Below are 72089 nucleotides of genomic sequence, written 5' to 3'. Positions count from 1 at the left end.
CCACGCCATTTTTTTTTTACATTTGGGGTGGAGTTCCCCTTAATATCCACACCAGACCTGAAGGGTCTGGTATGGATATTTGGGGGGAACCCCACGTCATTTTTTTTTAATTGACGGCGGGGTTCCCCTTAATATCCATATCAGACCTGAAGGGCCTGTTAATGGAATTTGGGGGGACCCCCAGCTTTTTTATTTTTATTTTTTATGAATGAATCATCTCTGAATTGCCAGAGCCGACAATTCATTAGAGCCGCAAAGCCGGTTTTAAATGCCTTTTTTCCTTTCAGAAATGACACTTTGTGCAGTTCTATGTACGGGAAACATGCGCTTTTTCACATGCTGACTTTACACCCCCCCTAGCTACCAAATTTAAAGTAATATTACACTTTTTTTGTTTCACTTTTAGCATTATTAAATTCACTGCTCCTGAATAAACGGACGTTTTTAAAACTTTTTTTTGCATTGATACATGTTTCCTGGGACAGGACCCAGGTCCCCAAACACTTTTTAGGACAATAAATTGCATATTAGCCTTTAAAATTAACACTTTAGATTTCTCCTATAGACTTTAACAGGGTGTTCCGCGGCTTTTCGAATTTGCCGCGAACACCCCTAATTGTTCGTTGTTCGCCGAACAGGCAATGTTCGAGTCGAACATGAGTTTGACTCGAACTCGATGCTCATCCCTAATGTTGAGTGCTGAGCCTAAATGATGGCCGAAGCCTGACAAAGAAGATATTGTACAGAAAGGTATTGTGACCTCTATCAGATGTAATAAATACTGCACTTATACACTTGCAATCATTACTTGGCATGCAGGCACACAACATAAAACGATCATGGAAGCCAGGCCCAATTTAAAAGTCCAGGGGGCATTTGTGTAACTACAAGTGAGACATTAATTTCTTAAAACGGTGGTGTCCAACCTGCGGCCCAAGATGGCTGTGAATGTATCCCAACACAAAATCGTAATATTACCTAAAAATTAAATTTTTTATCAGTGATCGTTAATTTGTGACCTGCCTGACTTTTTCTGCTTATCGGCTATCCTAAGACCCAATTCACACTATACAATTTTTGTTGTCCGATTTCCTTCAGATTTACCAAAACCATGTAGTGCTAGGGCCTGCCTGGTTGCATACAAATTGAAACTCATATTATATGGTTTTGATAAATCTTAAGGAAAATAATCTACAGAAAATTGTATAGTGTGTATCCAGCTTTAATGTTAGTGTATTTCATGTGTGGCCCAAGACAATTCTTCTTCTTCCAATGTGCCCCCCGCCCCATGTGAATGAGCAGGGGTAAGTTGTACCCCTACTCATTCACCAAAAAAGTGTCAAAAAGTAAATGAAATTGCACACACAGTTTTTGAGCTCTTCATAAAAAACAAAACAAAAATAAACATCCCAGTGTAGATCCATTATCAATCTTGATGATCTCCATCTACGGACTTGGAAAAAAAAAGGTCTGCACCAGACAAAGGCTCCTGCCTTCTATGTGCATGTCTGAACTCATTTACATGGAGAGGACCGGATTTGGGGGTCCCCTTGTTAAAGAGGGCTTCCAGATTTTGTTAAATCACCTCCACACCCCCACAACCACCCGGCCAGGGTTGTAGGGAAGAGGCCCTTGTCCTCATCAACATCAAAACCCCCTTCCCATGTTCAGGGCATGTGACCTGGTGTGGTTCGGGGAAGGGAACCCCACTGATAGCTGATGAGTCACCCGTTGTTAAAGGAGAAGTCCAGCCTGAGATCGTTTGGCTGGGCTTCTTCTATGGGTCACAGGAGTGCTACCCATTTTGCACTCCTGTGACCCGTTTTCAGAAGAGAGCGGTCTGAAGTCCACGCCCTGCTGACGTCACCAAGATCTGTCCAGGCACCACATCATCCTGATTGTGGAAGTCTGAATACACCAGTTGCCTGGACTGATGGCTGTCTCAGCCTCTCAGCGAGCCTCCACAGCTCAGCACTCCAGTGAGCATGGAGGAGCCGAGGGGATTGACATGCAGCAGCTCTCTGCTTTGGGAGGTGAGAGAACCCCCCGGGCGGAGTGATGTGACCATGTGTTAACAATATGTATTGCAATATAAGCTAACTCAATATCCCTGTTTTTCATTGCATAGTTTTTGCTGGGAAGCGTGTATGGCAGAGTGCAGGGGTCTATTCAGATTTTGAAGTGTTAACACATGGTCACATCTCTTTAGCACCTGGTAGTTCAAATACATGTACAAGCTATTGGGATCTGAGCACAGGTATATCTTTTCTTTAGTGCTTTGAAAGGCACAGGATTCGCTGTGTTTCCTGCATTGCATATATGTAAATGGAGACTCAGGGTCTAACCGAGGAGCAGATAGTTGCATAAGACCCAATGTGTGTCACTGAATGTGGATAACACCATGAATTATGTCTGAATAGTGAAGTATCTCCACTGAGGACCACACCAGCCCAACATATCCTGGTAGTACAGATGCCCCACTGCCCCCAGCCCAGTCCACCATGATAGACAGTTCTATAGGGGTCTATAGGACCCCAATGCACAGGCACCATCAGCAGAAAAGATGATTCTGTCTGCAGTTTTCAAAAATTGCAGAATACCACAGCTGTCAGATTTAGTATGCAATCAAGGCAGGGCAAGGTTGGATACTTTTGATCTGGGGGCTAGGCAGGCTGGATAAATGTACTTTATATGAAAAGTACACCAATCCTTTAAATTGAATACATACGGATTTAACGGCTTGTAGCTTGCTTTCAACAGTGCATGTTTTATTCAGTGGAAATTTTTTAAAACCTAAATGACAAAATTTCGTTCATTCATTTTCATTCATTGTGCTACAAATGTCTTTTGGAAGAGCAGTTCCTGTTTATTATTGCAACCAATCAAACTTTCTTTGCTCCATATGGCTATAGATACAGGAAAGGGAAAATAGGATGTGTGATTTAGATAACAAGAACGGTACAGTTGTGCTCGTAAGTTTACATACCCTGGCAGAATTTATGATTTCGTGACCATTTTTCAGAGACTGTGAATAATAACACTTTTACTCATGGTTAGTGTTTGGCTGAAGCCCTTTATTATCAATAATCTGTGTTTTTTCTTTTTAAATCATAATCACAACAGAAACTACCCAAATGACCCTGATCAAAAGTTTACATACCCTGGTGATTTTGGCCTGATAACATGCACGCAAGTTGACACAAAGGGGTTTGAATTAAATTGAATTGAATTAAAGGTAACCATCTTCACCTGTGATCTGTTTTCTTGTAATTAGTGTGTGTTTATAAAAGGGTCAATGAGTTTCTGGACTCCTGACAGACCCTTGCATCTTTCATCCAGTGCTGTACTGACATTTCTAGATTTTGAGTCATGGGGAAAGCAAAAGAATTCTCAAAGACCCCTTTTGCACTGTGGCATTTTTCAGGCATTTTTCAGGCACTTTGCGTTAAAAAAAAAGCCTGTCAAGCGCCTGAAAGAAGCCTCATCTGCAATCCCAATGTGAAATCCCGAGTGTTTTCAGAGCCCTATCACACTGCCAGTGCCCGAAAAATGCTGGTAAAGCGTCGCTAAGACCCCTTTCACACTGGGGCATTTTTCAGGCGCAATGGCATTAAAAAAAGCTCCCTCAATGGGAAGGGGACTTTAGGAGCGGTGTATTCAATGATCCTAAAGCGCTGCAAAGAAGCTGCTTGTGGGACTTTTTTTGACGCCCTGCCAGCGCAGCGCTTCAGTATGAAAGCATTAGGGCTTTCACATTGGGATTGCAGATGCAGCTTCTTTCAGGCGCTTTACATGAGCTTTTTTTAACGCTAAAGTGCCTGAAAAACGCCCCAGTATGAAAGGGGTCTTAGGATCTGCAGAAAAAGGTAGTTGAACTGTATAAAACAGGAAAGGGATATAAAAAGATATCCAAGGAATTGAGAATGCCAATCAGCAGTGTTCAATCTCTAATCAAGAAATGGAAAATGAGGGGTTCTGTTAAAACAAAACCACGGTCAGGTAGACCAAATCAAATTTCAGCCACAACTGCCAGGGAAATTGTTTGGGATGCAAAGAAAAACACACAAATAACTTCAGGTGAAATACAGGAATCTCTGAAAACATGTGGTGTGACTGTTATAAGATGCACAATAAGGAGGCACTTGAAGAAAGATGGGCTGAAGGCGAGGCGCCAGAAGAAACGAATTACTGCGCAAATAGCACAAAGAATCCCACTTACAATACGCCCAACAGCACAGAGACAGAAACCTTCTGGCACAAAGTAATTTGGAGTGATGAGACCAAAATATGTTATCCAAAAATACTGGAGGAACATTTGCATTCATCAGCCAGGAAGCTGCGCATGGAACGTACTTGGACATTCCAACATGATAATGATCCAAAACACAAGGCCAAGTCGATCTCTCATTGGCTACAGCAGAAGAAAGTAAAGGTTCTGGAGTGGCCATCTCAGTCTCCTGACCTCAATATGATTGAGCCACCTTGGGGAGATCTCAAACGTGCAGTTCATGCAAGACAGCCCAAGAATTTACAGGAACGGAAACCTTTTTGCCAAGAGGAATGGGCAGCTTTACCATCTGAGAAGATAAAGAGCCTCGTCCACAAATACCACAAAAGACTTCAAGCTGGCATTGATGTTAAAGGGGGCAATACACAATATTAAGAACTGGGGTATGTAAACTTTTGGTCAGGGTCATTTGGGTAGTTTCTGTTGTCATCATGATTTAAAAAGAGTGAACACAGTTGATTAATAATAAATGGCTTCAGTCAAACACTAACCATGAGTGAAAGAAATGTTTTTGTGTTATTATTCACATTCTCTGAAAAATGGCCAAGAAATCATAAATTCTGCTAGGGTATGTAAATTTATGAGCACAATTGTATATTCCAATATGTGGTGCTGTCTGGCTCTTATTAACAGCAACCAGGACCTTTGACTATCTCACACAGAGGCATATGGTATTATCATAAGGCAATAGAACATTTTCCTATCTTAGAAACAACAGCAATTTACAAATGGTTCTTACTTTATTTGTGAGCAGTTGTGAAATTAAAAAACATAGACTATCGTAAAATATTATCTTTTCTGATAAATCCTATGGTCAAATTCCGTGAAGTGCAGCATGAGACTAGTCATAGATTAGCACTTCATTTTAGATAATCCTTAATGACGGTATACACCCATTTACAGTTAATCATTCACAATACCTGGGGGTAAAACTTGGGTCACTAAAGGTTCCAATCGGAAACAGAAAATATACATCACTGTTATTACTACATAGTCAAAGGTTCAAAAGCACAACACATAAAGAACACTGTGTATCTATATTTCTGTACCAGAACTATCCAAAGTACAGTAAACATACAACGTTGTTATTTTCACGAAGAGATATAAGAGATAGAAATGATGTTCAGGATAACGGATACCTATAGTGATGTATAATAATTATCAAATATTTAAAAAAAAATATGTAATCACTTCTGTGCTAGTCTGTAATATGCCTTCATAATCAGTTTTCGGTTTTCAACTCTGTGATAGATTTGAAAAAAAATTACTCAGCCATGAAATACTGTACCCAGATGAATTTTATATCATTTTTGAGACCGACAGAGCCTTCTTTTGGTGGTATTTAACCACTTGAGAGCCGCACTATAGACGAAAGAAACATCCACAGTGCGGCTCTCAACTGCCGGGTGGACGTCCCTGGACATCCTTTTATGTGCATTCCCTGCGCGTGCCGCTGGGGGCGCGCATCGGGGAAGCACTGTGCCTGGCGCATTGCTGAGATGCCAATGCGCGTGCCTGGCGGCCGGGATGTCCGCCAGGTACCCGTGATTGGCGGTGACAGCAGGGACGTGGAGCTCTATGTGTAAACACAGAGCTCCACGTCCTGTCAGGGAGAGAGGAGACCGATGCTGTGTCCCTTGTACATAGAGACACAGCATCGGTCACCTCCCCCAGTCAGCCCCCCTCCACACACAGTTAGAACACACCCAGGGAATACATTCAACCCCTTCCTCGCCCCCTAGTGTTAACCCCTTCCCTGCCAGTCACATTTATACAGTAATTAGTGCATTTTTATAGCACTGATCGCTGTATAAATGTGAATAGTCCTAAAATTGTGTCAAAAGTGTCCGATATGTCTGCCGCAATATCACAGGCCTGACAAAAAAAAAAATCGCAGATCGCCGCCATTACTAGTAAAAAATACATCATACATCTTTCCCCTATTTGGTAGGCGCTATAACTTTTGCGCAAACCAATCAATATACGCTTTTTGCAAAAAAAATTTAACAAAAATATGTAGAAGAATATGTATCGGCCTAAACCGAGGAAAATGTTGTTTTTTTTTTTAAAAAAAATTGGGATATACAAAAAGTAAAAAATATTTTTTTTTCAAAATTTTCTGTCTTTTTTTGTTTATAGCGCAAAAAAATAAAATCACAGAGATGAACAAATACCACCAAAAGTAAGCTCTATTTGTGGGAAAAAAATTATACAAATATAATTTGGGTACAGTGTTGTATGACCGTGCAATTGTCATTCAAAATGCATCAGCGCTGAAAGCTGAAAATTGGTCTGGGCAGGAAGGGGGTTTAAGTGCCCAGTAATGAAGTGGTTAATAACCAGTGGTTTTTTTTATGTATAACAAATAAAAACTTGATTGAGTTCAAATATTTTGGCATTTTAGTGCAGGAGGATTTTTGTGTATAAAAAACACAAAATCTGAATACGCTTTGGAGGTGGAGCTGCTAGCACAAAGGGTGACCAACGTGATATAATAATAATAGCCAAGAAAGTGCAGCACTAAAATTATCAAATCAAAATATGTGGATCAATTAATACAACACCTTGCAAAATTCATAAAGTATACCTATTAAATCAAAAGTCCATATTGTGACAAGACTGTATGGAAGTATCAAAAATTCTTCTAAAAGCAACACTTAATATGAAAAGTAAAGTGACTTCAGTGCTCTTCCATATAAAGTGACTCCAGTGTGCATTCCTTCACCAATATGCACTCACCAGAATGCCATTGATAAATAGCATTATATGTTATTCCAATCTGAAGTGATTCCCAGCGATCATACAGCCAGTCCTCATGGGGCCAGATTCAGATAGAGATACGACGGTGTATCTCCTGATACGCTGTCGTATCTCTGAGTTCCGTCGGTCGGATCTATGCGCCTGATTCATAGAATCAGGTTCCGCATAGATCTCCCTAAGATCCGACAGATGTAAGTGACTTACACCGTCGGATCTTAGGCTGCAATCTCACGCTGGCCGCTAGGTGGCGCTTCCGTTTGTATACGCGAGGAATATGCAAATGAGGAGTTACGCCGATTCAGAAACGAACGACCGCCCGGCGTTTTTTTTTTTACGTCGTTTGCGTTTTTCTTTTTACGGTGTATAGTTACCCCTGCTATATGCGGCGTATCCTATGTTAAGTATGGCCGTCGTTCCCGGGTCGAATTTTTTATTTTTTACGCCGTTTGCGTAAGTCATTCGCGAATACGGATGGATGTAATTTACGTTCACGTCGAAACCAATGACGTCCTAGCGACGTAATTTAGAGCAATGCAAGCTGGGAAATTTAGCGGACGGCGCATGCGCAGTTCGTTCGGCGCGGGGACGCGCCTGATTTAAATGTTACACACCCCCTAGCCGCGGAATTTGAATTCCGCCGGGGGATTTACTATACGCCACCGCAAGTTTGGGGCAAGTGCTTTCTGAATTTCCTCAAAAACTTGCGCCGGCGTAACGTAAATCAGATAGGTTACGCGGATCTAAAGATCCGCTGACCTATCTGAATATGGCCCGCGGTGATCAAAGCCTGGCTAACAATTTGTCATATAATGCTATTTATTATTGGCATTCTGGTGAGTGCATACTGGTGAAGGAAGTGCACTGGAGTCACTTTATATGGAAGAGCACTGAAGTCACTTTTTGGAAGATTTTTTGATACTTCCAGACAGTTTTGTTTTTATATGGACTTTTTTATATGAACACTTTATGAATGTATCCAAGGTGTTTTATTAATTGATCCAGGTTTACTTGCACGTATTTTTATATAATTTAGAAATTTAAGGAGGTGAGGTAACACTCTCAACACAGAAGCTGGGTCAATATTTGTATGCCACAGTGCTCTGGCATTTGGAGCCCCAGGGGACCCTAACTGGAAAATAGACAAGCCTGCAGTGCCCTGAAAGTACCTAATATGGTCCACCAGCAAAGCCTCGTGCCGCGTACACACGATCAGAATTTCCGATGGGATAAAATCCAATGTAATTTTCCGTCGGAATTCTGATGAAGCTGACTTCCATCGGTCTTGCAAACACACTATCAGACTAAATTCCGACCGTCCAAAACGTGGTGACGTAAAACACTACGACGAGTCGAGTAAAATGAAGTTCAATGCTTCCGAGCATGCGTCGACTTCTGAACATGCGTGGGTTTTTTCTCCATCAGAGTTGCACACAGACGATAGGACGTCTGACTTTTTTCACCGGAAATTCTGATCGTGTGTACGAGGCATTAGGGGAGTGTGACGCACGTCTTGAATACCACCTTAGGACCACCACCCATCTCTCTCTTGGACTTGTATCATCATCTGTCATTTACCTTTTTCTCATGTGCTATTTATCATATGAAAGCTGGTCATAATAAGTAATGACGGTAGCGCTGCTTTAGTAATCAGGGGTACTCATTGAAGTACCTTTGGACATTTTACTATTGTATTTACTGATAATATGTCTGCAGACATACCAGAAAAGCTTTGTTTCATTTATGGCAATACTGGGGTTTATCATATAATCGATTGCAGGCAGGCTGGAAACATTTCTGCAACTGTATCTTTCATCATTTACAAAAGAGAAGCACATTAAAAGAAAGAATAATCTACATTTTTCCTGCAAAAACCTTGTAATACACTAGAGACCTGCAGAAGTTTTTTTTACAACAAATGTGAAAATTCACTTTAATTTGCCTTTTACATTTTTTTTTTTTTTTCAGCAGAGACCTAAATTGGGATTTGTTGCACAATACATATGCTTCTAGTTTTAAGCTCCATTTTTCACTGACCTTGTAAAATCTGATGCAGTGTGTGCTGGAACAACATGAACAATTATGAAATAATAGAAAAAGTGCTGAGACAAAACAGCTTAACAAGTTGATCACATTGTGCATCTAGGATCAGGTGACTAATAGTCATGAAGTGACCAAGCATTTTTTATTACCTTTATATAAGACTGCAATTGTTTATTTGCCAACCATTGAATAAAGCTTGTGGGCTTGTCCTTTAACCACTTGCCTACTGGGCACTTTTACCCCCTTCCTGCCCAGGCCAACTTTCAGCTTTCACTTTGAATGACAATTGTGCGGTCATGCAGCACTGTGGCCATATGAAATTTTTTATACATTTCATACAAATAGAGCTTTCTTTTGGTGGTATTTAATTACCACTGGGTTTTATATTTGTTGCTAAACAAACAAAAAAGTAAAAAAAAAAAAAAAGTTTTCATAGTTTGTTATAAAGTATGGCAAACAGTAATGTTTCTCCTTCATTGATTATCGCTGATAAGGCTGCACTGATGGGCACTGATAGGCTGCACTGATGGGCACTGTTAGGCTGCCCTGATAGGCACTGATGAGGTGGGACTGATGGGAACTGATGAGGTGGCACTGGTGGACACTGATCAGGAGGCACTGATGAGCCTACACTGATAGGCAGCACTGAAAGGTGGCACTGATAGGCACTTGTAGGTGGCACTGATAGGCAGCACTGATGGGTGACACTGATGATGAAGCACTGATGGGCACTTATAGGTGGCACTGGTGGGCACTGATTAGCTGTACGGATGGGCACTGGTACAGTGCCTTGAAAAAGTATTCATACCCCTTGAAAGTTTCCACATTTTGTCATGTTACAACCAAAAGACATACTCAAAAAAGACTTGCAGCTGTAATTGCAGCGAAAGGTGGTTCTACAAAGTATTGACTTCGAATACAAATGCACCCCACACTTTTCACATATTTATTTGTAAAAAAAATTAAAAGCCATTCATCATTTTCCATCCACTTCACAATGATGTGCCACTTTGTGTTGGTCTATCACATAAAATCCCAATAATATACATTTACATTTTTGGTTGTAACATGACAAAATGTGGAAAATATCAAGGGGTAGGAATACTTTTTCAAGGCATTGTAGGTGGCACCGGTGGGCAAATGTTGGAACCGATGTTTCTTTAACAAAAGCCTGTTATCTTTATTATTTGCTCCTCACGCTGAAAGCGTCATTGGCTGACACCTGGTAAAGGGCCGCTGTGATTGGCCCTTTACTCCGATCTGTGATTAGCTGAGTCCACAGCAATCACAGCGCGGCCGCAGTGGGTGCGTTGGCAGTGGGCTCACGGGAGGACATCCATGGATGCCCTTCCGGCATTGTAAGCCTGCGCTGTTGCTGTCTTTCAGCTATAGCACAGGCTGTAACAAGTTAAAAGAGATTTTTAGGCCTATCTGGTCAAAGTGCTAAAATATATCTGTACATATAGTTCACAATGGGGAGTTTGATCTGACAGCCTCTCTCTCTACGAGCCACCCAGGCCCCCCAGAGCAGAGGTGAGGTCACCATTGCGACCCCTGTGATCCCTGGAGCTATGCCACTGCATTCAAGTCTATGTTACCCAAATTAGAGGCTGCTTTGATAGCAAGTGTCTGATACGCCCCACCTCCCTCTGCATTCCTCTTGCCAATGCTTGCCCCAGGCAATGCTGGGAGTCTGAGACAGGAGCCTGCAATTAAGGCAGCCATTTATTTGCTAGCTGCCGTGCCATGTGGCCATGCACCGAGGGGGGATAGCTGACACGGGGCACCTAGGAAGATAGGACATGTACTTTTATCCAATCATGAGCTAGAATTTATTTTAAAAAAGAAGTAAAAAAACTTCTTTAACACATGTTGGGATAACAAATACTGCAACTCACCTATATAAATGTGACATCAGTATGCTTTTCATAACCAGACTGCCAATTTTGAAAAAAAAAATTACTTTCTGCTATAAAACACATCAAATAAAAAAGTGTAAAACATCTGGGGCCAGATTCAGAAAGACTGGGGTATTTTTAGGCGGGCGTATCGCATCTCATATACGCTACGCCGCCGTAACTTAGAGAGGCGAGTACTGTATTCAGAAAGAACTTGCGCTCTAAGTTACGGCGGCGTAGCGTAAATGGGCCCGCGTAAGCCCGCCTAATTTAAATTATCAAGGCAGTGGGCGTGTTGTATTACAATGAGCCGTGACCCCATGTAAATGAGTGACCGATCGAACGGCGCATGCGCGCGCATGCTCAGAGTCACGTCGAAAATACTCCCTAAGATACGTCGGCTCAATGTTTTGTCGACATGAACGTAACATACGCCCAGCCCCATTCACGTACGACTTAGGCCGGGTACTAACGAGCAAACATGTACGATGAAACCGGTCCGTCGGACCGTTTTCACCGTACATGCCTGCCAGAGGGCTTCTGTACGATGGCTGTACTAACCATCGTACAGAAGTCCGCGCGTAAACAATACGCGGGGAGTGTCCGCGTCGTCGCCGCGACGATGACGCGGCGACGTGGGCGGGCCTGCCATTTAAAGGCTTCCACGCATGCGTCGAAGTCATTCGACGCATGTGAGGGACGGCGGGCGCTCGGACATGTACGGTAGGTCTGTACTGACGACCGTACATGTCCGAGCGGGCAGGATTCCAGCGGACGGTTTTAAAACACGTCCAGGAATATTTGTCTAATTTCTTCATCACTTTAGGCCAATATGTATTCTGCTACACATTTTTGGTAAGAAAAAAATCCAAATAAGCGTATATTGATTGGTTTGTGCAAAAGTTATCGGGTCTACAAACTATGGGATAGATTTATGACATTTTTTTTCTGAAATTTTGAAAGTGATAATGATGGAAATAAAAACTAACTTTTTTTGACATATTATAAGAATGTCTAATCTGTAATTTGATGCCTTTTGGAGATTTTTCCATCTTTCCTTGGCTTCGTTATGCACATTAATACAAATTTTTACCTGGGGTGCCCAAACTTTCGATCCCCACTGTACTTCCATTACAAATCCAAAGACATGTAGCCAGATTCAGGTATAGTTACGACGGCGTATCAGTAGATACGCCGTCGTAACTCCGAAACCGCGCCATCGTACATTTAAGCGTATGCTCAAACTGAGATACGCTTACATGTTGCTAAGATACGACCGGCGTAAGTCTCTTACGCCGTCCTATCTTAGCTGCATATTTACGCTGGCCACTAGGGGCGTGTACGCTGATTTACGCCTAGAATATGTAAATCAGCAAGATACGCCTATTCACGAACGTACACTCGACCGTCGCAGTAAAGTCGATTCAGAATAGGGCCGGGCGTAGGTTACGTTCACGTCGAAAGCATTGACTATTTGCGACGTGATTTGGAGCATGCGCACTGGGATACGTCCACGGACGGCGCATGCGCCGTTCGTTCGAAGCGTCATTTACGTGAGGTCACGATTAATTTCCATAAAACACGCCCACCGCTTCCACATTTGAATTAGGTGGGCTTACGCCGGCCAATTTACGCTACGCCGCCGCAACTTACGGAGAAAGTGCTTTGTGAATACTGCACTTGCCTCTCTAACTTGCGGCGGCGTAACGTAAATAACATACATTACGCCCGCACAAAGTTAAGCCGCCGTACGTGAATCTACCTAATGGGGTCCATTCCTCATTTTAGAATAGAGGGCAGAGCCTGGGCATCTAGAACCACTGGTTTATGGACGTTTACTTCATTTTAGGGTAGTTGTCATGCAAATCATTCATTTAGCACTTCAAACACTAACTGGAGCAGTAGTAGGTTTTCGAACAGTGAGAATTTTTGAGGGGGGCGCAAACAAACTGAAAAAAAAGGAATTTTATAACAGCTTACCTGTAAAATCATTTTCTTGGAGTACACCACGGGACACAGAGCCAGTCATTACATAATGGTTTAAGGGTCACCAGCAGTGATTGGACACTGGCACAACCAATTGAAGAAACTTCCCCTCCATATAACCCCTCCCATCAGGGAAGTACCTCAGTTTTGTAGCAAAGCAGTAAGGTTCCCATAAGAAGGGGGTTACCTCTGTGTCCCGTGGTGTACTCCAAGAAAAGGATTTTACAGGTAAGCTGTTATAAAAATCCTTTTTCCTTTATCGTACACTACAGGACACAGAGCCAGTCATTACATAATGGGATGTCCCAGAGCAATGCTCAATGAAGGGTGGGAGACACAGATCAAGCAAGCCGCTTACGGACAAGAAGCCCTATACTGCTGCCGGCAGCACACTACGCCCAAAGGCGGTATCCTCATGTCCTTTCACGTACAATTGATAGAATTTGGAAAATGTATGGACTGAAGACCAATTAGCAGCTTTACAGATCCGAGCCATTGAAGCCTGGTGATGCACAGCCCTTGAAGCACTTATCGCCCTGGTAGAGTGTGCCTTATTGGAAAAAGGAGGAATCCTGTTCTTTAAACCATAAGCTTGAATAATTACTTCTCAAAGTCACCTTGCTATAGTGGATCTTAATGCCGTTAATGCTGTTTGTGCATTCTTGGGACCATCTGGCAAAATAAACAAAACGTATCTGAGCGGTTGCCTGCAGATACACCTTTACTGCTCTCACTACATCTAGAGAGTGCAATAACTTTTCCTCCACTGTCCACGGATCAGGAAAAAAGGAAGGAAGAACAATATCTTGATTCAAATGAAACACCGACACCACCATTGGTCGTAGAACAATCTTGTCTTTTTTTTTTTTTTTTTTTAAAGGTAACAATCTTGTCTTTGTGACAAATTAAATATTGCTCTTTACAAGAAAGAGCTGCTAATTCTGATACTCTCCTAGCAGAAGAGATAATAATCAAAAAGGCCAATCTCCTGCTCAAAAGGATCAAAGGAATATGGCGAATAGGTTCAAAAGGTTGCTTTTGCAACACTGACAATTCCAAATTTAAATCCCATGGGCACAAGGGAGATTTGACTGGTGGATTGATCCGCAGTACCCCTGGAATGAAAGCCTGAACTAGGGAATGAGATGCCAGCGGTCTTTAAAAAAAAGACTGATAGAACCGATATTTGACCCTTGATGGTACTAAGGGCTAATTTCATATCCACTCCTAACTGGCAAAAGGCGAGAATCCTACTTATGTCATACTTCTGAGGATTCCATCTTCTGGTTTCACACCAGGAAACATATGCATTTCAGACACTATAGTAGATAAGCCTGAAGGCTGGCTTTTTAGCATTAATTAGTGTAGAAACAACTGGACCTGTGATCCCTAATTTCTTCAAAATGTGGGTCTCAGAGGCCAGACCGTCAAATTTAGCTTTTGTAAGGAAGAATGGAACATTGGACCCTGCGACAGCAAGTCGTGACGAAGCGGAAGCTTCCAAGGTCTTCCTACCGCCATCTTTATGATCTCGGCATACCAGGGCCTTCTGGGCCAATTTGGGGCCACTAGGATTACTGGAATTCCCTCCTTCTTGATCCTGCAAAGTAGCCTTTGTAGGAGAGTGATCGGAGGAAATGCATAGATCAGTGAGAACTGATTCCAGGGAATTATTAGAGCATCCGATCCGTAGGCAGAGGATCTATCGTTCTGGATACAAAGTTGTCCAACTTGCTGTTGAACCTGAAAGCTAGCAGGTCTACATCCGGGGTCCCCCATTTCTGACATATGGCCTGAAAGACATCGGGGTGGAGAGACCACCAGCTGCTGGCGACTCAGATAGTCTGCTTGCCAGTTTTCTACCCCTGGAATGAAGATTGCAGAGAGACAAGGAACATGATCTTCTGCCCATTCCAAAATCCGATTCACCTCGTTCTGAGCACCCTGACTGCGGATGCCTCCTTGGTGATTGATGTAAGCTACTGCAGTAGTATTGTCGGATTGAATCCGAACAGGGTGGCCATGTAACCCGTGTGTCCAGGTTCTGAGGGCTAAGTATACTGCCCGAATCTCCAGTATATTAATGGGCAGGCTCTCTTCGGTCTTGGCCCAGGTTCCCTGGGCTGAAGCTTCCTCTAACCCAATAGGCTGGCATACGTAGACACCACCTTCCAGGTGACTGGGAGAAAGGATTTTCCTTTCCGCAAGTTCTTGTTTTTTAACCACCAACTGAAGCTTAGGCGTACCTGTGAAGACAGGCGCATGGGTAAATCCAGAGCTTGGATCTTCCTATTCCAGGCGGCTAAGATACTGCCTTGAAGTAGTCTCGAATGAAATTGGTCGTAAGGGACAGCCTCGAAGGAGGCCACCATCTTCTCTAATAGCCTTGTGCAAAGGCCGCGAATAGACGGCCTTTTCTTTGCCTTGACCTTGTGGATCAGGTCCTTTAGAGACTTGATCTTTGGCTCTGGCAGGATTATTCTGCTTTGGGCTGTGTCTATGATCATGCCCAAATACTCTACTCTTCTTTGGGCTTGTAGAGAGGATTTTTGTAGGTTTACGATCCATCCTAAATGCTCCAGGTATTTTACTGTGGTGAGCACAGTGTGATCTAATCCTGCCACTGACTGATCAGTGTGCAGTAGCTACACCAAAGGGCAGAGCCACAAACTGGAAGTGGCGATGTTCTACCGTGAACCTTAAGAATCTTTGGTGAGCGGGATGGATAGGTACATGCATATATGCGTCCTTGATGTCTATAGACGCCATTAATTCTCCGCCTTGTAAGGTGGCGACCACGGATTGAATCGTCTCCATTCGGAAATGGTGAATATTTAGAAATTGATTTAGAGATCTTAGATCCAGGATGGGTCTGACATCTCCATTTGGTTTTGGAATTACAAAGAGATTTGAATAAAAACCTGAACCTTGCTCTTTTAGGGGTACTTCAGTGATCACCACTTGAGACAGCAAGTGATCCAATCCCTTGAAGAAAAATTCTCTTTCTAGTGGATCTTTGGAGAGCCTTGAACTTCGGAACTGAGAAGATGGGAGCTTTAGAAAATTCCAGCTTGTACCCTAGGGATACTGTGGATACTACCCACTTGTCCTGGATTTCTGCCTGCCATGCCTCTGAAAACTGACAAAGCCGTCCCCCCTTCACAAAAAGGCTTTGGGTTTTTGCTTAGTAGCTCTTGAACCCCATGGCTTCTTGTTCTTCTGAGCCTGATTTTCCTTGGCTTTTGTGGCTGGCTGAAAATGCCGTTGCCACTGGCTGGAGGCAGACTTTCCGGGAACCGTAGAAAGAGAACGTTTAAAACAAGGTCGCTTGTTTTTTTTCTTCTCTGATAAAAGAGTGGTTTTACCGCTCGATATCTTTTGGATATACTTTTCCAGATCATGCCCAAAGAGGCGTTCGCCATGGAAGGGGAAACTGGCCAAAAGCTTCTTGCATGGGGCTTCTGCTGACCAATGCTTTAGCCAGAGGATTCTACGCATATGCACCAGCTGGAGTATGAGGCAAGATGCTTGCTGAATCAAATCTCTCATGGCATCCACTGTAAAACATAAGGCTTTAGGTAAATTCTCCCAAAATTTGACCTAATCTGGAGGCAGATCCTTCAGCTCCTATTTTACCTGTTCCTTGAGGACCTGACACACACCAACTGCTGCTACCACAGGTTGGGCAACTGCGCCAGCTAAAAGGAATGAAGATTTTAGTAAAGATTCCAACCTCTAAACACTTGTACATTGTCCACTGGACAAGTCAGGCTTTTATTTACACAAGAAATTGCTGCATCTACAGAAGGCAGACTCCACTTCTTGGAAAATGTCAAATTTCTTAGGAGGAGAAAAATGCTTATCTGGGTGTTGCCAGTCTGCGTAAATTAGCTTTTCTAGCAATGGATGAACCGGAAAAGAGCATGCACCCTGCGGAGATCTTAGTAAACCCAGGGAGGAGACAGGTGATTCAGTTATCTCAGAAGAGGTTAACTTAAATGCAGAATGCACCGTTTCAGCATAACATTGCACCTGTGATTTCAGAATCTGGGAAGCAGAAAAAGGTTCCTCTGATATCCCTGATCGCTCCGACTCCTTACCTTATCCTCATCATCCTCATCCTCAGAGTTTTCTGAAAGGAGATCTAAAACAACAGAAGGAGATCTGTTTCGCTTTTTGTCCTTTTGTGAGGACTTTGCGATTAACATAGCGATTCTCCCTTCTAAGTTGCTTAGGGCAGCTGTCAAAATGTCCTCAGTGACATATGCAGGCCCAGGCACAACAGGAGAGGCTGCTACTTCTGATAGCGGCAATGACTCATCCTGTACAGGTGTGTCCGGTAATACTGGAGAGGAAGGTACTGAGCAGGCACAGCTAGAGCCTCCTGTCTTCAATTGGTTGTGCCAGTGTCCAATCACCACTGGTGACCCTTAACCCATTATGTAATGACTGGCTCTGTGTCCCGTGGTGTACGATAAAGAAACATCAATTGCAGCCACTGTGCCATCAAGCGCAGCCACTGTGCCCATCAAACGCAGCCACTGTGCCATCAAGCGCAACCACTGTGCCATCAAGCGCAGCCACTGTGCCTATCAAACCCAGCCACTGTGCCATCAAACGCAGCCACTGTGCCATCAAGCGCAGCCACTGTGCCCATCAAACGCAGCCACTGTGCCATCAAATGCAGCCACTGTGCCATCAAACGCAGCCACTGTGCCATCAAATGCAGCCACTGTGCCCATCAAGCGCAGCCACTGTGCTCATCAAACGCAGCCACTATGCTCATCAAACGCAGCCACTGTGCCCATAAATTTCCTGCCACTGTGCCTTCAAAAGCAGCGACTGTACCCATCAATTGCTGCCAGTGTGCCCATCAATTGCCGCTACTGTGCCCATCAGTTGCTGCCAGTGTGCCCATCAAATGCTGCCAGTGTACCCATCAATTGCTGCTACTGTGCCCCATCAAATGCTGCCAGTGTGCATCGCCCAGCACTTACCTGTCTTGCAGCGGGTCACGGTGGTGTCCTCCACGCTCCTCTGTGTCTTCACCTGTCCTCGGTATCAGGCATCCAATCACAGCGCCTGTCGTTTTAGCCAATCAGGTGACAGGTAACAGACCCGAGCACCTAATTGGCTGAGAGACGGTTCAGTGTTAGCAAAGCAAATTCCTTTGCTTTCCCAACACAACGCTGAGTGAACAGTGAGCGCCCAGCATGGTGCCCGCTGTTCACCTTTATGGCTCTAATCGGGTGCTTCCAAAAAACACCACCGTCGCTGCAATTCAGGTGCCTGGCGCCCAAAAAGGGTCCGGACACCTGAATAGGAGGTGTCAGCAGCGACCATAGATAGATTCATGCAATGCATGAATCTATCTATGGTGATAGAGCGGCGGTGCCAGGAGAGAGGGGGCGGCACCCTATATGGACGCACCGCCACTGTTTTTGAATGTACCTTCAGTTTGAATTTCACACTAGGCCCTATGACTGTTAGGCTGTTGGCATAGTTTAGTGTAACAGGCGCCTGTTCTTTCTGGTAATGCGTTCCACGCTGGAACGCATTACGGCGACCGCGCAATGACGTCATCGCCCAGCGCTGCTTGCATTCCACCGCATACGGCGCTTCTTTTTGAATCAGTGCTAATGCACTGCACCTGCCCTTATTCTTTAAACAAAGCGGTGTGCTGACTGCACACCGTTCTATTATTGTCAGCCGTAGCTCGGCCGTGCTACAACCACATGGTGCCATCGCTCCCCATGCTGAAACTTTGACCAGCCTGCAACTCCTGCATCAATGCTACTACATTTGCTGCAACAGACTGTCGTTGCCGGGGACAACTTTTGAGACCTTTCTTGCTGACACCCTACACTGCGCAATCCCTTGGTGCTACACTGAAGCCCTGCAAACGGATAAGTAGCAATTGTGTCATTTGTAGTTCTATAGAAACATCTGCTGCATACTTTCCACCTAAAACAATTGCTGATATTTATTATGGCTTGTGGCTATTAATATACTACTTGGGATAGACTGTTGTGCTTATGACTACTTGCTAAGGAATATCTTAAAGGAACATCTCATATGCAACTATTATTACCTGAGCTATATTGCCTCTCGTATGCAACTATTAGTTGTCACTACAACTCCCATTTACTACGTGCTTGACATAAGTACTCTTCGCTTATGGGCCTTGTCCTAACTTGTTGAACATGTTCGCTCTAACTTTTCTATGCTAAGGGTTTATGGTATTTCATACCAACTCCCTTAGTGGCATAATACATCTCTATATGTTTAAGTGATATGATGTAGAGAACCCCCAAACTCCTGTTTGCGTGGAGTGACGCCTGGGGTCCCGTACTGATAATCACTTGCATATAGAGGAGCATTGGAATCTTTAAAGTGTATAATATAATTTTAAACGCTAAGCTCTAGTCGCATGTTGTAATGCGTCCATCCTTAGTAGCTCAACGCCTTTCTTTATGTGAGAGAGAGATGATGTAGAGAACCCCCAAACTCCTGTTTGTGTGGAGTAACGCCTGGGGTCCAATATTGAATTCTCACATAAAGAAGTGCATTGAAATCCTTGCTAACCGCAGTTGTGGTTCACTCCGTTCACCAGAGCTGTTACATTTAGCACCCATGTGAGAGCTCCCTTGAGCTCTATCAAAGTGCTATGTACTTCAGATGGCAATCAATGCAAATTTGGTGTAGCTGCTATCCCAGGGGGTACTTTACATCGAAGCTTGCACTCTGCTTCAATAAGCCCCGCTCTGCTTGCTTTGGAGCTTATAGACTGCTAGGCTGCCCCTCTATATAAGCCTCTGGTTCCACTTTTCATCTTCACTGTAGTGATATTAGGGAAATGACTAAAGAATACAAAAATACAACTCTGTACTTTTATGCTATGATACCATCTCGTAGGGTGAGCAAGTGATTTCAAGAGCATCAACCCGACATCAAAAATACTGATAGCTGGTTCAAGGGATCAGACCATCTAATGTTTGGGAAGCTCTACACGTAATAAAATTTAAATAAAAACATGCACAATGTAGGATAAGCGTTTACCCCTGAAGCGTTTGCTCTTCTGAAGTTTTCTATTACAGCTTTCCTCAGCCAATTCAACATCACCTGAGCAGACACACCCAGATTGCATGTTATTCACCTCACAGCTGACCTAATATAACCTCTGTGATATTTGTTAAACTCTTCCTTCTGCTGTAGAACAAGGATGCCAGAATGTACGGTATATATTTGCAGAAGCGGTTCCCCAGGTGTATTTCTTAGCATGTGAAATGGTATAAGCTTTAGGTTGGGTAACATTTGTGACAGTGCAGTCCTTTTGAACGTTCTGCTTCACTTTATCGAGGCAAAAGCTGCAACTGACCCTTTCTCCGGACTTCAATATACGACCATACATTGCCATGTGTTATGGATAATGGCACTCTGTATTGTGTATTGCCTTTTACACGGGGTGGACTTTGTTTCGATCAGCAGGGGATCTGTCTGCCGATCTTATGCTGATCAGTGCAGAGTGGGGGGATGACAGGATCCGTGTCCGCTCAGTTTATGCAGAGCAGACACGGACAGAGCCTGCTGGCTTCTATTTGGGGGTCGGGTGTAAACGGAGTCTGCTTGTCCGTTTACATTACCTGCCCTCTGATCTGATCCACCTAGACAACGGAGGACAGATCAGCTTCTGTTTGTTTCTTAGCGGACCGGATCAGATTGGAGGTAGGCAGGTGTAAGTGGAGACAAGTCAATTTACACCCGCTGGTCCATAGGGGTAAATGGACCATTCGGTCAAGTCCACCTGAAAAACTGACAGGTGGTCCTGATTGGACCCTTCGTGTGAAAAGGGCCTTAGTGCGTTGGGGTGCATAACTTCTGCAGTTCAGGTCTTATTTAAAGTAGTTGTAAACCTGACATGAAATATAAACAAAGCATATCCCTCCACGGGTGGCCTATCTATTAATGGTGCCGCCCCCCCCTATCCATGTGTCCGACCCCTTGCAGGACACCAGATGCATGAATTCCAATTGAAGCACATGATTAGAGCCAGAGGTTCTAATAGGCTTCAAAATAGGGTGGGCTCGGGGCGCAGAGCACTGCAAACCTAGCCCACCCCGTTGTGCGACGATAGCGAATTAATATTCGCTAATTTTCAAATTAAATCTCCCCCCGCCAATCAGGAAGCAGGTCTGAGATTCGCTTCCCTGAGGGGGAGGGAGGAGATGGAAGCTGCTGACCAGGGGAAGGGAAAGCCACTGTGCCCGTGATGGCCGCAGAGGAGAGAAGGAAATGCCACCCGTGGTGCCTGCCATAAATGGGGTAAGTGCTCTGGACCTAATCGACAGGGTGGCTGTGGATGCACTGTTTGCCGCCCCACCCCTCAAAAAAATTACCACCAGCCACCACTGTATCCCTCTACAGCAAGGGTCTCCAACCCCCATTCCACGGCCCACTACCGGGCCGCAGCCTGTTTACTGGCGGGCCGCGAAGTCTGCACTGAGTTGCAGCGGCGAGCAGAGAGATTGCCGCACTTCCGCCCACACAGCTCCGCCGCACTTCCGCCCACACAGCCCCGCGGCTACACTGTTAGGGGTGAAGCAGGCGAGCAGAGAGATGACATCATCTCCCACTGCCCGCCCCGCATCACCACTGTTCCCTCATGCGGAACTCACTGTGCTTAGTGACAATGCATCTGGGAGGCAGGAGACAGTGGCATATGGCAATCTGCATCTGGTGGCATGTGGCAATATATATCTGGTGGCATGTGGCAATCTGCATCTGGTGGTATGTGGAAATATGTATCTGGTGGCATGTGGCAATCTGCATCTGGTGGTATGTGGCAATATGTGTCTGGTGGCATGTGGCAATCTGCATCTGGTGGTATGTGGCAAGTAACTGTGGCAATCTGCATCTGGTGGCATGTGGCAATCTGCATCTGGTGGCATGTGGCAAGTAACTGTGGCAATCTGCATCTGGTGGCATGTGGCAATCTGCATCTGGTGGCATGTGGCAAGTAACTGTGGCAATCTGCATCTGGTGGCATGTGGCAGGTGACTGTGGCAATCTGCATCTGGTGGCATGTGGCAATCTGCATCTGGTGGCATGTGGCAAGTAACTGTGGCAATCTGCATCTGGTGGCATGTGGCAGGTGACTGTGGCAATCTGCATCTAGTGGCAAGTGACTGTGGCAATCTGCATCTGGTGGCAAGTGACTGTGGCAATCTGCATCTGGTGGCATGTGGCAAGTGACTGTGGCAATCTGCATCTGGTGGCATGTGGCAAGTGACTGTGGCAATCTGCATCTGGTGGCAATCTGCATCCGGATGGCAATCTGCATCTGGTGGCATGTGGCTGTGGCAATCTGCATCTGGTGACAGGCACCATGACAATCTGCATCTGGTGACAGGCACCATGACAATCTGCATCTGGTGACAGGCACCATGACAAGCTGCATCTGGTGGCAGAATCTGCATTATGGTGAGTTTAACTATTTAATTTTATATTACAAAATAATAATAAAAATAATGCGCTTCAATCATCCTGACACCATATTAACCATGGTGTTGTGATGATTGAAGTACTAACACCAACCATTTCCTGACAAATTGGCCAGGAAAAACCGCATTATCACCCAGGGCCTTGGCACAATTTTCATCCACAATGCCGGTCCCCGGTGCCAAAAATGTTGGGGGCCACTGCTCTACAGCATGCATTTGTCTCACTAGGTGTCACTTTTGTCTACTGCTTCTTTCCTCTGCTATCAGCATGAATCACTTCTGACAAGTTTTCCTGACACCAAGGGAAAAACGGTGACAGGGGAGGGACCTCCAGCTGATTGAAAGGGGGGTGGTGTCCCCTCCCTCCAATCAACTGTCAGAGCTCTCCTCACTGAGCTCTGCAGAATGTGACTTCATCTCACCACCCCCTATTTTTCGGAACTCTCACACAAACTTTATAATTTAGCACTTTGAACAGATGTAGAGAAGAGGGGTCTGCAGATAGACAGATACAACTTATGTTGGAGGATTTGTTTCATCTCCATGTATCACATGAGGCCAATCACTTAACCACCAGCAAACTTAACTGGAACCTTTCCCCTGCAGTGCCCCCCAGTGGCAGAAATGCATATTACTCTTGTTTGAGAACTGCATTGAGAAGTAGAGTTACTTGGAATTGTATTCCAGGATTTGCTTATCTTCAGCTGAGAGAGCTTGCAATAATTTATGACTTTACATAAAATCACAGAAATGTGTCATTAAAGGGTTATTAAACCTTCATGTTTTTTTTTTTTTAATAACAAACGTGCAGTTCATTTTGTACAGAGTGGCCCCCATCCTCCTCTTCTGGTAGCTCATCCCCACACTGAGTGAGCCATCAGACAAGCGCTCTCCTATGGGACACCTGTGTCTATTGAAACAGAAAGCAGGACTCGGCCCCGCCCCCCGTGTCATTGGTTTAGATTGACAGCAGTGGGAGCCAATGGCTGCGCTGCCATCAATCTATCCAATCAGGACACAAGACACCAGCTACAGCTGCTGTGCCTGTCCACGGGGAGAAGAACCCCAGGTTCAGGTAAGTAAAACGGGGGCACTGGGGGGCTGCAGCACGAGAGAAGTTTTTCACCTCAATGCAAAGAATACATTAGGGTGAAAAAACATGAAAATGTTCAATTTCTCTGGGAAAAAAAAAAGCTGGTTTCATTTTTATGCAGGTCTTCCCATCTCTACTCCTCCTGAACACTGTGATCTGTGTGCTGGGCCTTAAATAACATGCTCCTCACCACTGCGCTATATATAACATGCCCTCGCCTCCTGCACCTCAAAGTGTGTATGTCACACTCCTGACCACTGCACCTTGGGCTGTATGTGACATACTTCTAACCAGTGCACCCTGTACACTGAGCTGTAAATGACATGTTCCTGACCACTGCACTCTGTGTGCTGGGTTTTACATGACAAGCTCCTGACCACTGCACCCTGTACACCGGAGTGTATGTATGACGCGCTTCTGTTTGGGGCTGTATATGACATATTCCTGACCACTGCACCCTGGGCTGTATGTTACATACTCCTGACCACTGCACCCTGGGCTGCATGTGACATACTCCTGACCACTGCACCCTGGGCTGCATGTGACATACTCCTGACCACTGCACCCTGGGCTGCATGTGACATACTCCTGACCACTGCACCCTGGGCTGTATGTGGCATACTCCTGACCACTGCACCCTGGACTGCATGTGACATACTTCTGACCACTGCACCCTGGGCTGTATGTGGCATACTCCTGACCACTGCACCCTGGGCTGTATGTGGCATACTCCTGACCACTGCACCCTGGGCTGCATGTGACATACTCCCGCCACTGCACCCTGGGCTGCATGTGACATACTCCTGACCACTGCACCCTTGGCTGATGTGATATACTCTCGACCACTGCACCCTGGGCTGTATGTGACATACTTCTGACCACTGCACCCTGGGCTGCATGTGACATACTCCTGACCACTGCACCCTGGGCTGTATGTGACATACTCCTGACCACTGCACCCTGGACTGCATGTGACATACTTCTGACCACTGCACCCTGGGCTGTATGTGACATACTTCTGACCACTGCCCCCTGGGCTGTATGTGACATACTTCTGACCACTGCACCCTGGACTGCATGTGACATACTCCTGACCACTGCACCCTGGGCTGCATGTGACATACTCCCGGCCACTGCACCCTGGGCTGCATGTGACATACTCCTGTCCACTGCACCCTGGGCTGTATGTGACATACTCCTGACCACTGCCCCCTGGGCTGTATGTGACATACTCCTGACCACTGCACCCTGGGCTGTATGTGACATACTCCTGACCACTGCACCCTGGGCTGCATGTGAGTGACATACTCCTGACCACTGCACCCTGGGCTGCATGTGAGTGACATACTCCTGACCACTGCACCCTGGGCTGCATGTGACGTACACCTGACCACTGCACCCTGGGCTGTATGTGACATACTTCCGACCACTGCACCCTGGGCTGTATATACTTCCGACCACTGCACCCTGGGTTTTATGTGACATACTTCTGACCACTGCACCCTGGGTTTTATGTGACATACTTCTGACCACTGCACCCTGGGTTTTATGTGACATACTCCTGACCACTGCACCCTGGGTTTTATGTGACATACTTCTGACCACTGCACCCTGGGTTTTATGTGACATACTTCTGACCACTGCACCCTGGGTTTTATGTGACATACTTCTGACCACTGCACCCTGGGTTTTATGTGACATACTTCTGACCACTGCACCCTGGGTTTTATGTGACATACTTCTGACCACTGCACCCTGGGTTTTATGTGACATACTTCTGACCACTGCACCCTGGGTTTTATGTGACATACTTCTGACCACTGCACCCTGGGTTTTATGTGACATACTTCTGACCACTGCACCCTGGGTTTTATGTGACATACTCCTGACCACTGCTCTCTGTACACCAGATTGTATGCATGACATGCTTCTGTTTGGGGCTGTATGTGACATACTCCTGTACACTGAGCTGTATATGACATACTTCTGACCACTGTCACATGTTACCATATATATGGCGTGTTGTCTGGTGTTTTAAGCCCTTCCCACAGTAAGCCCCAGTCCTGGCACAGTATGGCTGCCTAATTCTTCTCTGGGTACCCAATCCTGAACCCCACAGTCCTGGTTGGACATCAGGAATGATCTCGTGTGACCGGAAGCGCTCGTGTCCGGGGTCACTGCCCTGAAGGGAAAGGCTCCCAGGATATGGCGGGAAATCCCTCATCCTCCAGCTGTTCCTCACTCCTGCGCGCCCCTGGCACATCCTGCGCGGTCGCCGCCACTTGTTTTGATTTTTTTCCTCCCAGAGAAGGAAGGTGTGTGGTGTGTCGCTACGTCATATGGGCAGCCCGCCGCTGATTGGCTGCTGGCGCCTCACCAGACACGCATGTTGTTTTGGGTCGGGGCCGGTGCGGCTCCCCCCCTTCCTCTGTCTGATTCACTGAGGAGGAGGATGATGGGGGAGGGAGCGGGGCAAAGGAGGACAGAGGAGGAGGACGGCAGCGCAGAGCTACCTGGGGGCGGGAGGAGCCGCACTTCACCCTGAGAGACTCATATTTATAGAGGAGCTCACAGGAGACACTCACTAACCGGACACCTACCGACCTGTGCCCCTCTGACCGGTGAGACCTGAGGAGGGGGGATTGTGCTGCAATAGAAGTGTATGGTTGGGGGCTGTGTGATGCCATATGTCTGGGGGGTGCCATGGTGGCACTGCTGGAATGGGCACTATGCTGCCATATGTCTGGGGGGGGTAATTGTACTGCCTTATCTCTATGGTGGGGTGCAGTACATGGAGTGGGCACTATGCTGCCAAATGTCTGGCGAATGGGGGGGGGGGGGGGGCGGTGTACTGTCCTACCTGTATTGGTGTCATAGTTTGGAGGGGCATGTTACTATTGTGTTGGAATGTAATGGGGGTGCCATGGTGCTGGAGGGGGCACTATGCTGCCAAATGTCTGGTTGGTGAATGGGGGGGTGTACTGTCCTACCTGTATTGGTGTCAGTCATAGTTTGGGGGGAGCATGTTACTATTGTATTGGAATGTCATGGTGGTGGCACAGCTGGAATGGGCACTATGCTGCTGCCATATGTCCGCATAGTGATATATCTGTAATGGGGGGGATCTGCTGACTTAACTGTTTGGGGGGTATACTGCCCCATTGCTATCTATGTTGGGTACGCTGCCTGTGATGATTGGCACTGTGCTGCCATATGTCTGTATAGTGATATATCTGCAAACGGGGGGGGGGGGGGGGGGGGGGGTATTCTGTTACTATAGGTTCTGGTGTTGGGATGCTGTCATATGGCTGTGGGTGATCTATATGTGGTGGGTGTGCTTCTTATATAGCTGTATTGGAGGGGGGGGGGGGGGTGCTGCCACATGTTGCTGGGTTAGGGTGCTGCCATATGTGTGGAGGGTGCTCCATTTGGCAGGAATTGGTGGGGGGGGGGGGGTGGTTGTACTGTCCTATAACTGTACTGTAGTTGGAGTGGTTGTGTTGGAATAATGACAAGGTGGGGGGCATTGTACTGCCAGGTTGGGATGATGGCATTGTTGTAATGGGTTCTGTGCCATATGGATATTCAGTGATATTATTTGGGGGCAGGGGTTTGGGTGATTGTATGGCACAGTATTGGACTAGTACCATACGGCTGGGGTAGGGGGTGGTTTTACCACCATACATTGCTGAGATCTGTGCTTTTCATACACCTATCAGAACCTGTAGAAGCCGATGACAGATCACCTTTTATTGCCCCCTCCCTGGGGGGGGGGGGATTACACATCTTAGTATTCCCTGACATCACCAGAGCAGCTGGACATAAGAGTGACAATTGCCTTCAGCAGGGGGGAGGGGGTCCATGGCCTACTTACCCCAAACTGACGCTAGCTGAGCTCTGATTGGCACACATCACTGCTTTGATAGGAAGTCACTCCCATGGTGGTTGATATGGCTGGCACTAAGTGCCTTATGGGGGGTGATGGCACGGCTTCATTCAGAACCAGCTATGGGGTACGATTGGTCAATCTGCAGCCAGTGAGGTCTACAGAGATCAGTCAGCTACAGGCATGGACCAGATAGGTGCCCCCCCTGATATTATGGGGGTTTTCCCTGAGTGGCAGTGATCCGGTGCTCTCTTCCTTCAGCATGTAGTGAGTGGATAATCTACACCAGGGATCCTCAAACTAGGGCCCTCCAGCTGTTGCGGAACTACACATCCCATGAGGCATTGTAAAACTCTGACATTCACAGACATGACTAGGCATGATGGGAATTGTAGTTCCTGAATAACTGGAGGGCCGTAGTTTGAAGACCCATGATCTACACTGTACTTTACTTTGTTAAAATGTGACAGAGGAGGCAGATCACCTCCATGGACCCCCTATACTCCAAGCAGGGCAGTGTTGAGGTTTTGGAGGGGGTTGGGTAAGGAATGACACAGATCCTCCCAGGACACAGTGTACTGCAGACTACAGGACTCCTTTGTTCCATATCCTAGAGACACAATACATACATTCTGGGGGGATTATTATTGTATATTCATGGCATGCACATTTCAGAGTCTATAAAGTAATGATTAGCGTCCTGTGTCTGGGGATAACGGTCATCACACGGCTTCTTTAGTCCTCCATTGATAAATCGCAATGAATGGAGTTTGGTGTCACAGCGCAGAGATCCCAGTAATGGAATCTATTGATTATCCAGTCACTCCGGAGAGTCGTATTGCTGAATGACTTCACAAACTATGACGCCGGGGGGAGGGGGAGGGGGGAGTTTGGTCATTCATGAGTAGACAGATGGAGACGTGGATATGACAAGTTATCCAGGTTTGCTAAACATTTACCTTTATAAGAGTTTAGTCAGATGGTCATTAACCTTGACTAACCGATGTAACCATTTTATTCATAAATGGGCATATAGAGGCCCGCTCTTATAAATGTTGGTTTGTAAAAGTTTGGGGTCCTCGTAATAAGAAGTGGTGAAGTTGGTTTCCTGCGCACACAGCGCTTGTCCTGTCCAGGTATCAAACAAATACAAATGGCAGATACCTGTTAAAGTAATACTAAAGCCTCAGATTGTTACATTCCTCTTCACCTATTAATCACTGAACAGTTAATTGTTGTTTATAACAAGGCCATTAAACACTCACGTGTACATCATTTTACTGACCCAGCCTCCCGCTTCTTCTGTGCTGCTTTCCTGAACTTCCAGTTGGGGAGCACACACTCTGAATGCAAAATAAGTCTCCTAATTGCCTACCTTATGACTATTTTATAAAAGATTTGTGTAGTACCAGCCATTTGCACAATGCTTAACAAAGTAGAGGCAGAAGTACAGTTGACAATACAGTTGAAATCAAGAGGAATCACAGGGCCCTGCGTGTTATCTAAAGACTACCTGTCCCATCATCCCTAGCACCATTGTGTTGGTGTCCTATTTTCTACAATCTCTGGGCTATCTGTGTTTGTCCAGCTCAGGTGGGCAGCTGAAATATTCTTCATAGGGCCCAGCAAGCAAAGGAGCACCCTTACAGCAGAAATTGGGGCCAGCGATTGGGGGATCAGGTGATAAGGGAGAGTAGAAAAGTAGCCATTTCAGAAGAAGCAGACCATAGTATAAGGCCTACCTCTCTTATCTATCTTGCCAACCATGTACCACGTATGTGTTGGGGTGGGCTTTAGCATCCACATGCTATACATATGTGTTCATGGAGGCTGAGGTTTATGTCCGGAGTTTGCTCCCAGCACTGACTAAGCTGTGAGACAACTACTGGTTTCTGTTTGTGATCGGGAGCTGGCGGGACACACTCCTGATCATGTGACAGCCGATCACATGATCGGGAAGTACTCCCTGCCTCCTTGCATTAAAGGAGTTGTAAAGGCAGAAGGTTTTTTTCTTTCTATCTTAATGCATTAAGATAAAAAAAACTTCAGTGTGTAGCAGCATCCCCCAATTACCTATCTATGCCCCTTCTCTCTCCAGCGATGTCCACGATCCCCTCAGCCATCCAGTACACTCCTCCTGATTGGCATGAGACAGAGCAACTGCGCCATTGGCTCCCGCAGCTGTCAATCAAAGTCAGCCAATCAGGAGAGAGGCTTCGGAGGTCCATGTCTCAATGGACACACAGAGCTCTGACTTGGCTTACGTGCCCCCTGTAGCAAGCTGCTGGCTGAGGGGCACTCCAAGGAGGGAGGGGCTAGGAGCAACAAAGAGGGACCCGAGAAGAGGAGGATCCGGGCTGCTCTTTACAAAACCAACTGTGCAGAGGAGGTAGGTAAGTAAAACAAAAAACAAACACAAGCCTTTACAATCACTTTAAGACCAGGTTGACAGGTCAATGGGAGTGGATGGGAAGAGGGTTGAAGTGGTTACATACACCAAGTGAAGTGTAGTGACTGGCCTCAGGTGATAGAGAGATGAAACCAATCCTCCGACTTAAGTTGTACTGATCTGCAGCCATCTCTCCTTTACCTTTTAAAATGCAGAATTTATAAAACTTGTCTGAGCTGTCAGAAAAAGGAGGCAGAGAGCTCGGTAATGGGGGGGGGGGGGGTCTGTGAGCTGATTGGAGGAACTGACCCCTACCCCCCACCACCCTTTCAGAGGAACAGAGCTGTGGTTATCAATCAGCTGGTCAGAAGTGACTTTATGCTGATAGCAGAGGAATGAAGCGCAAGACAGAAATGACACTCGGTGCTCCCAATTGACACACTATAGAGGGAAATGCTTTGTTCATATTTCATGTCTGATCTTAACAACCACTTTAAATTAAGATAAGCCAATGAATGATAAGGGAAATCGCTCAGAAAAGTTCTACTTTAACTTTACTTTTGGTGATCTAGACCATTGGTTTATATAGATTTTTGTTTTTCTTCTATCCCTCAGCTACCTCCTTAAACAAATGCCAAGACTCGAGGAGCACTGCTGGAGTTGCTCTTGCACCAGAGGGAGAGACAAGAACGACCCAAAGATAAGCCTTTGGCTTGCCAGCAGAATTGGAGAAGCCATGTCCTCCTTAAACTCCCTCATTGCTTTGGCCTACAGCACCTTAGCCAGCAGTGAAGGTCGCAGCCTGATCCGGAGAAGTGTGGTTCTATTTACTGTTGGCGTTTTTTCTTGCCTTGGTGCTTAATCTTCTCCAGGTTCAAAGGCATGTGACGCTATTTCCTGAAGAGGTCATTGCGACAATATTTTCCTCCGCATGGTGGGTGCCTCCTTGCTGCGGCACTGCAGCTGGTAAGTATTTGCACAAAGCAACAGCTGGACAGGCTGTAGTGTATTACTGATGATACAATTGGTAGAATTTTTTTTTTGTGTTCAGTGGTAGTGCTCTTGCTACTAGGCTCTGCAGGAGTTAGAGGAACCTGGCAGGTAAATGAAAGCGAGGGGACAGGAGAAGGTCCTGCTCATAGAAGCTAGATTGTAGCTGTCACTTTTCTGAGTTAAAGGGGTTGTAAAGGTTCGTATTTTTTCACCTTAATGCATCCTATGTATTAAGGTGAAAAAACACTTCGCTGTCATATGCACAGAATACTAGCTCATTATGTGTCACTTATCTGAGATCGAAGCCCCTGAAGTCCGCCTCGGTCCCGTCCAGCACCGCTGCCATGTCCGCTGGATCTTCTTCCTGTTTTCGCTGCTCCGGCGCTGTTATTGGCCGGAGCTGCGATGACGTCACTCCCGCGCATGCGCGAAAACACGGCATTAACCCCGTTAATGCCATTCACGAAAGGGGCACTGCTCAATGCGCCTGCACCGCATGTGCGCCATAGACAGCGGTGACAGTTTTTGTGAAAATATCTCCTTAACCGTACAGGTAAAGGAGATATTTCTTGCATCTACAGGTAAGCCTTAATCCAGGCTTACCTGTAGGTTCAAGTTGTAACAGTGGGTTTACACTGCTTTAACCTTTCAGCATGTCTTTGTAGTGTGGGAGGAAACCCATGCAAGCACAGGGAGAACATGCCCATAGTGTGCTGAATGGGATTTAAACCCGGAATCCCAGTGCTGCAAAGCTGATATTGCTGCCCCTGGTTTTTTATTTTTGGGGTGTCCGTGTTCATCCGCCATGCTGTATAATGCCATTCCAAAAGATATTCACTGATCAGTTCTAGAGTCAGCTGTGTGACTGTCCCTGGGGTCATTGACCTCTTTGAATAACACTGATTTCCATTCGCGTGCATCTGCGCTCATAAGTGCCAAGTGGAAACGTAATACTTTGTTTTCTCTGGAATTGTGTGTGTGTGTGTGTGTGTGTGTGTGTGATGCAAGTGGTCTCTTAAGATCTGCATTAGTTATCTTGGGCACTACTTACCTGCATTGTTAGTAACCTGATCTTGTCACTCTTTGGTGTCCATTTATGAAACTGATCAGCGGTGATCCCAAGGATCACTGCTGATCAGTCCATTAATGACCAAGCCACTACCATGTCCCCCTGCCCAAATGAACATCTTGTGTTTCGGGGGAATTTCTGGTACTGTGATGTCTCACGAGATTCCAGTATCGGGGGCCGTTCTCCACTGTTTGAAGTATTTGTACATCACTTCATAAAAGGAGAAGCGATCTACACCGCTTCATAAACTGGCACGCAGAGGAGAGAGATCTCCTCTGTGAATGCCGGAGAATGGAGCAGTGAACATTTTTCACTGCTTCATAAACACCTTTTGTACAACGTGTTAGGATGCGTCTGTGTGAGAATCCTCCTATAGAAGCTGACATTTTCTTTCCTTCCAGAATTCAGGCTTGTAGTAGAACAGCCAAGTGTAATTTCTTCCTTTCTTCCTTTCTTCCTTCCTTCCATGAAAGCAGTAAGTTGGTACTTCAGGAGTCTGAGGCTGTCAGATTCTTTCTGAGGCTTCTCACACAGGCATTTCAACTTGTGACCACTTCCCTTTATTAGTCCCTTTTTTATAATTGAGTCAGATTGTGTAGTAGTGTGAGCAGGCACTCTATAAAGAATCTGTATCTCTACTAGTAAAGTATTGCTTATTTGCACCAGCCTGCATACTAAAACCTCTGTGTGTTGGTGAATGTTGAATAGGTTGCAATACTTTATTGAAGTGTCACAAAAAGACACTTCATAAAACTTTATGCAACACATCGCTTTGCGGCAACGTGTTGCGCTGTGTGAGAATACAGACACGCTGCACTTGTATGGTGTGGACAGAGGAATTGTTTTCTTTGTGCCCTTTCTTTAAGCCTGTGTGGATCAACACAGCTCAACAGACATGGTGTCAACGAACCCTGTTTTATTTCTTGCAATTACAGCTTATTTTATTGTCTCCATTGATGACTTGTCATATTTGATTATTACTGTAAAATGTTATTCCTTATATAATGTGTAATACATATCAATTGCTAAATCAAGGGTGATCCCTTAAACATCCTTCTACCCTTTTTTAATCTTTAATCAGCTTGCCACCATAGGGCAGTTATCAGGCTGAAACTCAATATGAGGATTAGAGCCGCTGCTCTCTTGACTGCAGACGTCTGCTTGGCATACTCTAGATAGCACATGAAATGTTGTAAGCTCTGAGCCTTGTGATTGGCCACCCCTGAACTGGTGAGCTGCATGCCTCAGACCTCATTGGCTTTCGTGTTTAACATACCACTACTGGGAAAGCGAAAATAAGGAAGTAATCATAGGAGGAGAATTATTGCTTGCCAGCCCTGCCATAAATGTCTCTAGAGACACTGAAAGTGAAAAAAAAGATGTCTGAGACTTTTTTCTCTATTTGCTTGCCTTAATGTTTTAATGTGTTTTTAAATATATAAAAGTATAATATTAAAGTATATGAAACTGAGTATTATTCTGAAAACTATTTTCATATTGATTCATCTGTTTTATATTTATATTCCATATTGAGAGCAGAGATAATTTAACTTAAACCTCTAGTAATGTGAGGCTGATAAAAGCGTATGGCATGCAGCAGTTCAAATAACATAACAAGTCTGCCTAAGTTTAGTTATATTCATATTTTTTTTTTTTTTTTTTTTTTTTAACTGTCCTCATTAAAGGTAACCTGTCATCATCCCCCAAAAAATTGAGGCTCTCTGCTCCTTCTGAGAATACCAGTTGCCTGACTGTCAATTGTTCCAATAGTCTGCATACCAGGCAAATCTCTAGTACTGTGTAGATGGAGGTCATTATGATGCAGGTTTTCTTGGTCGCTTTCTATCTAAAAATATTAATAGAGGCAAGGAGATCATATAAAGAGGATATGGTTTCTACTGCAATAATCCATTAAACCAGCTAGTTGTGTGCAGGCACTTCTAAAATCTTTAATAGCTATCCATTTTATAATAAAGTAAACCTAGTCACTAAAATCTAATTACTTACCATGTTAAGTTTAAAAATTACTTTTGAAATTACATTTTCAAATGAAGTTCTTTGTTCCGTTCTATAGGGTGACAAACAACGCTGTCTTAAATGTGTGCTCGCACTTTGTCACGCTCAGACATGCTTCTCTGTCACCATCAGCAAGTCCCCACTGACCTGTAGCTACCTTTGGAGTAAATGCATATAAAGCAAAAGTAGAGCTGCAGAAAAGGATGGAAGACAAAGTCTTATGTAAACAAGTATATTTTGGGGATTTGGCTTTCATTTGCTGAAACCTATGTACATAAAGACTGTTGGCTTCCATTTAACTTTTCTTTTAATATGTGTTTTAATGCCACTAATTGAAGTAATAATTCGAAGTTCTGGAGCATTTATTTAAGGTTGTGTTTTCTTTTGCAGCCTGTTGTTGGCCTTCTCTATCCTTGCATCGACAGCCATCTTGGGAACCACACAAGTTCAAGAGAGATGGGCCAGCGTCATGGGATGTATAGCAGTTTTCGTCGGCATTAATCATGCTAGTGCAGTATCCTTTTTAACCTGCATAAAAAGAAAAGCCTTTAAACATTGTTTAAACTTGGTGAGAGCGGGTTGGAATGACTACATTTTATACACTCAAGTAACATGGATGCAGAAATTGGGCTGCTTATCAGGTTTTATTGTTGCATATTTAGGTTGAAAAAAGTAATTTTTGTTCAACAAAAAGGGGGGGGGGGAATCCTCAATCAATCATATATTCCCTGGTTAAACAAGCTCTGGTGTTACTTTTTTTATATATTAGTCATTTTATATTCTGTGCCTAGGATCGCATCCAGCTCTTCTAAAATTAAGAATTTATAGGGACTAGTACAAGTGTTCCTCCACTAATTTGCAGTGATGTGGCCCAGTGACAAATCGGATTTCTATTAGTGCCATGCAATCTGTGCAGGCCCTCGGTGGAAGAATAGTCCTGTATGGGTTTTCCTACATGGATGCTGCTTTTCCCCTTAAAGTGGATTTCCACACAAAAATGGAACTTCCACTTTTTGGAATCCCCCGCCCCTCCGGTGTCACATTTTGGCACCTTTTTCATGGGGGAGGAGGGAGCAGTAACCTGTTTAATACAGGTATTTGCTCCCACTTTCAGGCATAGATCACCTCAGGGATTGAAGTGACCTACGCCATTTCCGGTGCCTACTGTCTTCTGGGAGACACACAGGTCCCAGAAGACAGCAGGGACCAGTGAGAATGCGCGACTCGCGCATTTTCAGTAGGGAACCAGGAAGTGAAGCCACAAGGCTTCACTTCTTGATTCCCTTACTGAGGATGGTGGCGATGGACAGATCGGCTTCGACTGTCGACATCGCGGGCGCCCCTGGACAGGTAAGTGTCCATATATTTAAAGTCAGCAGCTGCAGTATTTGTAGCTGCTGGCTTTTAATATATATATATATATATATATTATATAATATATATATATATATATATATATATATATATATATAATATATTTTTTTTATTATTTCTGGTGGATCTCCGCTTTAAAGTGGATGTAAACCCCTTTCATGAAATCTGACCTGGGCACATATATCTGTAGTGTTTACTTGTCTCTCTACAAAGCCCTAGGTCCCGTGTCTTTCTGCTGCTCCGTTCCTCTGTTAGCATGATAATTTCTGACACGGGAGATAAAAGCAGCTTGAAATTTGTGTCGGGGATGGAACTTGGAGATAAGCAGAGAGCTGGTCTATTCACAGCTCTGCAAGTTTCTTCTGCCTATGGGGGGGAGGGTGTCTTTCCTCCAATTGGCTCATACACAGTTTATGCCAAGACTCTCCTCCCACTGCTGAAGCAGGAAGAACATTTTCTAAAGAGTGTAGAAAGCTAAAGACAGTAGATATATATGTAGGGAGATTTGTTTAATCTGTGTGTCTTTTGAGGCTGTTCACTTCACTGGTTATATGTGAGGCATTACAACCACTTAAGGACACCTCACTGTTTATATACACGTCATTTTTTTAAAGATGGATATCTCGTAACTGCAGCAGCCGCTGCCACAACCGAGATATCCATCTTTTTAGTGAGCGGTCCTCTAAACGATAACGGTGGTTGTCCCCCGGCGGATTCGCTGCAAGATCACCGATATCAGCGACGGGAGAGGGGCCCCGCGCCCTCCGCCGCTTACCGGAGCCGGCGGCGGAGGCGATCGGGTCCTTCCTCCTGCTCAGCTGGGATACGAGTGAGGGAAAGATGGCCCCCAACCCGTCTCCCATAGCATAGCAAAACGTCACTTCCGCCCATGCTTGTTAAAGGGACATTTTCTTGTTGTCATTTTTTCAAATGACACTTTTTTTTTTTTTTTTTGCACTTTAGTCTAAATATGGGATCTGAGGTCTTTTTGAACCCAGATCTCATATTTAAGAGTACCTGTCATTCTTTTTTTCTATTTCAAGGGATGTTTACATTCCTTGTAACAGGAATAAAAGTGATTTTTATTTTTTTTTTTTTTTTTTTTATAGTGTAAAAATTAATTAAAAATAAGAAAACAAAAAAATGTTTAAAGCGCCCATCCCGACGAGCTCGCGCACAGAAGCGAACACATACGTGAGTAGCGCCCGCATATGAAAACGGTGTTCAAACCACACATGTGAGGTATCCCTGCAATCGTTCGAGCGAGAGCAACAAGCCCTAGACCTCCTCTGTAACTCAAAAAGATGCAACCTATGGAAATTTTTAAGAGTAAAAGTTTGACGCCATTCCACAAGCGGGCGCAATTTTGAAGCGTGACATGTTGGGTATCATTTTACTCGGCGTAACATTATCTTTCACAATCTAAAAATTAATTGGGCTAACTTTACTGTTTTCAAAAAAGATTTTTTTTTTCCCCCAAAAAAAGTGTGCTTGTAAGACCGCTGCGCAAATACGGTGTGACAAAAAGTATTGCAATGACCGCCATTTTATTCTCTAGGGAGTTAGAAAAAAAATTATATAATGTTTGGGGGTTTTAAGTAATTTTCTAGCAAAAAAAAAACTTTTAATCTTGTAAACACCAAATCTGAAATAACAGGCAAGGTCCTTAACCACTTACCCCCCGGACCATATTGCTGCCCAAAGACCAGAGTACTTTTTGCGATTCGGGACTGCGTCACTTTAACAGACAATTGCGCGGTCGTGCGACGTGGCTCCCAAACAAAATTGGAGTCCTTTTTTTCCCACAAATAGAGCTTTCTTTTGGTGGTATTTGATCACCTCTGTGGTTTTTATTTTTTTGCCCTATAAACAAAAATAAAGCGACAATTTTGAAAAAAATGAATATTTTTGACTTTTGCCATAATAAATATCCCCCAAAAATATATAAAAAACATATTTTTTCCTCAGTTTAGGCCGATACGTATTCTTCTACCTATTTTTCGTAAAATAAAATCGCGATAAGCGTTTATTGATTGGTTTGCGCAAAAGTTATAGCGTTTACAAAATAGGGGGTATTTTTATGTCATTTTTATTATATTTTTTTTTACTAGTAATGGCGGCGATCAGCGATTTTATTTTATTTTTTATTTTTTTTTCGGTATTGCGACATTATGGCGGACACTTTTGACACATTTTTGGGACCATTGGCATTTTTATAGCGATCAGTGCTATAAAAATGCATTGGATTACTATAAAAATGCCACTGGCAGTGAAGGGGTTAACACTAGGGGGCGGGGAAGGGGTTAAGTATGTTCCCTGGGTGTGTTCTTACTGTGGGGGGGGGGGTGGACTGACTAGGGGAAACACTGATCCTCGGTTCATACATTGTATGAACCGAAGATCAGCATTTCCCCTGCTGACAGGACGGGGAGCTGTGTGTTTACACACACAGCTCCTGGTCCCCGCTCTGTAACGAGCGATCGCGTGTGCCCGGCGGCGATCGCGCCTGCCGGGCACACGCACGGGAGTCGGGGGCGCGCCCCTAGTGGCGGCTGAAAGAGCCGACGTAGAATGACGTGCTCTCGCCCAGGAGAGCCAACTTGTCGACGTAGAACTGCGGTGCGCGGTCGGCAAGCAGTTAAAGCGGGGGTTCACCCAAAAATCAACTTTCTGCCATTAGATCCAGCATACTGCTGACATCTGCAGTATGCTGTTTTTTTTATCAGCCTTTGTTATCCGGCTCCGAGCGGGGATTCCTTCCGGGTATAGGCGTTCCTAAGCCAAGCGGAGTTGATTGACGGGCTGCTAAAGCACGTCACACCTTCCGAAAATACTCGAAGTGACAATCGAGTGTTTACGGCGCCTGCGCAGTCAGCTCTACACGGCAGGCGCTGTAAACACCCGAGTGTGACTTCGGGTATTTTTGGAAGGCGTGACGCGCTTTAGCAGCCTGTCAATCCAATCCGCTTGGCTTAGGAACGCCTATTCCCCACAGAAATCCCCGCTCGGAGCCGGATAACAACGGCTGATAAACGATAAGTACAGATGTCAGCAGTATGCTGGATCTAATGGCAGAAAGTTGATTTTTGGCTGAACCCCCAGCTTTAAGTGGTTAAAGCAGGAGGAACCTGTTGGTGTATAAGCAAGCATACCCAGTATATTTATGCATCGTTTTTTTTCTCAGGCATTCAGTCCCTAAGTAGACTTCCAACTTCAGCACATTTAATTTGCAGAATTATCCAGAAGTTCATATAGAAAATATACATACATATACAGAGCAATGCTTAGTTCCTGTTGGGGGGGGAAGGGAAACCCTTTTCCTGTTCTTTTTAGGTAGGTTAGACAGTAGAAGGTTGTTGTCCTTTTGAAAAATATAGAAAATGTTTTTGGGTTGGGTGTGTTTTTTATACGAAACCGAATGTCTAGAATTATTGAAATAATTTTTTGAATTCTTGAATGATATGATGGCGAGTCTTCTCCTTAACATTATACTCCTCCAGAAACTGGATTTTGCAAATAATGTTCAGCTGTCACTAACACTAGCAGCCTTGTCTCTGGGCCTTTGGTGGACCTTTGACCGCTCACGCAGTGGTCTTGGACTAGGAATCACAATAGCCTTTCTTGCAACGCTCATAACACAGTTTCTTGTGTACAACGGAGTGTACCAGTAAGTATCCTCCATGTTGCAACCGTTTATATAATTTTTGTGTGTTGGTTTCCTCTGGAGTTTTGTGATGTGTGCATCTGTTCTGAAAATAAAAATCAGAGTATCTCTAACATAAAAGCACCCTTATGCCACCATGTACACACGATCGGACTTTCCGACAACAATACTTGTCTCAAACTTGTCTTGCATACACACGATCACACAAATGTGATCGGAAATTCCGATCGCTAAGAACGCGGTCACGTACAACACTACGACAAGCCGGGGGAAAATTAAGTTCAATGATTCCAAGAATGCGTAGCATTTTTGTGCGTCGGAATTGCATACAGACGATCAGAATTTCGGACAAGAACTTTTGTTGTTGGAAAAATTGGGAACCGGCTCTCAAACATTTGTTGTTGGAAATTCCGACAGCAAATGTCCGATGGAGCCTACACACGGTCGGATTTTCCGACAACCAGCTCACATCGAACATTTGTTGTTGGAAATTCCGACCGTGTGCATTATACTTAAAGCGGAGCTCCACCCTCAAATCAAACTCTACATCAGGACTTTAAAAAAAAAAATATATATATATATATATATATATATATATATATATATATATATATATATATATATATATTATACTTTCATCGACACTAATACTAAAATTAAAATAAAATAAAGTTTATTGAATACAACAACAATAAAAAATACAGAAATAAAATGGTGATAACAATATACAACGCCAGTATGAAAATCCCCAATGGGGGGATAGCAGAGTGGGTTGAAGGTCACAGTAGTCTCAACTAGTTTTGCAGCATATGCTGCTTCATCAGGAGCATATCTAAAAAAGACCCCGCCAAGTGAGAGCAGCGAGGGCAACCAGACAAAAGTCCTGCGCGGTAGCCATTGGAGGACATATGTGTGGAAGGACCTTGAGAACAAGTGGGTGAGTGATACGTAAAGGGCTCACGGGAGCAGGAACCCAACTGGAACACGTGTTGAGGCACATGTGAATGCAGCAAGTAATGTGGGTAGTGGAAAAAATATGTAAGGAGGGGGACCACTAATGGTCCCGAGTTAGCATCAGGGAAGTGATGCTGACCGATGACACTGAGGGCTGGGTGGAGCCGCAGCAATCCCGGGATTCAGCGTTGAATTTACTGGAAGCAGAGTGGTCCTATTTGTATGTCCTCCACCCAGCGCTGCTGACACGTGAAATATGTCTCTAGCTATACAAAGAGGCAAGCACTTGAACCCCTTAACACTGGGGCGTTTTTCAGGCACTATAGCGTTTAAAAGAAGCTGCATCTGCAATCCCAATGTGAAAACCCGAGTGCTTTCACACTGAGGTGCTGTGCTGGCAGGGCCTTTAAAAAAAAAAAAAAAAAAAAGTCCTGTAAGCTGCTTCTTTGCACCGCTAATAAAGCACCCCTTCCCATTGAGGCACTTTGGTGGTAAAACAAAACAAAAAAACGCTGCAAAGAAACTGCTTACGGGACTTTTTTTTTTTTTTTTCACCACCAAAGCACCTGAAAACACCACAGTGTGAAAGGGTTTTACCAGCATTTTTCGGGCGCTGGCAGTGTGAAAAGGCTCTGAAAGCACTCTGGCTTTCACATTGGGATTACAGATGAGGCTTCCTTCAGGCGCTTTTTTGTTTTAGTGCCAAAGCACCTTAAAAAATGCCCCAGTGTGAAAGGGGTCTTGGAGTTGTGAAAAATGTATGGTGTAAATTTTTGTTGGATCTAAGGTTTATCTGTAGGCCATGCCTGGGGTCTAGGAGTAAGTAAGCACTTTTGGAAATAAAAAGAAATGTGCAAGGACCTTTTTGAGATTCTTTCTTCTTTTACTAATGTTACAATCCTGTATTTATTTTGATTGTGCAAATATGGTAGCGGTAGAATATTTCTGCATCATGACAGCCCAAGCCTGTGTATTGTTGAATCCTATGCAATTTTATTTACTTACTTTAAATATTCTCCTTGTATGTTTTTCAGGTATACCTCCCCAGACTTTCTGTACATCCGTTCCTGGCTGCCATGCATATTCTTCTCTGGAGGCGTGACTGTTGGGAATATAGGACGACAACTAGCAATGGTGTGTGTGTTTTTTTTTTTTTTTTGTTATAGTTCAGTTCTTGCACTGCGCCCTGCGAGTCGCATGAATGCACTTAGTTCTGCAGTCCTGTGACCCAGATTCGGCCAACAATCGAGCTAAAGTTTGCTGTCGGCTGACATCAGAACCGGTTAAGGCTCTGCAGGGATCTCAAGCCAGACACCTAACCAGCAGCTGGCTTAGCCTCTCGGTACACTGCTGAGAGTCTGAGCCCAGACGCTCCCACCCCCTGTGCAGTCCAGCACTCCAGTGAGTGCTGGACTGAGTGTAGGGGCAAAGCAAAAGAGTAGTGACTGACGGTTATCACTCTGCTCAGAGGGGACCCTAAAACTGAGCGATCAGTCATCTTTGACTGCTCATTTCTTGGTGTAGATTGAACGAGGGACAGCTGAAGCATTGATCCCACCTGGGTAAATATGTGTTTTATATACATACACACATATAGGTGCCAAATCTGTGGCCATTTTTGCTCCCCCCTGCTTTCACGCTGACCAGTGTGTTCTGGCATACCACCTGTCAGAAGGCACAATGGGGAAGATCGCCGCACCAACATTGCTTGTGTTGGTACAGTGATCTGTCACCTTCTTCCTTGCCTTCCTTCATCTGATTTTTTTGGATTTTTTTTTTTTTTTTTTTTTTTTTTTTTTTACATGTGTAACATGCTCAAGACTTATTTAGTAGGGAGCATCCAAGAACATCTGGGAATGCATCAACAAAGGAGAATTACAGAGCCTGCTGAAAAGGACAGATGTCTTGCTGCATTACTTACCTGTACAATATAATTCTGCTGTCCAGAAGTTTTAGTGGTTAATTATGATTAAGAATGTGAGAGGTGAGCTGCTTTCTGGCTGTCCCAAAGCAGGTGTGCAGATCAGAAAAAGTAATCGAGCAAGGATGACTTTAATTCCATAGACAATGTATGTTTCTTTTAGTGTCTGTCATTTAAAAAAAAAGCATTCCCCTTCTTTATTTATTTTATCCCCCATCACTACCATATGTACCTGAATCGATCTTGATCTCAGGTCTGGTGGGGTCCTGGATGAGGCTTTTATGCCTAACTGCAGTGTGGTCTGTGGGGGGAGGTTCTGGATCTGGCTACACTTTCTGACAGATTTGAAATTCATTGGCATGTGAAACTATTTTACTGTGTGTAAACTTTAGCTGTGTGTTTAGCAGTTTGTCTGTCTGGAGTTTAGCTTGAAGGAAATTGTTCTTCTTACCTGTAGCGATGGGATGAAGGCTTTTTTAACACACTTTTATCATTTTAAAACTGTGCGACACATTCAAATTTTACTTTCTGAGAATGAGGAGTTCAGACTTCTTCCATTTCCTGCTCACTTTTTTTACTAGGTCATTGAGTTGGATAATTCCAAGACAGAAAGTTCAGAAAGGGGGCAACAGTTGTATCACTTGGTGCAAATTTCCTTTAAATAAAAAACAGACCATTAACTAAATTATTCTTTCTTTGCAGGGTCCCACAGAAAAAGCACATGCTGATTAGATGCATCCAGGAAAAGACCATATTGTAGAAGAATCACGCTGGTGTTGTAAAAGCTTGCATTATGTTACTGAGTAACAATCTGCGAACTTTCCACGTGCAAACACGTTACAAATGTGAAGCCTATTTTCTTCATCGTTTGATTACTACATTTTATGGTATGCAGGACTTTTATTATTGCTCCATGGATTCTTGCACCAGACCATGACTTTTTTGGTGGAGCCAAAATGAGGAAAAAAACAAACTTGTTCAGCAATGCATCTGTTCTTCCATGATTGATGCCGGTTTTGCTAATCTGTCACTTTAGAAGTAGAATTTCAAAGTGTTCTTTTGCATGGTGTAATAAGCTGTTTGCCAGCTTCAAGTACAGGATACCAGTATTATGATTTCATTCTAAGGGGGATGAAAAAAAAAGACATGCCTATTTCAAAGCTTTGCAACAACCATGTCCCATGAAAGCCTCACAAGTGCAAGGTGCTTAAATGGGAGAAGAAGATGAAGTGTAACTAAGTAGGAGTTTGTTATTTATCTAAATGGTAAATAAGGCTGTGGGCAAAAAGTCAGGTGCATCTAATGCCAGTCAAGCTTTGGGTTGACCTCAACATGGCTAAGAATTGGGAAAAACATTTTGTTCATATTTGAAAATGGGCCAATGACCAACTATCCAGAAAAATAAGTATCGGTCTCTGCCCTGTGGCAAATGATTTAGATAATGATTATTCTCATCTTTAAGCCAGTCATGCAATCTTTGGCTCTGTAGCTGCGGTGGACCTACAAAACACAACCTGCCTTCTACCCAAGGCCTTTTAGCAAAGTATCTGGAGTATAAAGGACAGTCTGTGTTGACTGTAGCAGCCAATTGGATCCTTTCTTTCATTCTCTGACAATTTATTTTGGAATGGAGGCGTTGAGTTCTAGAAGGGCTGAAATAGAAATTATGAAGAAAATGCTGCTCTGGGTGCTGACCATGTGTCCGAAGACCTAGGTCAGCAGATTACAATGAATTTGCCTGTCTGAACAGTTCATAAGGGAGACTGGGCAGCATTTTCTCCAGGATACACTGGTATTTTAGCCATTTTAAAGCTCTTTTATTCGTTTGGTCTAGACGAATAAGCAGGAGGTGGTGATCTGTTTGGTTGTTTCATGGCTTTCCCTCTGATACTGCTATCTAAATGCCTTCTGATTCGACTTCTGAGCCCAGAGGCCAAATCGGTGTTTGGAGCTGAATAGTTCAGTATCCATTTGGGCTCAGAGAACCATGATGCACTTTTCTGTGCCTTGCTAAAATGAACGCTGGCTACAGTTTCGGTTGAGGATACTGTAACCCTTGTTCTTCCTATTGCTCCCCTCCCCCCCCCCCCCCCCCCCAGAAGAAGAGCATTGCAACTGGCAGAAGAAATTCGAATAGAACTGATGGTGTGTATCACATGTAGTAGAATTTTGCAGGCCCTATACCTCTCCATGCCATTTATACACAACATTTTTCTGTTGGCAGAAAAATTCATCACAGGGAGAAGAGGAGACCCCCTCTGTCTTTTGTCTTACAGCCTTATTAATATTTGCAGTCTGTGATTGCCTTGTAAAGAGAAAAGTGCATTTGTCACTTCATTAAACATTTTATGTTGTTTTGGATATTCTATAGTGTTTGTGAGCACAAGTTTTCATTGCAATTTATTTAATTACATGCAGTTCAATTATTAGCAAACCTTTAACAATTCTAAGTGCAATGTGTTTAAAATAACGTCAAGGGAATCTGTAGCATGTTTTCTTTTATTGCATCTCCTTATTATTTAAGGGACATTAACAATACTACATTTTGCTTTTGCATAGCTTTCCATGCATGGATCAAAACTACGGTAACTTAGAAACCATCTGTAACAACACAATACGTTGGGTTCCAGGTTACAACCAGTCATTTTCTTCTGTGTAATAAAATCAATGTTTGTGTCCCCTGTTTTTTAATGAGATGATCTTAATGAAAATCCTAGTTTATGTTGGGGGAAATTAATAAAGCGTTAATTATATTGGTGCTGGAAACTGGTGCAAGTGGCACTTTGACAAAGTAGATAAACCTGTTCCAGGTCTGCACCAGTTCAAGAGTAAAACAGAAACTAGCGCCAGTCCCCCACCTAACTAACAAAGGGATCTATTAAGACCGCTTCAGCAGATCTTCACCAGATTGGACCTGTTGTACAGAATGTGAAGTATCTGCTGTCGGCTCACTTGCATATAGACCGGGAGAGCGTATTTTCCTGCCTATATGCCTGCATGTTAACCCTGACAATACAGAGATGACAGCCTTCCTTCCTCACTCTCACCTGAGCTGTAGGGGCAGGCAAATGGAGCCAAAGCAAGTGGCTCCTGCTCCAGTATAGAAAATAGAGCAGATTGCTCTTAATTAACAAGTATGCTTGTGTCCCCTTTGTTTACTAAGGAGCAGGAGCAGTTCAAACTTAGTTTAGTAGTGCAGACTTTATGCCTTTAGCCGACCTTAGATCGTTTTGAGGTTCAGGCTGAATGTGCCCAAGTTGATTGATCAACTTTTGGTACAAGCAGTTCACTGGATTTTACATGCGATTGTCGCTAGTGACTGTTATAGTCACTAGTAATAGTCAAGCGAATTTCTTTCCTGCAACCTGTGGTCTCAGGAAAGAAATTCACTCCATCTGTGGCTGGTCTTTAATCCCCCATGGTATGTGGTGGCCCAGAAATATTAAATCACAAAGCATCGGTTTACAGTTGAGTTGCCTAAATTCAAAAGCTTTCAGACCATAGATGGAACATAATGGATTTCTTATGTTCTATTTCACCCTTTGAAGCTACATATTTGATATTTCAGGGCCCTCGTATATTGGCATTATTTTTTGAATATAGGAGTGTTTTATTTTTTAAATGTGCCAGTTTCCTATCCAAAGGGGGTGGGGCAGCACATTTGTAAGCCTAGCCTGTATATGTAACCCTGCAGGCTGTCAGAAAATCATTTTGGCATGAGCCCATGTCCCTATATGCTAAGTAAATGAGTGTGAAAACCATGTGTCAGAAAATTGCTGTTTCTGGTGGGGTTTTTTTTTCCCCCAACACATAAGACTGCCTTACATTTCATATCTGCTTGCAGTTAAAATAAATAAATGAAAAGAATTGCTAAGAAAATGGAAATGCCATTTAATTAGGGATTCTCCTTTTGTAAGATGGGCCTGATTTCCACAGGCCCAAAGTGAACAGTGGGACCCTCCTCTTGCTGTTATTTACAGTACTTGGAATACTGGAGTCCAACCAGTAAAATAGCAATTCTCTGTCAGCATTTTTATGGTCAAACTGCAATACCAGACTTCACCAGAAGATGATGCTGTCAAAGGCCCCATGTAATTGCAGTGTTTCACAGTCCTGAGGGAGCCTGGAGGAAGCCCCTTGTTATCACACAGGGTGTCCTGATCCAATGTGCTTTTCACATTTTCTTAGGATTCCACCTCAAGCAACTAATTTGATTGACAGTCTTACAGTTCTACATGTCGGCAATAACTTCATTACCTGTAATACTCTTTTATGTCTTTCTGTAATGTTAAAGTTCAGTGTAAAGTACTCCATTTATTGTTTTGTATATGTATTTTATTTTCTTTGAAATTGCCTTTACCTATTTTACTTATGCAAGGAAATCTTGCTTTTGGTTTCCATTCTTGCTGCAAGAGTGATGCAAAATCATTTACTCAACTTGCCAACAATTTATTTTTTATTTTTTTTGTTTAGCTTTTGATATATATATTACTATTAAGTCACTTAATTCACTTAGTACCTACAAGCACACTTGAAATAAACCACTTTAGAGTCTTAAAACCAATGCCTTAAGGCTACAAGGGAATATGCTATTTATTACGTAATTATAAAATTTTACAATGCAAGGTCATAAAAGTAAAGCATTAACTGACTCTACAAATCCTTACATTTTATAGTGTGTGTATATGTTAAGTTCGGTCTTGTTTCGTGACACATTTGAGACACTTTAAAGTTATATTTTTTTCTAGAATATTTTTACCTATTCCATCTTCCATGCCCAGTGAGGTTCAATGGGAACCTTCCTCTTCTTCTTTCTTTTTTTTTTTTTTTTTTTTTTTTTTTTTTTCCCAGTAAGTTCCAAACACGATTGCAGTAAAAAAAAAAGGTCATATGTTTTTTATACAACATCTCACTACCACCCAATGGAGACATTTGGTATTGCAACAGTTTGTCTCTCCATGTAGACAGATATACATTGGCCAAGTATTGGGATTCATACATTTAGTTGAAGAGGACTGGGTAACCCTGCTGTTTGTTGCTTTCATGTTTGATTCCCTTCTACATTTTTCTAAGGACTTTTCCTGATTCAGAAATATAGAGCCAAGTGGTGTATACGGAGTTCAGATTTTTTTTATGTTGCCAACACTTGTAGCAAGTTTGTGAACCAAAGTCAGCCAAGTTGAAAAAGGTAATAAAAATATTGCACTATGCTGGATTTACAAAAATAAATATATATATTTTGATTTAGTTATGAGTTCCTCATGTGTAGGATTTCTGTGGTATGCTTTATAGATGTATATAACTTTTTTTTATTAAAGGTTGTGGATTATTTGACTTTTGCCTCTGTCTAATTGGATGGTTGTGGTGTTCTCAAATGTACTGTATTTGTGTATAGGGGTCCATTCTATATAGGGGTACCTCACTTCCTCTTCATCATGTTCTTGGCAAAGTACGGTATCTTTATTTTTTCTCTCCCACTTAACTTTGGGTTCCTGAGGTCTTGATGCCCAGATGACAAGGCAATAACCAATCCTCAGCACAAGGGTAACATTCTGAGAACCTATAATCTGTAATGAAAATCCAGTGCAAGCTATTTAGTGTTGGTATGGTTGACAGTTTGCGCTGAGATTACTGAATTGGTTTAGATGTTCTTAATTTTAGAGTATTAACATAATGTCCTCTAATGCCTTGTACACATGACTGGTTTTTCAATATTGGTCGTGAAAACCGGTCGTGTGTATGCTCCCTAGCAGTTTTCTCGATGAAAAAACTGCCCGCAAAAAAATTGAAACCGGCTCTTTTTTTCTCGTCGTGTTTCCCGTCTGTCTTTTTCTCGTTGCAAAAAAAAAAAAGGTTGTGTGTGTGTGTTTTTCCGAGGGGGGGTGGGGGGGAAACGTGCATGCTCAGAATCAATTATGCAGCCCAAAGGGTGGGTCCATTTGAAAGGAACTTCCCCCTTTATAGTCCAGTCATACTTCACCGCGCTTTGGTCGGAGTTTTTTTGCATGAACGCGTGTATGCAAGTCAGGCTGGAGAGGAATCACGTCGGGGAAAAACGACTGCTTTTTGCACGTCAGAAAAAACGATGGTGTGTACAAGGCATTAGGACTTTATGGATAAAATGAGAATCACTATCTTTTTTTGCTTGGAATAAAGATCACGATTCTGAAGAACCCCATTCACCCAGCCCCCCCCCCCCCCCCTTTTTTTTTTTTTTTTTTTTTTTTTGTACTCGCTGGTAGCAAGTACTGATGCCTACTGCAACTTTTTTGTTTACACTTCAGCTGTCAGCAATGATAAAAAGCATTGAAAGGTTATTTTACAAATGAAAATGTAAATAAATAAAAAAAATTGAGTTGTTTTTTTCAATGTGAAACATGGAAATATATGTTAAAGGTATAAACCCTTTAATTACTAAAAGCAAACAAAGTTTCTAATAGTTTATAAAATAGAAGTAAATAAAAATCCATCAGGAAACTAATAAATGGAGAAGGGGAATAAGGAGTTAATAAGGCTGATTAGAGTAAATCAAGGGTAATAAGCGGTAGAGGAACAATTACATTTAAATAAAGAATTTGTGAGGTCAGATATTGATGTTGGACAAGACCTGGCTGGTAGTCACTGTTGCAAATTATCGCAAAGGTGCCCAGTAGAGGTCAGGGCTCTGTTCCGGCCACTTGTGTTCTGTCTTCCTGCAGAGGTGTGTAGTCATGCTGGAAAAGAAAAGGGTCTTTCACAAACGCACCAAAAGGTTTGAAGCGCACAATTGTATAAAATAGGGTTGTACCGATACTAGTATCGGGACCGATACCGAGCATTTGTGCGAGTACTTGTAATGCTCCTGATGCCTTGGCCCAGGGGGCTCCAAACTGGCCCTTCAAACTTTAGGGGGGCCGGTCTGTGGCCAGTGGGGTAAGAAAATGGCGTGGAATCCACAGGAGTAAACAACGCACTAGGTTTGGTGGTCAATGGGAGTAAAACATTTACATCAATGGTGTCAGTGGGAGGAATGGTGTCCCATCACTGGTGTCAGTGGGTGGAATAGTGCCCCATAATTGGTATCTGTGGAAGAATTAGTTCCCACGTCTTTAGTATCAGTGGAAGGAATAGTGCCTGGTATCAGTGGAAGGAGTAGTTTTTTCAAGGGCCGGATAAAGGCAAGCAAAGGGCCACATTGGGTCCACGGGCCGCAGTTTAAAGACCACTGCCTTAGCCGATACCTGTGGGCAGAGCTGAGGGTGGCACGTTGAGCTGGCAGGGAGTGCAGCGTTCAGGGCGACTGGGGCCGTCACATTTTGTCGCTGAAGTGGCACTCCGTGTCGACGTTGGAGACAACCCGTTTGGTACACCCTGCACCTGGAGTACCAGGATGGGTGTTGCAGGCAGCCTTCCCTAATGGCATTTTAGTGCCTGCTCATAAATGTCACCTATCGGTGCCCCCCAGCCGTCAGTGCCACCTGCCAGTGCCCCCCATCAGTGCCAGTCAGCCATCTATCGGTGCCGCCTAATCTGTATTGTGCTTTGAGAAAGTGTCACATGATGGTTAAAAAAAGTATCGTTATCGACAAGTACTTGAAAAAAAGTATCGGTACTTACAGTATACTCAGTCTTAAAGTGGTATCAGGACAACCCTAGTATAAAACGTTCTGTGTGCTGTAGCACTAACAGGTACCCTTCAATGGAAACATCTGAACTCTCATTTGGAGGGATATCCACCTACTTGTGGCCGTTTATTTAGAAGAAGAGTATGGCTCAGTAAGATATTAACCGGTTCCCGACTGCCGCACTACAATGTACGTCGTCAGAATGTCACGGCTGCACAAATGGGCATACAGGTACGTCCCCTTTAATCTGCGAGCCGCGTGGTCGCGCGCCGCAGGACCTGATCGCCGCCGGGGTCCCGTGATCATGTCACAGAGCTGAAGAACGGGAGATGTTAGTGTAAACACAACATCTCCCTATTCTGCCTAGGTGTCACTGATCGTGTTCCCTGTCATTTGGAACAACTATCGGTGACTTGTCACGGCAAGCCACGCCCCCTAACAGTTACAAGCACTCCCTAGGACACACTTAGCCCCTTCAGTAACCCCTTCACTGCCAGTGTCATTCTTAGTCAGTGCATTTTTATAGCACTGATCACTGTAAAAATGACAATGGTGTCGCAGTCACAATAAAAATTGCTGATCGCTGCCATTACTGGTTAAAAAAAATATATATTAATAAAAATGCCATAAAACAGCCCCCTATTTCGTAGGCGCTATAACTTTTGCGCAAACCAATCAAACGCTTAATGCGTTTTTTTTTGTTTTTTTTTTAACCAAAAATATGTAGAAGAATACGTATCGTCCATGGAGCGACACAGCCTTCACAAGTGTTGACATATGGGTTATCTTCCTGTTCATAGGAGAAGACTAGGCAGAACATGTTAGATATTTAACCTCTTGACGACCTCGGCATAGCCGAAAGATGGCTACAGCGCGGTCGAGTTATTCTGAGAGGATGTCTATGGACGTCCTCCCAGAATCTTGCAATACTCTGCAATACGTCCTCCTGCCACCCTCCGATGCTTCTACTGACTCACCGCTACGATCAAAGCCAGGATCGTTTATTTTTATTTTTTATTTCAGGCTTTCCAGCCTAGAGGTAAGATGTGGGGTCTTATTGACCCCACATCTCACTGTAAAGAGGACCTGTCATGCTATATTCCTATTACAAGGGATGTTTACATTCCTTATAATAGGAATAAAAGTGATCAAAAAATGTATTTTTGGGGAAAAAAAGTGTCAAACTAAAATAAAGTAAAATGAACAAAACGCTGTCCCCATGAGCTCGCATGCAGAAGCGAACGCATACGTAATTCCGGCCGGCATATGAAAACGGTGTTCAAGCTACACATGTGAGGTATCGCTGCGAATGTTAGAGCGAGAGCAATAATTTTGGCCCTAGACCTCCTCCGTAACTCAAAACATGTAACCAGTAAAAATATTTAAAGCGTCGCCTATGGGGATTTTTAAGTAGCGAAGTTTGGCGCCATTCCACGAGCGTGTGCAATTTTGAAGGGTGACATGTTAGGTATCTATTTACTCAGTGTAACTTCATCTTTCATATTATGCAAAAACATTGGGCTAACTTTACTGTTTTGTGTTTTAAGCACAAAACTTTTTTTTTATTTTTTTTAAATGCGCTCAAAAAATTTCTGCGCAAATACTGTGCGAGATAAAAAGTTGTAATGACTGCCATTGTATTCTCTAGGGTCTTTGCTAAAAAAAACATATATAATGTTTTGGGGGTTCTATATAATTTTCTAGCAAATAAATGATGATTTTTTTACATGTAGGAGAGAAATGTCAGAATCGGCCTGGGTGCTCCAGAACGCCTGATGGTGCTATCTGCAAGTATGATACTGGTATAAAAATGTGTACAACGATACCACTGCTGAATCCAGATGAGGAGAGGTTGACATCAGTCCATCGGCATGTAGATGTCCCATGAAGGGAACTATCACAACTCCCAGTGGATGGTTGTAGAATCCCAGGTTGATAGAGGGAAGTGATAGAGGGAAGTGTAACAGCCCTTGCATGTGGCAGATAGTAAGGTCCCGCCGGCATGCAGATATGAAGGCACAGCAAATGAGCCCTTCAGATGGACACGGCAAGCCCCACCAGTGTCCGTGACGTTACTGGATCTCTGACGGAACTCCCTGAAGGCCCAGAAGCCGGCGGAGAGGTGAGTACCAATCAAAAGAATTTTAATCGATCAAAAAGATTTTGATCGATCAAAAAAATTAATTTAATCGATTAATTAAAAGTTAATTTGCACAGCCCTATTAATTATATATTTAATTTCAGCATATACTCTATATGTTCGCCTTCATTATACACATTTTACATTGGTCCATCCTATGGTTAGTGTGTGGTCCGCTGTATCTATTGTAAGGGGAAAAGACCCCACACTGCTTGCCCTCCTTTCGAATCCCCGGTCTGCGTGAGGCATATCCATATTGTGCCGCAATTTAGGGTTCAATGTGAGTAGTACTTCTATGGCCGTCCCATATAAGACATTTCCTGGGTAGCTCGTAGGGGGGGGAGACATCTGTTGACACTGGAAGCGAAGGGAGAGATCCTCTGCCGCTTCCGGGTCATCCACTGACGTACAAACAGCCTATTATGGGGGCGGAATTGATGTTTGCGCACACCGGAAGTGTCGGGTGGAATGCACACCCGCTGTCACTTCCGGATACGCGGTCGCTGTGCGTCCCACTGGATGATGGGATGACAGTCCTGCGGCACGTGTGATCAGTTCAACCATTTTACACACACACACACATATATATAAAGGGGGTCAGAGAGAGGTCTAGGTACTATTACTTTTGGCTCTGAGCAGGGGCGTAACTAGAAATCACAGGGCCCCATAGCAAAATGTTGTATGGGCCCCCCCCCCCCCCTCCAAAAAAAAATGAACTAATGCCATTGAACAACACATTACTACACTCATGTGGCACAGTACCCAAGCAACAGCTTATATTAATTTTGAACAGCAAAACAAAAATGTAAATAACCATATAATAAATAAAATGCAAAATTCAAAGTATTGTGTGCACTACTTTTACTCTTTTATACTCACGATTTGTAAAGGGCAAACAAGGCAAACAGGGGGGGGGGGGGGTTCTTCTGGGGCTGAAGTAGTTAAAATGACTAGGCTAGCATACTTCAGTAAATCCTGACAAATACCGTACATATGATTCACATAGTGGGAATGACACAGTATTTGAAATCTTCAATACGTTTGTAGAGAGATAAATGTATGACGTTTACCATTGCCACTATTGCTATTACTGCTGATTTTTTTTTTTTTTGCCATTTTTTCTACAAGGACAAAAATAAAAATTCTCACTCGAATACAGGGTTTTTCTCCCCCCACAGGACACCTTACGGATACATCAAACTGGCAATGTTAGCAATCTAATCACAAACCTGTAATTCTGTGAACAACAATTTCTTATTGTGAACAGTATTGCAGCTTTTATGTTCATTTAGGTCAACTGAAGATCAGTAAGGGCTCCACAGCACACTGAGTCACCTACCTTAGCAGCCTCAGCCTTAAGTTTGTGTGCGGTCACAGCAGGGCAGGCACTGGCAGTCAGAGGAGCCGAGGAGAGCCGTGCGGCGGCCAAATTGTAATTCCCGCCATGGAGCCTGCAGCGCCTATGATGGACGTCACACGTCCCGCATCCCGCCATTGGCGCTGCAGACTCCAGAAGGCGGGGCAGCATCCAAGCACATTTTTAGCCCCGAGCCTCTGGGAGTCAGGACCATCTGATGCCGAAAGTGGCCGAGTGCCGCCAGCGCCGAGTACGGCACTCGGCCTTACTTGGTAACACTCGGAGCTGACGGCACTCGGCCACACTCGGCAACCTTCGACATCAGATGGTCCTGACTCCCAGACGCTCGGGGCTAACAATGTACTCGAATGCGGCAAACACTCGGGGCTTTTCGGGGGCCCAATTGGGGCTCCAGCCCACCAAGCCACTCCCTAACGATGCCCCTGGAGCCGGCTTACATTCTTCATCCTCACCGGGCCCCACTCGGCTGTGGGCCCCACTCGGCTATGGCGGTAGTTCCGCCACTGGCTCTAAGGAAGAGGGTTCGCCTCGCAACGCATAAGCCGTAGCTGTAATCTATGTCGTCTGGACTCTCCGGCTGTTTGGTTCCAGTAGGAGACCTTTCGGAGGCATCTATCCCTTTTATGCAGTGATGTTTATGCTTGTTTTTTACTTGGTTTGTGAGTATTCATGACTTTTTATACAATTTTAATTAAACCTAGCCATTGGTAATGCACTAGGTTGGTGCGCCCTTCTTTTCCTTTTACATTTTAGTCTCAGAACTACCTAAGTCGCCAGATGCTGGACCAAGGGGAATGGTCATTGCATCCAGAGTTGTTTCAACTCATTTGCAGGAGGTGGGGCACACCGGACGTGGATCTCCTGGCTTCTCGTCTTAATCGCAAGGTGTTGAGGTTCGTGGCCAGGTCCAGAGATCCCTGGGCAGACGTGTTGGTGGCCCCATGGGGTCAGTATCAGCTAATTTATGGCTTTCCCCCACTGAAGTTGCTTCCTCGTCTGCAGATTGGAGACCGAGGGGATCCCGATGATTATAATCGCCCCAGATTGGCCCCGGCGTCCTTGGTACGCCAATCTCGTGCGCCTGGTGGCGGATGCACCCTGGTGCCAATGCGGGAGGACCTTCTATCTCAAGGTGCCATACTTCATCATGCTTTAGAAATTGTACAATTGTAACATTGTACTTCAAACTGAACACACCATCCCCACCGTGAAACATGGGGGTGGCAACATTATGTTGTGGGGATGTTTTTCTTCAGCAAGGACAGGGAAGCTGGTCAGAGTTGATGGGAGGTTTGGATGGAGCCAAATACAGGTCAATCTTAGAAGAAAACTTGTTAGATTTTGAAAAAGACTTGAGACTGGGGCGAGGTTCACCTTCCGGCAGGACAACGACCCCAAACATACAGCGAGAGCTACAATGAAATGGTTTAGATCAAAGCTCATTCATGTGTTAGAATAGTTCAGTCAAAGTCCAGACCTAAATACAATTGAGAGTCTGTGACAAGACTTGAAAATTGCTGTTCACAGACGCTCTCCATCCAATCTGACAGAGCTTGAGCGATTTTGCAAAGTAGAATGGGCAACAAATGTCACTCTCTAGTGCAAAGCTGGTAGAGACATCCCCAAAAAGACTTGCAGCGAAAGGTGGTTCTACAAAGTATTTACTCAGGGGGGCTGAATACAAATGCACACCACACTTTTCACATATTTATTAGTAAAAGATTGTGAAAACCATTTATAATTTTCCTTCCACTTCACAATTATGTGCCACTTTGTGTTGATCTATTACATAAAATTCCAATACAATACATTTTTGGTTGTAACATCACAAAATGTGGAATATTTCAAGGGGTGTGAATACTTTTCAAGGCACTGTATGTGTAATAAATGGTCACCCAGCACCCAGACATTTATATCTATATTTCTAAGATCTGAATCTTATATTTTGCAGTTCAGTAACAAGTCATTTTTTAATTGTTCCTCAACTGCTCCAGATGTTTTTTTTATTTTTTGGTTTTTGTATACTGATTTTGCTATGTATATACTGTATCTAAGTGTGTAACAGAGCAAAAGCACAATTCTACTACTAGATAAAATTCATTGATCCTTACTTCTTATGTAGAGATTTCTAAACACGTGCTCCATCTAGTGGACAGTATTTTGTTGTTTTTACACAAAAGTCCTAAGGAATATTCAATGCTGTCAAAATTCCTTTTGTAAGACATAGAAACAAAAGTTGATCATATTAGTAAATTGCATGCCTGACAATAGTAGGGGACAAGAGAGTTCATGACTTTGGGGTCCATGGGTCCAAGAGGGGCTGGAAAATGTTCAATAAAATTGTTTTTCAACTGTGTTTATAACATTTAATAAGGGGGGTTTACGCTGATTACTCAAACCTCTCACAACAATGACCACATGCCTATAACTCCTGTTTGGGTTTATTAGGTGTAGAACATGGAAGCTTTTACTGCTCGATTTAAAAATCAGTTTTAGCAAAGCCTCTGATTGTAGTCCTATCTAGGGTAAGCATGTGAAATAAGGTTCCAAAACATCTTTGCACTGGTTTGAAAACACCATCCATTCTGTCTCCATCTTGTACCATTTACCCATATCAGAGCTGTAGGGACAGAAAGACAGAGACATGGTAAATATTTATGATGATGGAGATAATCCTAGCAATGAGGATATGTGGAGATATACAGGACAAAATTAAAGTGATGTGAATATTCACAGTAAGGTTGCAAGATTAAGATATAGGGCTGCATAGGGGTGATGTTAGGCCTCGTACACACGATAGGTTAAACAGAGGACAACGGTCCGTTTTCATCGGTCAAAAACGATCGTGTGTGGGCCCCATAGGTTATTTAACCATTGGTTAAAAAAAAGCCAACTTGCTTTAAATGTAACCGATGGGAAAAAAACGATCGTTAGTAGGCACAACCATCGGTTAAAAATCCATGCATGCTCAGAATCAAGTCGATGCATGCTTGGAAGCATTGAACGTCACCGCGTTCTGACACGATCGTTTTTTTTAACCGATGGTGTGTAGGCGCGACGGACCATCAGTCAGCTTCATCGGTTAACCGATGAAAACGGTCCAACGGACCGCTCTCATCGGATGGACTGATCGTGTGTACGCGGCATGAGCATAACAAAGGGATATATACACTTATCGGTCACTTTCTTAGGTACACCTGTTCAATTGCTTGGTAACATAATTTGCTAATCAGCCAATCACATGGCAGCAACTGAATGCATTTAGGCATTTAACCACTTGCCGACCGCCGCATGTATATGTACGTCCACAGAATGGCACGTACAGGCAGATGGGCGTACATGTACGTCCCCGCCTTTCCGCGGGTCGGGGGTCTGATCGGGAACCCCCCCGCTACATGCGGCCGTCGGATTCCCGCGGGGAGCGATCCGGGACGACGGCGCGGCTATTCGTTTATAGCCGCTCTGTCACGATCGCTCCCCGGAGCTGAAGAACGGGGAGAGCCGTATGTAAACACGGCTTCCCCGTGCTTCACTGTGGCGGCTGCATCGATCGAGTGATCCCTTTTATAGGGAGACTCGATTGATGACGTCAGCCCTAAAGCCACACCCCCCTACAGTTGTAAACACACACTAGGTGAACCCCAACTCCTACAGCGCCCCCTGTGGTTAACTCCCAAACTGCAACTGTCATTTTCACAATAAACAATGCAATTTAAATGCATTTTTTGCTGTGAAAATGACAATGGTCCCAAAAATACTACTAAAAGAAAGCTCTATTTGTGGGGAAAAAGGACGCCAATTTTGTTTGGGAGCCACGTCGCACGACCGCGCAATTGTCTGTTAAAGCGACGCAGTGCCGAATCGCAAAACCTGGCCTGGGCATTTAGCAACAAAATGGTCCGGGGCTTAAGTGGTTAAACGTGGTGAAGACGACTTGCTTAAAATCAACCCAAGCAACAGAATGGGAAAGAAAGGGGATTTAAGTGACTGTGAATGTGGCATTGTTGTTGGTGCCAGACAGGCTGGTCTGAGTATTAAAAAAACTGCTGATCTGCTGGGATTTTCACGCACAACCATCTCTAGGTCTCTAGGGTTTACAGAGAATGGTCAGAAAAAGAGAAAATATCCAGTGAGCAGCAGTTGTGTGGATAAAAATGCCTTGTTGATGTCTGAGGTCAGAGGAGAATAGGCAGACTGGTTTTAGATGATAGAAAGGCAACAGTAACTCAAATAACCATTCGTTACTACCAAGGTATGCAGAATACCCTCTCTAAATGCACAACACATTGAACCTTGAAGCAGATGGGCTACAGCAGAAAAATACCACACTGGGTGCCACTCCTGTCGGCTAAGAACAAGAAACCGAGGCTACAATTCGCACAGGCTCACCAAGATTGGACAATAGAAGATTGGATAACATTGCCTGTTCTGATGAGCCTCGATTTTAGCTGCCACATTCCGATGGTAGGGTCAGAATTTGGCTTAAACAACACGAAAGCATGGATCCATCCTGTCTTGTATCAACAGTTCAGGCTGGTGGTGGTGTAATGTTGTGGGGGATATTTTCTAGGCACACTTTGGGTCCCTTAGTAGCAATTGAGCATTATTAAAACACCACGGCCTACCTGAGTATTGTTGCTGAGCATGTCCATCCCTTTATGACTACAGTGTACCCATCTTCTGATGGCTCCTTCCAGCAGGATAATGCACCATGTCATTAAGCTCAAATCATCTCACCACTGGTTTCTTAAACATGACAATGAGATCACTGTACTCCAATGGCTTCCACAGTCACCAGATCTCAATCCAATTGAGAACCTTTGGTATGTGGTGCAAAGGGAGATTCACATCATTGATGTGCAGCCGACAAATCTGCAGCAACTGAGTGATACTATCATGTCAATATGGACCAAAATCGCTGAAGAATGTTTCCAACACCATGTTGAATCTATGGCACAAATTAAGGCAGTTCTGAAGGCAAAAGGGGGTCCAACCCGGTACTAGCAAGGTGTACCTAAAGTGTAGTGAGTGTAGATCTGCCTAGGGGAAGGATAGGGATATTCAAGTCTACAGTAGGCATGGGGAATATATAGCGCCAAAGGGATCTACAGTGCCTTGAAAAAGTATTCATACCCCTTGAAATTTTCCACATTTTGTCATGTTACAGCCAAAAACGTATATGTATTTCATTGGGATTTTATGTGATAAACCAAGCAATACAAAGTGGCACATAATGAAGGAAAATGATAAATGTTTTTCAACATTTTTTACAAAGAAAAATGTGAAAAGTGTGGCGTGCATTTGTATTCAGCCCCCTTTACTCTGATACCCCTATCTAAAATCTAGTGGAATCAATTGCCTACAAAAGTCACCTAATTAGTAAATAGAGTCCACCTGTGTAAAATTGTATCTCAGTATAAATTCAAAGAAGAAGGGACAAGATGCGCCAATCTAAGTGCAATAAGCCCAAATTTAATGGAGAATACAAATAAAATAAGTATACATGTGCAATGCCTACTCACAAACAGAGGTAGATAGTAGGCACAGAACCGGAATGGAGACATGCAGATGATCGGTGATAAGATGCGTGCCTGGAGTCATTCGGTAATCACGACTAGCGGGTGTCCAAATCGCGGGCAGCAGCAGGCTGATGATATTCGATGTCCGGGGATAGGAACACCGGAAAGGCCACAGAGATTCGGCGTGCGCTTCACCGTGGAGCGCAGCGTCCCGCCGTCGCACCGGAAGTGACGTGGGAGTCCAGGCCAGCCAATGGGATTACGCGTTTCACAGCGTCAGCTGTTTCTTCAGATCCATGCTGTCCATAGAAGACAGACGTATTAAAAAGGAAAGGAACTGCTGTGATAGGCTGGCGGCAAGCGTCAATATCAAACACAAACTGAATTAGACAGAGATGGCTAACATATAGACACTGAGCTAGCGCAATGTAAAATGAAACAAGAAGGACACAATTAATATATAACCCGGGCATCTTGGGGCATTTTAAAAGCACACATAGAAACAAAATATTAAAAATGAGAAAAAAAGAGAGAAAAATTATAAAAAAATTGGCATGTTTGAGATACATGTATAACATTAGTATGTAATATATATAAAAACTATTTTAAACATATTTCAAGAGTATTTTCAAAAAATACTTTTTTAAAAAACATCTCTAAAAAATGTTGTTAAAAAGATATAAATATATATACACATTATCCAAAAATTATTTAGAAAAATATATATATATATATATAAAAAAAGGACGTATCCTATATGGGAATGATCAAGTGATGCTAATATTGGTATTGCTCACGCGAACGCAAGCACATACATATCCAGACATATATGTATATACTCTCTACTCTCTACTCCTAATATATCGAATAGCAACAATAGAAAAAAGTAATAGGGCACAAAATCACTGTAAATATATGTGCATAGTGAATAACCAAAATATGTACAGTAAATATCTTAAAAACGCAAGAAGACTTCAAATAATGTTGTTAGTGTCAATTTCTTCATTCAAGCCATGCAGCGACATAGTGTTAAGGGAATAGATCCAATAAGTTTCTTGTTGGCACAAGCGTTGGAATCTCTCTACTGCTGTAGGGGTTTCAGGAATAGCTTCAATAACCCAAACTTGCAGTAGAGATATATCACAGTGATGGTGGGAAGCAAAATGGCGTGCTACACTGTATTTGGGGTTTGCTCCTTGAACAGCCCGCCTATGTTCGCCAAATCTCGTGCGAAGGGGTCTAATGGTACGGCCAATATATAACAGGCCGCAAGGACAAGAGATACAGTAGATGACATAAGTAGTCAAGCAATTGTAGAACGAATTCAGTGTATATGTCTTATTATTAGCTATAAAGTTCTTCTTGCCATGCGGGACATTGACACAGGCTAGACATTTTGATTTTTTACACTGATACATCCCAACCAAGGGGATAAGGGTAAGTTGTTTGAGTCTTACTAATTTGGAATTATCTGAAGGTTTAGTTTTACTGGGCGCAATCTTGCCTTTAATATTGGGTGCCCTACGGTAAGCAAATTTGGGTGAAGGGGTAATGGAAGAAGATAGACGGGGGTCCTGAGTTAAAATAGACCAGTGTTTTTCGAAAATCTTCTCCATTTTTTTGTGTTTGGCATGATATTGGGTAATAAAACGAGTGATAGGTGCTGTAGTGTTTTTTTGGGGTGGAGGTGGGGGGTCACTCCCATACAAATCACAAGCATTTTGGACAAGATTAGGGGGATATCCTTTAGAGATGAACTTGTCTTTGAGGTTAATACTCAATAAATTGTAATCTTCAGGTCTGGTACAGTTTCTTTTGAGTCGATTGAACTGGTTCTTTGGAACATTATTAATCCATCTAGGATGGTGACAACTAGAATAGTGGAGATATGAGTTGACTGCTGTGGGTTTAGTAAAGTTCTTAGCACTGATAATCTCATTGTTATGGAAAAGCTCTAAATCTAAGAAACATAATGAGTCCGGGTCATTGCACATGTATACTTATTTTATTTGTATTCTCCATTAAATTTGGGCTTATTGCACTTAGATTGGCGCATCTTGTCCCTTCTTCTTTGAATCTTTCAGAGCATCGCTTCTGCTTTAGGTGCTGCTGCCAAGTGTCCCTTACAGCCAGTCATATTATTTTAATCCAGGACTTTCATGGACATTATTTTTGGACTCTTTTATTAGACTTTTATATAACTCAGCCCATTGTGTTTGCTCTATTGGATCATGCACCACATATCCTCTTTTTTCTTGCATATCTCAGTATAAATGCAGCTTTTCTGTGAAGCCCTCAGAGGTTTGTAGGAGAACCTTAGTGAACAAACTGCATCACAAAGGCCATTGAACACACCAGACAGGTCAGGGATAAAGTTGTGGAGAAGTTTAAAGCAGGGTTATGTTATAAAAAAAAATATCCCAAGCTTTGAACATCTCACTGAGCACTTTTCAATCCATCATCTGAAAATAGAAAGAGTATGGCACAACTGCAAACCTACCAAGACATGTCTGTCACCCTAAACTGACAGTCCGGGCAAGGAGAACATTAATCAGAGAAGCAGCCAAGAGGCCCATGGTAACTCTGGAGGAGCTGCAGAGATCCACAGCTCAGATGGGAGAGTCTTGCACAGGACAACTATTAGTTGTGCACCCCACAAATCTGGCCTTTATGGAAGAGTGGCAAGAAGAAAGCCATTGTTGAAAGAAAACCATAAGAAGTCCCATTTGCAGTTTGCAAGAAGCCATGTGGCGGACACAGAAAACATGTGGAAGAAGGCGCTCTGGTCAGATGAGACCAAAATTGTAGTTTTTGTCCTAAAAGCAAAATGCTATGTGTGGCAGAAAACTAAGGCCCCAGTACACACGACCAAACATGTATGCTGAAACTGGTCCGCGGGCCAGTTTCAGCATACATGTTCGGTCGTGTGTAGGCGCGAGCGGGCCGAATTCCAGCAAACATTTGCCCGCCAGGCCTTTTCCCAGCAGACAAATATTCCTGGACGTGTTTTAAAACCGTCCGCTGGAATCCTGCCCACTCGGACATGTACGGTCGTTAGTACAGACCTACCGTACATGTCCGAGCGCCCGCCGTCCCTAACCACTTCGTTACTGGCCCATAGTCAAATGACGTCCTGTTTTTAAAGATGGATATCTCAGTAACGGCAGCAGCTGCTGTCACAACTGAGGTATCCATCTTTAGTGCCGACGGTCCTGTACACGATAACGGCGGTCTCCGCGGCGAATTCACCGCGAGATCGCCGTTATCGGTGGCGGGAGAGGGGCCCCCCCCCTCCCGCCGCTGTCCCGCGCCCTCCGCCGCTTACCGGAGCCGTCGGTAGCGGCGGAGGGGATCGCGACCATCCGGCAGCTGAGCGGGGACGAGACTGAAGGAAAAATCTCCTTCGCCCGTCCCCCATAGCTCTGCTGGGCGGAAGTGACGTCAAAACGTCAGTCCCGCCCAGCCTCTTAAAGAGACATTTTTTTTTTTTGTCATTTGAAAAAATGACATTTCCAAATTTTTTTTTTTTTTTTGCATTTAAGCCCAAATATGAGATCTGAGGTCTTTTTGACCCCAGATCTCATATTTAAGAGGACCTGTCATGCTTTTTTCTATTACAAGGGATGTTTACATTCCTTGTAATAGGAATAAAAGTGATAATTTTTTTATTTTTTTTTTATTTCAGTGTTAAAAATTGTAAAATAATTAAAAATAAATGCGAAAAGCAAAAAAAAAATTTTTTAAAGCGCCCCGTCCCGACGAGCTCGCGCGTAGAAGCGAACGTATACGCGAGTAGCGCCGACATATGAAAACGGTATTCAAACCACACAAGTGAGGTATCGCCGCGATCGTTAGAGCGAGAGCAATAATTTTAGCCTTAGGCCTACTCTGTAACTCAAAAAATGCAGCCTGTAGAATTTTTTAAACGTCGCCTATCAAGATTTTTAAGGGTAAAAGTTTGACGCCATGCCACGAGCGGGCGCAATTTTTAAGCGTGACAGTAAAATGGTATCATTTTACTCGGCGTAACATTATCTTTCACAATATATAAAAAAATTGGGCCAAATTTATTGTTGTGTTATTTTTTAATTTAAAAAAGTGAATTTTTTCCAAAAAAAGTGCGCTTGTAAGACCGCTGCGCAAATTCGGTGTGACAAAAAGTATTGCAATGACTGCCATTTTATTCTCTAGGGTGTTAGAAAAAAATATATATATAATGTTTGGGGGTTTTAAGTAATATTCTAGCAAAAAAAACTGTTTTAGTCTCGTAAACACTGAATCTGAAAAACAGGCTCGGTAACGAAGTGGTTAAATGGCAGGCCCGCCCACGTCGCCGCGTCATCGTCGCGGCAACGACGCGGACACGCCCCGCGTAGTGTTTACGCGCGGACTTCTGTACGATGGTTAGTACAACCATCGTACAGAAGCCCTCTGGCAGGCATGTACGGTGAAAACGGTCCGACGGACCGCTTTCATCGTACATGTTTGCTCGTGTGTACCGGGCCTAACACTGCACATTACCCTAACACACAGTGAAACATGGGGGTGGCAGCATCATGTTGTGGGGATGCTTTTCTTCAGCAGGGACAGGGAAGCTGGTCAGAGTTGATGGGAAAATTGATGGAGCCAAATAGAAGAATTCTAAGAAAACTTGTAAAGCCCCGTACACACAAGTGGCTTTTCCGACGTAAAACTGTGAGGAGAGCTTTTGGCTGGGAATCCCGGCCGTGTGTATGCTCCCTCACAGTTTTTCCGACGGGAAAACTGCCAAAAAACGCCTGACAAAAAAAGAGAACCTGCTCTCTTTTTTCCCGCGTGTACGAGAAAACTGGCCGTTTTTGTCCATTTGCTTTTCGGAAAAACTCAGATGAAGCATACACATGGCCCGGCCAAAAGCTCTCATCTGACTTTACCCATTGGAAAACCCACTCGTGTATACGGGAGAGCAGGTTCTTGATCTTCCCGTTGGGATTTCCGACGGATCTTGACTCGCCGGGAATTCCGACCGCATGTACAGTGCATTAGAGTCTGCAAAAGACTTGAGACTGGGGCAGAGGTTCACCTTCCAGCAGGACAGCGACCCTAAACTTACAGCCAGAGCTACAATGAAATGGTTTAGATCAAAGCATATTCATGCCCAGTCAAAGTCCAGACCTAAATACAATGGAGAATCTGTGGCAAGACTTGAAAACTGTTCACAGATGCTCCCCATCCAATCTGACAGAGCTTGAGCTATTTTGCAAAGTAGAATGGGCGAAATTTTCACTCTCTAGATGTGCAAAGCTGATAGAGACATCCCTAAAAAGACTTGCAGCTGTAATTGCAGTGAAAGGAGGTTCTACAAAGTATTGACTTAAGGCGGCTGAATACAAATGCACCCCACACTTTTCACATATTTCTTTGTAAAAAATGTTGAAAAACATTTATAATTTTCCTTTCACTTCACACTTATGTGCCACTTTGTGTTGGTCTATCCCATACATTCCCAATAAAATACATTTAAGTTTTTAGTTGTAACATGACAAAATGTGGAAAATGTCAAGGGTATGAATTAGGGCTGTGCAAATTAACTTTTAATTAATCGATTAATCTTTAATTTTTTTGATCGATCAAAATCTTTTTGATCAATTAAAATTCTTTTGATTGGTACTCACCTCTCCGCTGGCTTCTGGGCCTTCAGGGAGTATGTAAACATATGAGATCATCTCTCATTGCCGGCTCACACAGAGACAGCTTCCTGTCTCTGGAGAGGAGACCGATCTGTGTCTCTTGTACATAGGGACACAGATCGGTCACCTCCCCCCCCCCCCCCCCCAGTCACCCCCCCCCCACCTACAGTTAGAACACTATATAGGGAACATATTTAACCCCTTCCTCACCCCCTAGTGTTAACCCCTTCAATGCCAGTCACATTTATACAGTAATTTGTGCATATTTATAGCACTGATCGCAGTATAAATGTGAATGGCGCCAAAAATGTGTCAAAAGTGTCCGATGTGTCCGCCATAACGTCGCAGTCCCAATAAAAATCGCAGATCGCCGCCATTTCTAGTAAAAAAATAAATAATAAAAAATAATAATTCTGTCCCCTATTTTGTAGGCGCTATAACTTTTGCGCTTATTGTGATTATTTTTTTTTTTTACCAAAAATATGTAGAAGAATACGTATCGGCCTAAACTGAGAAAAAAAAATGTGTTTTTTTTTTAATTGGCATATTTATTATAGCAACAAGTAAAAAATATTGTATTTTTTTTTCAAAATTGTCGCTCTTTTTTGTTTATAGCGCAAAAAATAAAAACCGCACAGGCGATCAAATACCACCAAACGAAAGCTCTACTTGTGGGGAAAAAAGGACGTCAATTTTGTTTGGGAGCCACGTCGCACGACCGCGCAATTGTCAGTTAAAGCGACGCAGTGCCGGAAGCTGAAATTTCACCTGGGCAGGAGGGGGGTATATGTGCCCAGTAAGCAAGTGGTTAAAACAAGTTAAAAGCTAGAGAGTGGCATCCACCAGTTCTGTCTGGGAAAATGGTCACAGCTGCCACTCAACACTCGTAGGATTCCAGAGTAGGTCATCATTTCTGCATTGTCCTCATGTCTCAACATTCCAGGAAATGACTGCTAATCTGCAGCTAATAGCAATCATACTGTCTGGGGCAGAGGTTGAATGAATGCTGTAACTAAGGCAAATTCTTTGTAGTGTTACAGCTGCAGTAAAGCATTGAGAAAGCTTATGGCTTTCTACTGCAGAGATTAAAATGGTTTACTGTGAATGTGACAAACATTCTATGAATGTACTTTATTGTGAAACACTAAAATATTGGCCAGTAAGGTCAGAGGTTGGCATACCCACCAGACGTTGATTGCAGCTAGAGGGGACATTCCAGTTTGCTATTGGAATCCAAAACTCTGCCCTAAGTTACGTTACCAGCCTCATCTCAAAAAACTGTTCTCCTTGCTCTTCCAAAACCTCTTGCTCTTTAGCTCCTTCGTCACCTCCGCCCATGCTCTGGGATTTCTCCTAAACATCTTCATTCCACTGGAACACCCTACCTCAATCCATCTGACTATCTTCTATCATGTCCACCTTCAGGTGATCCCTGAAAACTTGGCGTTTCCGTCGAAATCCGCGTCAAGTATACAAATTAGCTAGTTACGGCGATCCACGAACGTACGTCCGGCCGGCGCTTTTTTTTTACGTCGTTTGCGTTCGGCTTTTTCCAGCGTATAGTTAAAGCTGCTATTATGAGGCGTACTCAATGTTAAGTATGGCCATCGTTCCCGCCTCGCATTTTTAATTTTTTACGTTGTTTGCGTAAGTCGTTCGCGAATAGGGATTTGCGTAGAATGAAGTCACCGTCCTAACCATTGGCTTGTTCCTGTTTAATTTCGAGCATGCGCACTGGGATACCCCCACGGACGGTGCATGCGCAGTTAAAAAAAACGTAGTTTACGTCGGGTCACGACATATTTACATAAAACATGCCCCCATCACAGAGATTTGAATGGCGCGCCATTACGCCGCCAAAGATACACTACGCCGCCGTAACTTACGGCGCGGATTCTTTGTGGATTTGAAAAAAAAAATTCAGTTACGGCGGCGTACTGTATCTTAGATACGTGGATCTGGCCCATTATCTTTTGTATCACTTGTCTTTCCATTTAGATTGTAAGCTCTCACAAGCAGGGCCCTATATAACCCTCCTGGATTGGATTGGGTTTGAACTGTGCTGTCGCTCTTCATTTTATAAAGCACTGTGCTAATTGTTGGCACTAAATAAGTACTGTATAATAATAATAATATAATAAAATGGAAGAGTTGGAGGGTATTGGGATTTGTATTTTGCCTATAATTTGATACAGTAATAGAACTACTAGCTATTATGGCTATGATAGCATTACGGATGCTTGACTGTACATCAGTAAGGCCATTGAAGGCCAATATCCTCTATACTAGCTATCTATAATAGTGTCTGTCATCTCTCATTGTCTGTGACCACTTAATGCACTTAAAGGGGTTGTAAAGGTAATTTTTTTTCCTCCAAAATAGCTTCCTTTACCTTAGTGCAGTCCTCCTTCACTTACCTCATCCTTCCATTTTGCTTTTAAATGTCCTTATTTCTTCTGAGAAATCCTCACTTCCTGTTCTTCTGTCTGTAACTACACACAGTAATGCCAGGCTTTCTCCCTGGTGTGGAGTGTCGTGCTCGCCCCCTCCCTTGGACTACAGGAAAGTCAGGACGCCCACTAACACACAGCTCCTTTCTCTATCTGCAATGTAGAGAGCGTCCTGACTCTCCTGTAGTCCAAGGGAGGGGGCGAGCATGACACTCCACACCAGGGAGAAAGCCTTGCATTACTGTGTGGAGTTACAGACAGAAGAACAGGAAGTGAGGATTTCTCAGAAGAAATAAGGACATTTAAAAGCAAAATGGAAGGATGAGGTAAGTGAAGGAGGACTGACTGCACTAAGGAAAAGGAAGCTATTTAGGGGGAAAAAATTGTACCTTTATAACCCCTTTAATGCATAATGATAATTTTTTACACCCCTTCACAAGAAGTAAACAACGTTGTGCTTTTGCCTGGTTTTCTGGAAAACAGTGAAAAAGCTTCTGGCATATGCAACTTGTTTTAAAGGAAAACAGTACTTTAAAGCATAGCCATCTTTTTTTCATGGCTGTCCTTTAAGTTTACAAACCCCTTCCACTTTAATACTATCCCATTGCAGTCTCAGAACTCGGTCATATAGAGCCAGTCTTCTAAGGCCTCGTACAGACGAACGGATCTGTCCGATGAAAACAGACCAAATTTCCCACGGACAGACGACGCGGTGATGACGCGGTTACGACGCGGTGACGTGGCGGTGACGATGACGCGGCAACGTGCGCGAACCCGGAAGTTCAATGCTTCTGCGCATGCGTCGAATCACTTCGACATCATGCGCGGGTTCTCGGGCCAGCGGACATGTCCGATGAGTCATACTGACCATCGGACATGTCCGGCGGACATGGTTCCAGCGGACATGTTTCTTAGCATGCTAAGAAACATTTGTCCGCTGGAAACCTGTCCGGTCGGCCATAAAATTGTCCGGTCGGCCCTACACACGACCGAACATGTCCGCGGAAACTGGTCCGCCGGACCAGTTTCGGCGGACATGTTCGGTCGTGTGTACGAGGCCTAAGCGGAATGAGGTCCGGTGTTATCCAACCTACATTCTGTATTTACAGGGTATTATGGGGCTTCACAAGGTGCTCTACACTTTCTGTATAATAATGGAGAAGACAGTGATTAAGTTATCACCACTCTCTGCTTTATCAAGGATTGCCCTGTGCCAGAGAAGAGGTGAAAGGAAGAAGACATCAAAAAATTGGTAAGTGTAAATAAAACAACCAATACAGGCTGGGAGCATCCAGAATGACAGGGGCGAGTAGTGTTGGGCAGGAGGTGAAGGGTAGGGTTGGGCATTTTTAAGGTTAAAACTGTTCTTTTTTTGGGGAGTTGTAAGGCCGAGTACTCACGAGCATACATGTCCGATGAAACCGGTCCGCGGACCGTTTTCATCGGACATGTCTGCTCGGGGACTGCCCGGGGACTTCTGTTCGATGGCTGTACACACCATCGAACAGAGGTCCGCGCGTAAACAATACGCGGGAGCGTGTCCGCGGTGTCGCCGCGTCGATGACGCGCTGTCGCCGCGACAATGACGCGGCGACGTGGGCGGCCTGCCTTTAAAATTCTTCCACGCATGCGTCGAAGTCATTCGACGCATGCGAGGGATGGCGGGCGGCAGGACATGTACGGTAGGTCTGTACAGACGACCGTACATGTCCGGGCGGACAGGTTTCCAGCGGACTGTTTTAAAGCAAGTCCAGGAAACAGTTGTCCGCTGGAAACCTGTCCGATCCGCCCGAAAATGGTCCGCTCGGGCCTACACACGGCCAAACATGTCTGCTGAAACTGGTCCTCGGACCAGTTTCAGCAGACATGTTTGGTCGTGAGTACGGGGCCTTAGGGTTGAAGTTTTGAGTGAAGGGATAATTTTTAGCGTGAGGTTGCAGTATTAGGTTTAAAGTCCTGGGTTAAATATATCAAGATGCTCAGTGGCAGCATGCTGGAGATCCAGACTGCCACTCTCACACAGAGTGCAGTGGTCCAGATCTTAGATCTACAGCGTTCTGATATGTCCTCTGTACAGTGCCTGTAGGGGGTAAGTTTGGACCACTATCCTGATCTCCAGTACGCTGCCAACATACGGCAAAATGATATACAGTAGCTACAAAGCACTAACACATAATAATTCTAACAAAAATTAGAAACGAAATAAAATATTCTATAATATGAAAAAAAAAAACAATAACATTAACCACAATATTGTTAAAATCACAGTAATTATAAGTGAAAAGGTCTATAAAGTGAACAATTTACTATTCATTTATTGGCTTGTATAGTGCCCCTTTATCTGTAACCCCTCATATGGTGATGTAGTGGGTGGAGTTGTTGCCCCTTTATATGCCAGCAGTAGTTGGGGCCTAGGGAATTGAGGTATGAGAGCAGGACACCCCTGATCAGCGAGATGTAGTGCTGAGGTTTGAGGAGAGAGAGGAAGCCTTTTGTGGGGCTGAACTACCAGGGTGACCAGAAGAGGACACATAGGGGAAATATGGGAAACCTTTCCACCCCGACCTTCATTTAGCAGGTCCTGTGGCTTGGTTTGGGACAGCTTCGGGGTCTAAGTGAAGAGCACCCTATGTGTGAGGATAAAACACCCTTATGCCCCGTACACACGGTCGGACTTTTGACCAGACGGAATTCCATCGGAGTAAAAAAGAACATGTTCTCTATCTAAACTCCAACGAAATTCCTCAGAATTTTCGATGAAAAAAGTCCGATGGGGCATACACACGGTCAGAATTTCCAATGGAAAAAGTCCGTCTGACTTTTTCCATCGGAAATTCCGATCGTGTGTACGGGGCATAAGTGTGTATCCCCAGGAGGAAGAATTTATTACAACTGGGAAGATGGCTGTGAAAATACTATGACTAAATCCATTGTTCTCCACTAAGAGACTACTGTCTAGATGCAATAGAGGTATAGTGTTCTGCACTAGAGGCTACTGTCGGAAAGTCATGATAAAGACTGGTGTTTTGTGAAGAAGATGTACTAGTGAATGTGTCTGAGTTGTGCAGTAAAGCATTAAAATGCAACCAGACTGGACATTCTTTTAATTACGGGTATCAGACCTGTGGCCAAGAATATGGAGGCGGTAGGCCTTTGGCCAGTGCAAAGAGTAACACAAAATGGCCAAGTATCTCCTAAAACAGGTAGGAGACTCCCATCCAAGAAGAAATGGGGCTGGTCCCAAGTCAGCATTACAGGAACCGCCAACACAAAACAAAAAAATCCTCAAATGCTTGTATTGCTCCATTATAGCTCTTATTATGCTTCCTTAACCAAAGTTTCCCAACCAGAAAAAGAAAATGTTCACCTTACGCTGGCCATACACAGCGGAAATTTCTGGCGATTGACAGGAAATTAAAGCTGGGGTTGGGCCCGCCGACACTGCCTGGTTTGACAAACTCAAAGGAGCCAGGCAAAAAAGAAAACGCAAAACAGTGACTGCTGCTGAATAACTGCAGTCACTGTTTGGGTTATCTGACAGCTGTCGCTGCTGGCCGTCGGAATACAACAGCCAGCAGCAGGAGATTCCTCTTTCCAAGCTTTTTTTAATGTACCTATGGATTTCTCTCATTTAATTCAGTGTCTTTTATGTATATGACCAGCTTTCTTTATATCCTTTCTGCTACAGAACGGATTTAAAAAATAATTAGGCGATGTTGCGCCCATCCTTCTCAACTCCCTTTTAATGTAATATAGGAAATTAATCTATCGGTATGGGTCAGTGGAACAGCTTGAAGAAAGGAAGACAAAGCACCTCCACATAGCTGGCCATATACACAGCAATGGGTGGGAGGAATGCTCTCTTCACCAGGGTGCGCCCGCTTGGAAACGCGTTGCGAGCATGCCGCTGATCTCATCCCGACCATCGCTGTGATCCAGGGAGCGCTCCAACCCTCAGCTATGGCTTTCCTCCATCACATCACCATCTTTCTGGCCACCACAGCCATCAGAGTGGCTAGGACACCTCTCTTCAGTGGACCAGTGCGATCAATGCACCACCGGACAAACAACTTTCCGTGATGTGCCTTCTATTATTGTCCCACGTGTGAGTTTTTACTTATGATTTTTAAATGCATTTTAAGTCTACACTCAGAGGCACCTGTTCTTCTTCCCTTTACAGAACAAATGTATGCTGGTTCATTAGGAATTTACTCAATTTACTCAATTTTGCTCTGTGGGTGCATCCTGCCACCTGACATCCTTCCATTGAAGAATCAAAGGAGCCAGGCAGAAAATTAAAAGCTGAACAGCGGCTGCATCCAATCTTTGGGTATTTTGACAGCTGGCAGAGTTGACTGTCAGAATACAATAGCCACCAAGATTTGTCTATTTGCACTGTTTAGCAGGGATAGAGGAATCCTTTAGATCCAGTTCAGCCTGGAGGATGAATGAAAAAAATCTCTGTTTGTATGGTCAGCTTAACTTTTCTATTCAATGTGATGTCACGCCGCCACATCGGAATCCAAATGGCGGTGATCGATGTAAGTGTCAGCAGCTTTTTTTTTACTTTTTATCCAATGTGTATGTGGATTATATGTATATACTCTTGCTGCTGCTCATATTAAAATACCACACTATATGGTGTTTTTTTGTTTCATTGTCCATGGTGTCTATTGAGCAATGAGCGGAGTATTGCCCCCTGGAAGATATAGAAATGAAAGTCAAGGATGTTTCATATTGACGTCTGTATTTGTTATCATCATTAAGCTCTTTTTGCTGCACATTCACCTGGCAGCACCATGGGCAATGAGCGCACATTGCTTGTGGGTGAAGGCTGGTGGTCTGTTGGACACTTTCACTTTGCACAGTGTGGCACTTCATTCACGGGTGCAACCTTTTAGCTGATAGTTTTTAGCAGTCTTAAGGCCCTTACACAGGACACAATCAGAAAATCGTACAAAAAATACCGCTTTCAAAGCGTTCGTATGATAATCTGATCGCTGGTACACAGTTTTCGTTCCAAAATTATCCGAAGGGACAATTTTTCTCGTACGATATTCGTTTGACCAGTATAGTTTTCATCCGAAAACACAAGACAATTACAATATTACATCACTTCCAAATTTTTGTTCTGTCATATGAGAATTTTCGTACCTCTTAATTTTCAATATAAAAAAAGCATGTAAAAAAAAAAAAATGAACGATCATTCATCTGATAATCTCATCGTGTGTACAGGGCTGGATTTGCTCTCCCTGCCGCCCCAAGGCCAGGTTCCGCAATGCACCGCCTCCCTGCCAACCGAACCCCAAATCAAAGGAGAATGGCAACCGGATGGCAGGGGCGGCACGGTTAGTTCAAATATTTTTTGTTTCTTTACTTTTTTATCACTTTTTTTTGTAGCTTGTCGTTTACTTTTTTTATTTTTGTATAATTTTCTTATTATTTTTAATATTATTTTTCTTATTCTTTAATTTTTTATTACTTTTTTATTTTATTA

General features: G+C 43.8%; 1 protein-coding gene across 1 annotated transcript; it reads left to right on the top strand.

Annotated features, from left to right (window-relative positions):
• The first annotated feature begins 26020 nt into the window (after positions 1–26020).
• INSIG1 (insulin induced gene 1) lies at positions 26021–47165 on the top strand. The gene is given in 8 exon segments (XM_040352720.1): positions 26021–26186; positions 30456–30681; positions 30683–30806; positions 34310–34374; positions 34376–34432; positions 38793–38959; positions 40945–41044; positions 42534–47165. Coding segments are annotated over 7 exon segments (753 nt in total). The 5' UTR covers positions 26021–26186; positions 30456–30471; the 3' UTR covers positions 42564–47165.
• Positions 47166–72089: the final 24924 nt, after the last annotated feature.

This window comes from Rana temporaria, chromosome 5 (genome assembly GCF_905171775.1).
Source record: "Rana temporaria chromosome 5, aRanTem1.1, whole genome shotgun sequence".
Lineage (NCBI taxonomy): Eukaryota > Metazoa > Chordata > Amphibia > Anura > Ranidae > Rana > Rana temporaria.
This window is presented reverse-complemented; position numbering and strand designations above follow the sequence as displayed.